Source organism: Sapajus apella, unplaced genomic scaffold (assembly GCF_009761245.1).
Source record: "Sapajus apella isolate SASKATOON/1434 unplaced genomic scaffold, GSC_monkey_1.0 scaffold65, whole genome shotgun sequence".
Lineage (NCBI taxonomy): Eukaryota > Metazoa > Chordata > Mammalia > Primates > Cebidae > Sapajus > Sapajus apella.
In genome coordinates, this window is record NW_022437005.1 from 5,036,158 (window position 1) to 5,108,246 (window position 72,089).

The 72,089-nt window shown below is 40.9% G+C and overlaps 1 protein-coding gene across 1 annotated transcript; it reads left to right on the forward strand.

Moving 5' to 3' along the window:
- The first annotated feature begins 31,694 nt into the window (after positions 1–31,694).
- ZNF133 (zinc finger protein 133) lies at positions 31,695–56,889 on the forward strand. The gene is given in 8 exon segments (XM_032248083.1): positions 31,695–31,816; positions 33,111–33,285; positions 39,932–40,009; positions 44,551–44,677; positions 45,167–45,262; positions 45,555–45,596; positions 54,966–56,615; positions 56,618–56,889. Coding segments are annotated over 6 exon segments (2,010 nt in total). The 5' UTR covers positions 31,695–31,816; positions 33,111–33,285; positions 39,932–40,006; the 3' UTR covers positions 56,710–56,889.
- Positions 56,890–72,089: the final 15,200 nt, after the last annotated feature.

Consider the following 72,089-nt stretch of genomic DNA (forward strand, 5'->3'; position numbering starts at 1 on the left):
GAGAAGTCAAAAGAAACAAACAGGAAAACTGATGCAGGTTGAGTATCCTTTATCAGAAATGCTTGGGACCAGAAGTGTTTTGGATTCAGACTCTTTTGAGACTTGGACTATTGTATATACATCATGAGATATCCTGGACATCAGACCCAAGCCTAAACATAAAATTACTTATGTTTCAGACACATCTTATACATAGAGCCTGAAGGTAATTTTATACAATATTGTAATAACTTCTGCATAAAATTAAGTTTGTGTGCATCGAACCATCAGAAGCAAAGATGCCACTCTCTCAGCCACCCTTGTGGACAATCTGCAGTCGCTTGGCATCACCGCCATTCCTGACTGTGAATTTATATGCTGCCAATAAGCAATCATTTTCTTATACTTACATTGTGACCCATCACATGTAATGCGATCCAACATGTGACCCGTCACATGTAATGACTGCTGAGGCACTCATTCTCCTGCCTTCACCTCCTGAGTATCTGGGATTACAGGCGCCCACCACCACCCCCGGCTAATTTTTGTATTTTTAGCAGAGAGGGGGTTTTGCCATGTTGGCCAGGCTAGTCTTGAACTCCTGACCTCTGATGATCCGCCCACCTTGGCCTCCCACAGTGCTGAGATTAAGGCCGTGAGACGCCATGCCCAGCCTGGATAATTTTTGAATTTTTAGTAGAGATGGCCTTTCACCATGTTGGCTAGGCCGGTCTGGAGCTCCTGACCTCAAATGATTGCCCACCTCAGCCTCTCAAAGTGCTGGGATTACTGGCGTGAGCCACTGTGTCCACCCTTATATAATTCCATTTTGTTTTTTCTCTTCCCATACCAATTATACTGATTTTGTTTCAAAAAAAAAAGTTTCAGTGACCACCCTTGAGTTTGCATTTACAGCTAATGTCAGTTTCCTTCCAGGTAACACTACGTTGCTTCATTGGTAGTGCAGGTCTCTTGTAACGTTCCTTCTAATCTCATCCCATACTCTTCAACGTAATAGTTATGTCCTAGTGTTTTCCCTACGTATCTGTATCTTCCCTGTGCATATACTTTTAAGGAAAAATGTAAGCCTATTGATTTTTCTCACTTAATAGATTGCAAACACAGGGATTTAATTTTAGATAAGATTACTCATTTAACACGTTTATATACTTCTGGTTTCTGCTACACAAAAGTAGAATAGAGAAGAGAATGATTAGTATGTAGGTACCAAAAAGCCTAAATCCTCACACAAGTTTGGCCCCTATCCTTCCATGTAATTAGAGTAAGTGATCTCATTGTGCTATGTTAGTATTTTTAGTGCCTATTAAAAGGCTTAATTAAAAACATTAAAGTAATTATATTCCTTATCCCTTAGCCTCTTTTTCTATGTAATGACTATTAGGGCAAAATAGCTTCCTCAGGGCATGATAAAAGATAAAAGAGAGATAACAACGTGAGATATAAAATATCCAAATAAAGGAAAATTATGCTAAGTAAAATAAGCCGGGCACAGGAAGACAAATACTACATGATCTCACTTACATGTGGAATTTTTAAAAGTTGAACTTAAAAGCCAGGCACGGTGGCTCACACCTGTAATCCCAGCACTTTGGGAGATTGAGGCAGGCGGATCACCTGAGCTCAGGAGTTTGAGACTAACCTGACCAACATGGAGAAACCCTGTCTCTACTGAAAATACAAAATTATCTGAGTGTGGTGGTGCATGCCTCTAATCCCAGCTACTCGGGAAGCTGAGGCAGGAGAATCGCTTGAACCAGAGAACCAGAGGTTGTGGTGAGCCAAGATTGTACCATTGCACTCCAGCCAGGGCAACAAGAGCAAAACTCCATCTCAAAAAAAAAAAAAAAAAAGACTTGAAACTTAGAGAGGCAGAGAAGAGAATGGTGGTTGCCAGGGACTGGGGACAGGGGTGGGGAGATATTGGTCAAAGTATATAAAGGATTTATTGTATAGCATGGTGACTGTAGTTAATAATGGTGTATACTTGGAAATTGCTAAAAGAGTAGATCTAAATGTTCACACAGTAAAAAATGATAAGTATGTGAGGTGACAAATATGTTAATTAGCTTGATTTATTCATTTCATGGTGTATACATACATATATATAAACATCACATTGCACAACATAAATATATACAATTTTTATTTGTCTATTATACCTTAACAATATTAGGCATAAATTAAAACAAAATCAAATTAAATATCCAAATAATTAGGTTTCAAGCTTCCAATTAAAGATTTCACTCTCATCTTAGAATTTTAGTTGGGGAAGGAAAAAGATGCAGCTCTAAGAGTGCCTTTTACACAGAGAATGGAGCTCAGTTCCAACCGCTGACTTAACACCTCAGCCCCTTCCTTAACCAATGTGTGTAAAGGATGTTGCGGCTGGTGTGAATTTCCTGTGCATTGTATATGAAGATCTGTTCCCTGGAGTTAGGTGGAAGAAGGGGACCCCGTATAGGAGGAACCTGGACTTTCTCTGGAAAGTATGCCGATTTTTGTTAAGAAGAATATGATGTGATGATATACTGAGAGAGAGATCTGTATATATAATACACACACACACACACGTATGTATGTGTATTTGATCTCTGTCCCCAGGTTGCTGACACAGAGCTCCTAAAACCCTTGCAGATACAGAAACGATGAGAATCTATTATTGTAATATTTGGTCTTTTACCTCTGGTTCCTAACACAGAGCTCCTAAGAACTTTGTAATTTCCTCAGTGATAACTTCTGACACAGAGTTCCTAAATCCCTTGGAATTTCCTGGATGACAGGAGCATCTTTTGTTCTCATGACCCCAAGCTTGGTGGGTTCCTGGATGACCTCAGAATGGGGACTGGTTGCTAGGGGAGCCAACCTTGTGATTAGAAGGTTGAGACTTTCGGCCCCACCCCTGACCTCCAGGGAGCAGGGAGAGGCTGAAGGCTGAGTCCATCACTCGTGGCCAATGATTTAATCAGCCGTGGCTAGGTAATGACACTTCCATAAAAACCCAAAGGACTGGATTTGAGGAGCTTCCAAATAGCTGAACATCTGGGGGTTCTGGAGGGTGGTGCGCGCAGGGAGGGGAGGGAAGTTTGCACACCTCCCACACACGGCACCCACACATCTCTTCATCCGGCCACTCATCTGTAAGGATACAGATAGTATCATAGCCTTATAGTAAGTGGGTGAACACAATTAAAGTGTTTCCCTGAGTTCTGTGAGCTGCTCTAGCAAATTATCAAACCCAAGGAGGGCATCGTGGGAGCCCCAAATCCAAATCTGAGCTGGCCAGTGGAGGTAGAGGTGACAACGGACTACATGCAACTGGCGCCTGAAGCAGGGGCAATCTTGTGGGACCAAGCCCTCCACCTGTGGGATCTGATTCTCCAGGCGAATAGTGTCAGAATTAAATTGAATTATAGGACGCCCAGCTGGAGTCCACAGATAATTGGTTCGTGTGTGTGTGTGGAAACTCACCCCCAACCCCAGGTGCCGGGAGAGTTGTGTTGAGTGACGCGTGCATGAGCAAGGAGGAAAAAACACTGGTTTTTCTTCTCTCTCTGTAAGAGTCCTCTTATTTTATTTATTTCCTTCACCTAGGTCTCAGTGTCCTCATCAGTAAAAAGGGATAACATGCCTCACTCCGAGGATGGTTGTGAGGACTGAAGACAGAGCCTGGCAAACGGGGGATTAGTTCGTAGTCACTAGTCTGCTTAGTGATGAGCTCAAGCTAATGGTCAGATCATTCTCTTAGGGACACATGACACACTAGGGGCGGTTAAAGATGCTTGCACACATGCCCACAACACATCTTTGACTGTGTCACAGTGTTCCTGAAAGTCCAGGCCATACATTGTGGCGTGTGACTCTGCCACCAGAGAGGGACCTCTATGGAGAATGACCTCCATTCAGTGCTGCATCTGTGGACCTAAGGCCGAGCGCCGGAGGCACAGGCCAGGCAGTGAGGCTCTAGGGAGAAGTCTTGGCAGAAAAGTACTGGGAAATCCTAGGAGTCGAGGGCACAGTCAACGAAGTTCCCTTCCTCATGCTGTTGTCACGTGGTCCCTTTAAAGCAGCCTGAACCCAGCCAGGAGTGGTGGCTCACGCCTGTAATCCCAGCACTTTGGGAGGCCAAGGCAGGCAAATCACCTGAGGTCAGGAGTTCAAGATCACCCTGGGCCAACATGGTGAAACCCTGTCTCTACTAAAAATACAAAAATTAGCTAGGTGTGGTGCTCGGTGCTGGTAATCCCAGCTACTTGGGAGGCTGAGGCAGGAGAATTGCTTGAACCCCTGGGAGTGAATTGAGATTGCGCCATTGCACTCCAGCTTGGGCAACAAGAGAGAGACTCTGTCTTAAAAAAAAAAAAAAAAAAAAAGAAAGAAAGAAAGAAAGAAAAGAAGAAGAAGCTTGAGCTCTTTTGCCCTAGAATGGTCCGGAAGCATGGTGGAGATTCTCAAACCACCTAACCATCTGGAAGCCCCAGGACTGCTCAGGTTGTTGAAGTCAAAATCTCCTAGAGTGGAATTAGCAAACAGTGTGGCTTCCGTGGCCACGTTTACTTACCTTGTCTTCCATTTTCCAAGACATTAAAAATATGCATCAAGCTAGACCAGCATGAGGCACCCTCTGAAGTAGAGGGTTTCACTGTGGAATACAGGAATGAACCTACCAGGACACGCCAGGACAAGAATGTTGAAGAATAGTTGTAAGGAAAGTGCATCATTGCACTGCATTGTGACTTCCCTGAAAAAGCTGCTGGTTATGTTCTCACTCATAAGTGGGAGCTGAACAATGAGATCACATGGACACAAGGAGGAGAACATCACACTGGGGACTGTCGGGGGGTGAGGGATAGCATTAGGAGAAATACCTAACGTAGATGACAGGTGATGGACGCAGCAAACGACCAAGGCACATGTATAACTCTGTAACAAGCCTGAACGTTCTGCACATGTACTCCAGAATTTCATGTACCCCACAAAGTACAATTTCAAAAACAGAAAAAAAGTTGCTGGTTATAACGAAACAGACAAGACTAAGTACACCAGAGCAGATATCGCTACAAACAATTAGAGCCTTGGCTTTTGTAATCACCATGGCTCCATAATACCACCCTTTTCTAAGAAGTTGAGATCATTTGCAGATATGACTTCATTTAGCTATACAGCAAGCCTATCCATGGGTAGAACATTGCCGTTTCCCACTACGTGTCACGCTATTAGGGCTGTCTCAAGGTTACCTGGGAAACTGGCCACAAATATGAGACTGGAAACTTCGTTTTCATTAAGTTTTCACTTTCATTTTGGACCTATTACAGCTTGCCACCACTGGCAAGGCTCACAAGACATTTGGAAAAATGCCATCCAAATGTGAAAATGGCAATATCAAACCCTCGGTACAGCCAGGCGCGGTGGCTCATGCCTGTAATCGCAGCACTTTGGGAGGATCACCTGAGGTCAGGAGTTCGAGACCAGCCTGTCCAACATGGAGAAACGCCGTCTCTGCTAAAAATACAAAATTAGCCGAGTATAGTGGCACGCTCCTGTAATCCCAGCTACTCGGAAGGCTGAGGCAGGAGAATCGCTTCAACCCAAGAGGTGGAGGTTGTGGTGAGCCAAGATCGTGCCACTGCACTCCAGCCTGAGCAACAAGAGCAAAAAAAACTGTCTCAAAACAAAACAAAAAAGAACCAAAAAACCCTTGGTGCTTGAAACACTCCCCAAAAGAAAAAGAAAAGAAGATTCTCTTATATCACTAAAGACACTGTAGAACACCTCTGGCTAACACACATGCTGAAAGCCCTGAGGTCTTTCACGTGTCATACTATGAAAATAAAAGAAAAAAGGATGAGAAATAGTAGTAAAAATGAGGAGATAAAATCAAGAAACATTCCTTTTCAACAAAACAGTGCAGGTAAGGGTGAGAGCAGTTCCCTCTGGAGCCCTCTGCTACTAGAGGTGTTAAGATACACGAGAGGAAATCAAAGAAGGGGAAAAAGTACATTGAAATAACCTGCTTCGTCAAGACATCTAATTTTAATCTCCAGTCAACTGCAATCTTCTTCATATTGGGTGTACTCTTCAGTGACAGTCAAGCAAACTGAAGCAGTTGGAGGTCTTCTTGGTCAACGCATAGACCTCCAACCCTTGAGGTACTCATGATCACACATGATTGACAGAAGTCTCTACTCGAGCTGAAAACCTGTCAGCCCGTTGTAATATGAAGCTTTTATCCTAAGTCAGAAAAGTTAATTACGAATATTATCAAAGAAAATTGAAAGCATCTCTCTACTGAGCTAATTTTGGAGTTCCGTTTCCACCTGGCCCAGTAATGCAAAGCTTTCTTAGTAGACGCCTCAAGGGCGTCTTGGGAAGCTGGATGCAGCCCTAGACCTGGCTTTGCGGGCTGGCACTGTGCAGTCACCTGGGTGACCTCACACAAACCCCAGTCCCTATGCCTAGAACCTTCGTTGTAAAGGAATAGGCCAAACCGGAAGACTTCTGAGGCCCCTTTCTTGAACTTTCACCTGCTTACACATGAATTTGTGTGATTAGACATCATCTTGAGAAGCCAGAACAGAGAAAAAGGAAAAAATAACAGAAGAACATCACTGCACACTTTTGTAGCCACACCTGGATCCAGCTTGTGTCCCCCTTTGTGACATGTGCCTCTGCATCACAGAGAATATCTGACCGAACTTTGTGTGCCAGCAGAATGTTAAAGGCCTTTTTACACTTACTACATTGCCTGGTGGTTATTTGTTTCTACCTTGTCATTTCCCCAAGGAGGCTATGAGCATCTTGGGTCCAGGAGCAGGGTCCCTCCCCTTTGAATCCCAGGGGCTCAGCTGAGCAGGACACTATGAGCCCCTGATCAATGGCTGTTAACTGTCTATATAGCATGTTGTCACACTAATATAATGGAGTGTATTTATAAATATATAAATATATTTCTTACATAAGTGAATATATTTATAATGAATATAAATTTTGTTTTAAAAATTAATCTGATTAGTCATAATCCAAGATGGCCTCCCTGTTTCTGAAAAAACAAACAAACAAACAACAACAACAAAAAAAACAATTTCTGAAAAAATCTGTTTCCTGGCAAAAAAAACCCCACAAACTTTCACATCAACGAATTATTTTTCTTCTTATTTTTCTTTTCCTGCCTCTACCCCTGAATCAATAAATTTAAGCAGGCAAGATAATGAAACCCATTTATCTTGTATTTTCAGAAGAATGTTGAACTCCAAGGACATCAAAATATAGAAGCAAGACTGAATTCACTTTTTTTTTTTTTTTTTTTTTGAGATGGAGTCTTGCTCTGTCACCAGGCTGGAGTGCAGTGGCACATCCTCGGCTCACAGCAACCTTCAGTCCCAGGTTCAAGCAATTCTCCTGTCTCGAACTCCTGAATAGCTAAGATTTCAGGCATATGCCACCATGACTAGCTAATATATATATATATATATATATATATATATACATTTTTTTTTTCTTTAAAGTAGAGACAGGGTTTCACCATGTTGACCAGGCTGATCTCAACCTCCTGACCTCAGCCTCCCAAAGAGCTGGGATTACAGATGTGAGCCACCATGCCCAGCCTGAATTCACTTTTGTAACAATTTTGAACAATAAGTTGGAAGACAATTAAAAACCTAATCATTTAGTAGCTGATCCTTGCTGGAACTCATAAATCAAGTGTAGAATTCTGGACTTTCAATTCACTGAATTAGTAATTTTTTTCTTAGTGTCTGTCTTTTTAAAGATGATCACTTTAAACTTAATAATAGCACAGGTCCTTTTGTTTCCTTTTGTAAAGCCCCAGTTTCATTAGAAGCACAGAATGTCATGTGTACAAAGGAAGAAAACATTCTGGTGAAAATTTTGATTTGTAACAATCTGAGTTTTCCAGCTGCCTAAACAACTAGTGGCCCAACAGGCACCAGCAATCTCCTGCCTTGCACCCCTGAAGCTCATCGAGATTCGCTCAACAGCCCATGGAACCACCTGCCCATCTCATCGTCCTTGTCTTTCCATTTCAAGGCTTCAATCAACCCTGGAGTAGAGTCTTTGCTAAGTCAGCTCTGAGAGCCTTAGAAGAAGTGAGACCACGCACCTCCCTTGGGAGGGGAAACGTTGCAGCCCATGGTGATAAAAATATCAAGACAGGCCGGGCACGGTGGCTCACGCCTGTAATCCCAGCACTTTGGGAGGCCGAGGCGGGTGGATCACGAGGTCCATTGATCGAGACCATCCTGGTCAACATGATGAAACCCCGCCTCTACTAAAAATACAAAAAGTGGCTGAGCATGGTGGTGCAAGCCTGTAGCCCCAGCTACTGGGGAGGCTGAGGCAGGAGAATTGCTTGAACCCAGGAGGCGGAGGTTGCAGTGAGCTGAGATGGCGCCATTGCACTCCAGCCTGGATAACAAGAGCGAAACTCTGTCTCAAAAAAAAAAAAAAAAAAAAAAAAAACCAAGACAGAAGTTTATAAAATGTGCTAGGAAAATCAAAGGAAGAGAGGTGGGGTGGGAAAACTTCAGAGAAGAAGCAGCACTTGTGCTGGACCTGAAGGATGAATAAGAGCTGCCAGAGTGGCCTGGCATGGTGACTCACATCTGTAATCTCAGCACTCTGGGAGGCTGAGGTGGGAGGATTGCTTGAGTTCAGGAGGTGGAGACTGCAGTGAGCCAAGACTGAGCTTCTATACTCCATGCTGGCCAACAGAGAGAACGCTGTGTCAAAAAAAGTTTGCCAGAGGAAGAAGGTGGTGGTATTCAATCCATGGAGTAAAGGAAGCTCCATGCACAGCATTTTGAGGGAATTCTAAAGTTCTAAGCAGTGAAAAGCAGCAGGGAATACCGTGGGATAGGGAGGAGAAGTAGACAGGAGGCAGTGAATAGTGGTTAAAACTAGTGGCAGGTTGGGGTAGCCTGGAACAGAGTGGAGATTTGATGCTGAAGGCAGTAGGCAGCTGCTAGAGGTTTATAAGCAGTGCAGGTAAACGGTACCTGTTCTGCTCGGATCACAGGGGAGCAGAAAATTGGAAAGAGGTGAGGAGACTTGGGAATGGCTAAAGCTAGCTGAAAAGCCACATCATTAGTCCCAGGGAGAAAGGACAAGGGCCCAAGCCTTCATCCAAAGCTGAGGCAACGGGAACAGAGAGATCCCAACAGATGTCCACGTGCGAAGCATGCAGCCAGTGGTGGAAAGTGATCTGATGTTAGGTGAAGGGAAAGGGAGCTGCTGGGAACAACTCCATGTAGGTACTTAATCATTTGTGAACCTGAGAGAAGAGTCAGGAAGTCAATGGAGATGTGGGGACTAGAGCAGCAGGAAGAGGTGAGTTTGAGGCATGCTGAGCTTCAGGTGCCTAATGGTCAGTTTAGCAGAGACGTCTGCCTGGCACTGAAAAATGGATTTGGAGCTCTAGAAAACTGATATGGGATAGATCTTGTATTTTCTCACACACGAAGAAGAAGTTCAGTTTTGATTCAAGAGATCACAGAGCCATTGTAACTGCAAAGCAACGGAGCAATACTCATTCTACTGATGGAAAAGAGCAGGAAAGCTGATCTGGCAGCTGAAAAAGATGGTCCAGTGCCAGGTCAGACTGAGGTATTTTTTGGTTTTGTTTTCGGGGGTTCTTTGGGTGTTGGAGGGAGTTGCAATTTTATTTCCTTGCTTGTTTATTGTGGTCATCTAGATATTAAATGACTGTCTCCTCCCCCTCCCAGGGATGTACTCAATTCCCGGTATCTGGTATAGACCTACTAATCACTGGCATGCATCTTTTTGTCTGCCTGGAGGCGAAAGAATGTGTTTTGTCACACTGGTCACAAGGCGAAAGGGTAAAAAGAAGGCAATTGCAAAATAGTTATAAGTTGCTCTCTGCTTCTCTTTTCAAAGGACTTCATTAGACCTATTAAGGAGAGCTGGTCGATATGGTTGAGCAGGGTGTGCACTGAACAAAACTAGACTGTGCAATTTATATCTTAGACCCTGTAGAAATGAATATTTATTATAAAAAATTTCAGGTAGATGACAGAAAAATGCCTTAAGGAAGGGGGCATCTTTTTCTAATTTGCATAAAGATACTGTCTAGACACCATCCCTTCCTGCTGAAGACAGTTGGCTGGTGTGAAACATAACAGCAGTAACATACAGTCACGTGTTGCTTAACGACTGGGAAACATTCTGAGAAATACATTGTTAGGCAACTTTATTGTGCGAACATCATAGAGTGACTTACACAAACCAAGCTGGCATAGCCTACTACACACCTAGGTTGCATGGTAGAGCCCATTGCTCCTAGGCTGCAAACCTGGATAGCATATTACTATACTGAATACCGTAGGCAACTGTAACACAGTGTTAAGTAGTTGTGTGTCTAAACATAACTAAACATAGCATTCATGTTTCTAAACATACCTAAACATAGAAAAGGTAGAGTCAAAGTATGGTATTTGTAATTTTACGGGATCACTGTCATATATGCAGTCAGGAAATGTCATTATTTGGTACATGACTGTATATTCACTTCACCCAGGAATTAGAAGGTTGAAAGGAAACGCAATCCATTTTCCAGTAGCTGGAACCGCACTATGAACATCAGCCTGGAATTCAGTCTTTAGCCAGTTTGAGTTGTGAACAAACACAATTCAAGATACAATAATCAGGCTTAAAATCCTGCTGTAGTCAAGTGCAACGTTCTTCTACCAAAAGAGAACGTGTAGCATCTCCGGTTTCTGCTTACATCTTGCGGAGCTGGAAAAGAAAGCCAGAAGTCATCTTCAGCTACTCAATTCCTTGCTAGGATTCATACGTCAATTCCTTAAGTGGAAGATTTTCTCTTACCTGAATATGTAACATCAAGAACATCACAAGTAAGACCTTAATGTGGTTATAATTTATTCCAAAGAGAGAAATACCACTCAAATCCATTACACCTCAACTTGTTTCCCTTTTAATGTATTTATTATCAGGTGTAAGCTCCTGAGAAGACAGAGGCTCTATCTCGTTTATTGCCAAACCCTTATTCCTAGAAGAGTAGGATAGTAGATGCTCAATAAACCTTGCTCTTCTTCTGGCTAAACAAATTTATTTAGCCTTTTAACCTAGGATTTAAAAGAATTTAGTCAGGATGAAAAGAAATCAGAAACTGGACCAGTTTAAGGGTATACTGATAATCATATTGATAAGTATGGTGAAAATTTACTGAGCAATTACTGTGTGCCAGGCCACTGTTCCGATGGCTTAAATATGTCAATCCATTGAATCCCCACATGACCCACAGTACCTCATGCAGGTTAAGAAATTTCCCCCAGTTCAGCCAGAGGATGAGGGGCAGAGCTTGCACTGAAACTTGGGCAGCCTCACTCTACAGCCTGTGCTGATGCCCATAATAGGCACTTTAGCTGCTGCGTTTGCCTGAATGCTAATAGCCTTCCTCTCCCTTTACTACCTTGAGACTGAGCAATGTGGACAAATGCAGATAGCTTTCTTGTCCTTCTTTCAAGACTGTTGGGCTGGGAATGGTGGCTCACACCTGTAATCCCAGCACTTTGGGAGGCCAAGGTGGGCAGATCACCTGAAGTCAGGAGTTTGAGACTAGCCTGGCCAACATGGTGAAACTCTGTCTCTAATAAAGATGAAAAAATTAGCTGGGCTTGGTGGCACGAACTTATAGTCCCAGTTGCTTGGGAGGTGGAGGTAGAAGAATCGCTTGAACCCAGGAGGCGAAGGTTGCAGTGGGCCAAGATGGCGCCACTGCACTCCAGCCTGCGAGACAGAGCTACACTCTGTTTCAGAAAAAAAAAAAAAAAAAAAAAAAAAAAAGAATGTTGTATCTGTACATTTAACTTGTTCAACAGTCATTTTCCCAATTACTCCATTTTGCTAGTGGCAAAACTCCTGAACAGATAAGCAGATGCTGTGCCCCCTGGGCAGTGTCATTTGAAAACTATTTGGTATTTGGAAGCTCCACATCCTTGGTTATCTCAAATACGGCTCCATGCATGCATTTAGAGGCCTGAGCATCCATTTCAGCACACCATTCTGAAAATGCTCATAGAATATTAGCTTCAATGGGGACAAGGGCTTTGTTTGGTTGATGCTATAAACAAACAGTAGTTGACACCCAGTAGACCCTCGGAAAATATGGAATGAATGAATGAAGCCATGTCCTGAGAGCCCTGAGACAATATGTGACATGCCCATGCCCCACCCCCTCCAGCCAGTCAGAAAGAACGAGAATGGCTATACTACTTATCTGCATTTTATTTTTGAGCAGTAACTGACTATGGAATTATAATAGTGCCTTTTTTCCATCTTCTTCAATTATATTCATAGTTAAAATATAATTAAAAGTTTCAACCTCACAAGATTTTGAAAGATGCAAAGTTAGTGGCTTCCTCTGAGGCTTTAGCTACCCATTATCCAGGGAAAATGTTGGCCTCTGGACAACTGAATGCTGACTGTTGAGAACACTTGCACCGGTCCTCTACCAGAATTGCCAAAAGGTCCTGCAGGGAAAGGAAGGGATCACCATGTTTAGGGCGCCCTCTTCTGTTCAAAGGGCTGAAGCCACGTGAAGCCAGGGCAAGGCTTTCAGCAGATAAGCATCTTGGAGCAAACGTCAGAGAACGACAGACTTTTATTCCTGGAAAGGGTTTTAGAGATGACTAGTTCAAACCACACATTACACATGGGAAGCTGACGCCCAAAGAGGTCAAATGCTGTATCCAAGTCACACAATTGGTTACATCTTGAAAGAGGAGGAAACCAGACTCCCTGGCCCAGGCCCCTCAGTAACAAGAGAAAACTGAACTCATAACTCCAGTCTCTTATGCCTTTGTAGAAATCAAGAACAATTAATCATAAATCTATGGTGCCTATTTCTTATGATGTATACCACCAACTTCCTGTAATGTCACTATTCACATTTTCAATACATGTTAACAAAGGTTCCGCAGGCACAGATTTCCTTAAGAATCAAAGAGACACTTGCCTCTGTTTAGCCCAGCCATTCCTTTTCGCCACAGGCTTCATATTTGCTTGAAGACTTTTAATCTAACAAGTAAATTGCACTTTTAGAGTAAAAATGAATTTTCTCATTTTAAAAAGTACAGAAACAATGACCACGTATGAGATGTTACCCTACTGATATTATCAAATGAAATTAAAAATGTAAAATACTTGAAACAGTGATTGATACATTATAAACATGCCAAAAGTGTTAGCTATTATAATTATATAATAACGATCAAAAGTAAAATGAAAAAAATTTTTTTGTTAGTCTGTGCAGCCCTATGGAAGATTAATGTATCATTCCAATTTGATATTTTGAAATACTGAAATTAATAGTGGAGTTCAAAGGTAATTCTGAGGATATCTGGAAGCCAAAGATCCCTAGGCTGGGGCCAACCACTGTAACCCATTAATCTTCCAGCCTGGAGGGGCCAACTCTGCTCTTACATGGGATCGATGCTCTTTGATCTAATCAGTTGATGTGGGTGCTTTGGTATGAAGGGTGTGCCCTTGGCAGTCCTTCAAGCTTTCTTGCTACTCCACCGAAGCAAACATATCCTATTAAGAAATTCTTACAGATAGACATCTGGAGCCTAGTAAGGATGTGTTGAACGTTTGCAATTCTTTGCTAAGACCACAGGCTTCTAAAAGAAAAAAAAAAAGCTAATTTCATTTATGTGACATTCTAGAAAAGGAATCACTAATTTGGTGACTGCCTTTGAGACAACAGAATTGAGTTTGAGTGGGAAGGGGGCATAAGGAAACCTCCCAGAATGGCGGGGATGTTCTCGTCTCAAGAAGGGTTTGGGTTTCATGGGTGTCTGCATTTGTCAAGATTCATCAAATAATACATTTACAATCTGTGCATTTTGTTTTATAAGTTTTATTTTTAAAAAAGAACTATAAACAAATATCGAACTCCAGTTAATGATATGCATGCTGAATGATTTAGGGGTGAACTGATGTCTGCAAATTTGAAATACATCCAAAAAAGTGGATGAACTGATGGATGAAGGGATGACAGAAAGTGTAACAAAAGATATATCGTAAAATATAACTATGGTGGGCATCTGGATATTCACTGTATGATTCTCTCAACTTTTATATTAGAAAATTGTCATAATATGTTGGAACGAAAATAATTATGATAGATATAATCATTTACTATCTTTAAATATGTTACTCCAATGTATTCAACGTTCAAAGTTTGCTTTGTAAAAGGGCATTTTTTTATTATTAAATTTTAAGTTCTGGGGCACATATGCAGAACTTGCAGGTTTGTTACATGGTTATACACGTCATGGTGGTTTGCTTCAACCATAGACCTGTCATCTCCATTAGGTATTTCTCCTAATGCTATCCATGCCCTAGGCCCCCACACCCTGACAGATTCTGGTGTGTGATGTTCCCCTTCCTGTGTCCATGTGTTCTCATTGTTCAACTCCCACTTACGAGTGGGAGTGTTTGATTTTCTGTTCTTGTGGTAGTTTGCTGATGATGATGGTTTCCAGCTTCATCCATGTCCTTGCAAAGGACATGAACACATCATCCCTTTTCATGGTTGCATTCCATGGTGTATGTGTGCTATATTTTCTTTATCTAATCTATCATTGATGGGCATTTGGGTTGGTTCCAAGTCTTTGCTATTGTAAACAGTGCCACAATAAAGTATGTGTGTGTGTGTCTTTATAGTAGAATGATTTATAATCCTTTGGGTATATATCCAGTAATGGGATTGCTAGGTTAAATGGTATTTCTAGTTCTAGATCCTTGATGAATCGCCACACTGTCTTCCACAATGGTTGAACTAATTTACACTCCCACCAACAGTGTAAAAGCGTTCCCATTTCTCCACATCCTCTCCAGCATCTGTTTTTTCCTGATTTTTAAATGATTGCCATTCTAACTGGTATCAGATGGCATCTCATTGTGGTTTTGATTTGCATTTCTCTAATGAGCAGTGATGATGAGCTTTTTTTATATGTTTGTTGGCTGCATAAATGTCTTCTTTTGAGAAGTGTCGGTTCATATCCTTCACCCACTTTTTGATGAGGTTTGTTTTTTTTCTTGTAAATTTAAGTTCTTTGCAGAATCTGGATGGTAGCCCTTCGTCAGATGGATAGATTGCAAAACTTTTCTACCATTCTGTAGGTTGCCTGTTCACTCTGATGATAGTTTCTTTTGCTGTGCAGAAGCTCTTTAGTTTAATTAGATCCCATTTGTCTATTTTGGCTTTTGTCGCCATTGCTTTTGGTAATTTAGTCACAAAGTCTTTGCCCATGCCTATGTCCTGGATGGTATTGCCTAGGTTTTCTTTTAGGGTTTTTATGGTGTTAGGTCTTATGTTTAAGTCTTTAATTCATCTTGTGTTAATCTTTGTATATAGAGTAAAGAAGGGATCCAGTTTCAGCTTTCTGCATATGGCTAGCCAGTTTTCCCAACACCATTTATTAAATAGGGAATCCTTTCCCCATTGATTGTTTTTGTCAGGTTTGTCAAAGATCAGATGGTTGTAGACGTGTGGTGTTATTTCTGAGGCCCCTGCTCTGTTCCATTGGTCTACATACCTGTTTTGGAACCCGTACCATCCTATTTTGGTTACTATAGCCTTGTAGTATAGTTGGAAGTCAGGTAGTGTGATGCCTCCAGCTTTTTTTCTTTTTTTTTTTTTTTTTTTTCCCTTATTGTTTTGGCTATTCAGGCTCTTTTTTGGTTCCATATAAAGTAGTGTTTTCAATTCTTTAAAGAAAGTCAGTGGTAGCTTGATGGAGATAACATTGAATCTATAAATTACTTTGGGCAGTATGGCCATTTTCACAATATTGATTCTTCTTAAACATGAGCATGAAATGTTTTTCCATCTGTTTGTGTCCTCTCTTATTTCCTTGAGCAGTGGTTTGTTGTTTTCCATGAAGAGGTCCTTCACATCCTTCGTAAGTTGTATTCCTAGGTATTTTATTCTCTTTGTAGCAATTGTGCATGGGAGTTCACTCATGATTTGGCTGTCTGTTATTGGTGTATAGGAATGCTTGTGATATTTGCACATTGATTTTGTATCCTGAGACTTTGCTGAATTTGCTTATCAGTTTCAGGAGATTTTGGGTTGAGATGATGTGGTCTTCTATAAATATACAATCATGTCATCTGCAAACAGAGACAATTTGACTTCTTCTTTTCCTAACTGAATACCCCTTATTTCTTTCTCTTGTCTGATTGCCCTGGCCTAAACTTCCAATACTATGTTGAATAGGAGTGGTGAGAGAGGGCATCCTTGTCTAGTGCCAGATTGCAAAGGGAATGCTTCCAGTTTTTGCCCATTCAGTATGATATTGGCTGTGGGTTTGTCATAAATACCTTTTATTATTTTGACATATGTTTCATCAATACTTAGTTTATTGAGAGTTTTTAGCATGAAAGGCTGTTGAATTTTATCAAAAGCCTTCTCTGCATCTATTGAGATAATCATGTGGTTTTTTTGTCATTGGTTCTGTTTATGTGATGGATTACATTTATTAATTTGCTTATGTTGACCCATCCTTGAATCCCAGAGATGAAGCCAACTTGATCATGGTGGATAAGCTTTTTGATATGCTGCTGAATTCGGTTAGCCAATATTTTATTGAGGATTTTCCCATTGATGATCATCAGGGATATTGGGCTGAAATTTTCTTTTGTTGTGTCTCTGCCAGGTTGTGGTATCAGAATGATGCTGGCCTCATAAAATGAATTAGGGAAGGGTCTCTCTTTTTCTATTGTTTGGAATAGTTTCAGAAGGAATGGTGCCAGTTCCTCTTTGTATCTCTGGCAGAATTCAGCTGTGAATCCATCTGGTCCTTGACTTTTTTTGATTGGCAGGCTATTATTTACTGCCTTAATTTCAGAACTTGTTATTGGTGTCTTCAGGGATTTGATTTCTTCCTGGTTTAGTCTTGGGAGGGTGTATGTTCCCAGGAATTTATCCATTTATTCTAGGTTTTCTAGTTTATTTGTATAGAGGGGCTTATTCTCTGATGGTAGTTGGTATTTCTGTGAGATCTGTGGTGATATCCCCTTTATTATTTTTTATTGTGTCTATTTGATTCTTCTCTCTTTTATTCTTTATTAGTCTGGCTAGAGGTCTTTTTTGTTGATATTTTCAAAAAACCAACTCTTGGATTTATTGATTTTTTGAAGGGTTTTTTGTGTCTATATCTCCTTCAGTTCTGCTCTGATCTTAATAATTTCTCATCTTCTACTTGCGTTTAGATTTGTTTGCTCTTGCTTCTCTAGTTCTTTTAATTGTGATGTTAGGGTGCTGATTTTAGATCTTTCCTGCTTTCTCTTGTGGGCATTTAGTGCAATAAATTTCCCTCTATACACTGTTTTAAACGTGTCCCAGAGATTCTGGGACGTTATGTCTTTGTTCTCATTGTTTTCAAAGAACATCTTTATTTCTGCCTTAATTTCATTATTTACCCAGTAGTCATTCAGGAGCAGGTTGTTCAGTTTCCATGTAGTTGTGTGGCTTTGAGTGAGTTTCTTAATCCTGAGTTCTAATTTGATTGCACTGTAGTCTGAGACTGTTATGATTTCCATTCTTTTGCATTTGCTGAGCAGTGTTTTACTTCCAATTATGTGGTCACTTTTAGAATAGGTGTGATGTGATGCTGAGAAGAATGTATATTATGTTGATTTGGGGTGGAGAGTTCTGTAGATGTCTATTAGGTCCATTTGGTCCAGATCTGAATTCAAGTCCGGGATATCCTTGTTAATTTTCTGTCTCATTGATCTAATATTGACAGTGGGATGTTAAAGCCTCCCACTATTATTCTGTGGGAGTCTAAGCCTCCTTGGAGGTCTCTAAGAACTTGCTTTATGAATCTGGGTGCCCCGGTATTGGGTTCATATATATTTAGGATAGTTAGCTCTTCTTGTTGCACTGATCCCTTTACTATTATGTAATGTCCTTCTTTGTCTCTTTTGATCTTTGTTGGTTTAAATTCTGTTTTATCAGAGACTAGGATTGCAACCCCAGCTTTTTTTGCTTTCCATTTACTTGGTAAATCTTCCTCTGTCTCTTTATTTTGAGTCTATGTGTGTCTTTGCATGTCAGATGAGTCTCCTGAATACAGCACACCGATAGGTCTTGACTTTTTATCCAATTTGCCAGCCTGTGTCTTTTAACTGGGGCATTTAGCTCGTTAACATTTAAGGTTGATATGGTCATCTGTGAATTTGATCCTGTCATTATGATGCTAGCTGATTATTTTGGTAAAAGGGCATTTTTAACAGTCCTAAGCAAAGAATCCCGAATAGTGGAAAGCTAATACCTTGGTGGTACTCTTCTCCACCAACATGGCTGGATAAAAATTACCTGTAGACACATCCTTCCCTTTAGACTCTGTGCTGCTGGAGGGCAGGGAGCACAAGGCATTTATTTCATAAGTTATGTGTGTGTGGTAGGCACTTAAGATTGTGGTAAAAGCAGAATTTTTGAGTTAGAAGGGTTCAGATTTGAGTTGTGCAACTTACTGGCTGCATGACCTTAGGCAAAGTACTCACTAGCATGGAGCGTCCATGTCCTGTCCCTAAAAAGGAAGTCATCTCCATTCGGCTTTCTGGCAGGCTCAGTGAGGCGATGTGAGTAAAGCACAGTATCTGTCTCCCAAAAAAGAACTTCAAAAATAATAGCCTGTGCCTAAGACTGAGGCAGACCTGGACCCTTGGGCCCTCACAGAACTATGGGGGGACAAATTCCCAAAGGAAAAATGATGGCTATTTCATTTCAAGACTGAGTTATCATGTCAACCCATTTCTAGAACAAACCTCCATCGGCTGCTGCCTTGGTTTGCTTTATCCACATCTGACCTGTCACTTGCAATGTACATCCTGAGGACCAACATCTCCAAACATGGTCCTGGGGCAGGAGCATCTTCCTTACTGGAAAGCCCAGGCCCCCTGAATCAGAATCTGCTTCATAACAAGATCCCCAGAACATTCAAGTTTGAGAAACTCTAGTCTACATTAGATGGGTTTTCTAAGGGTTCCCTGTTGCCCACTGATAAGAAATCTCTTTTGTCTTTACCAGAGCTACAAGTAGCCTAGACTCTCTTCATCTTCCTTATTGCCCTTAATCTCTTCATTCTTTAGTATCTGCCCCTCACTGCTACTGGCATTGTCATTAAGAAATATGAACATGATGCTCAGACTTGCTCAGTTATGAGTATGGTAAAAATTAACTTATTAAGGGACAATCTATTCTAAAAATATCAAACATACAGACACATGAATGCAGCACTGTAGTCCTCCTTATTCATAGTTCCACTTTCTGAGGTTTCAGTTACCCAGGGACAACCACAGTCTGAAAATAAGTGAGTACAGTATATTTTAAGAGACCACCTCCACATAACTTTTGTTACAGCATATCTGTTATAGTACGTCTGGTAGAATTTGGCTGTGAACCCATCTGGACCTGGGCTTTTTTTGATTGGTAGGCTACTAATTGCTACCTCTAGGTCAGCCCTCGTTATTGGTCTATTCCTGGTTTCAACTTCTTCCTGGTTTAGGGTTGGGAGGGTGCAAGTGTCCAGGAGTTTATCAATTTCTTCCAGGTTTACTGGTTTATGTGCATAGAGTTGTTTGTAGTAATCTCTGATGGTAGTTTGTATTTCTGTGGAATTGGTGGTTATATCTCCTTTATCATTTTTTATTGCATCTATTTGATTCTTCTCTTTTCTTTTTTATTAATATGGCTAGCAGTCTGTCTGTTTTGTTGATCTTTTCAAAAAAACCAGCTCCTGGATTTATTGATTTTTTGAAGGGTTTTTTATGTCTCTATCTCCTTCAGTTCTGCTCTGATCTTAGTTATTTCTTGTCTTCTGCTAGCTTTTGAGGATTTTTTTTTTTTATCTTGCTCCTCTAGCTCTTTCAATTTTGATGATAGGGTGTCAATTTTAAATCTTCCCTTGCTTCTCATGTGGGCATTTATTGCTATAAATTTCCCTCTAGACACTGCTTTAAATGTGTCCCAGAGATTCTGGTACATTGTATCTTCATTCTCGTTGGTTTCATAGAATATCTTTAATTCTGCCTTCATTTCATTGTTTATCCAGTCAACATTCAAGAACCAGTTCAGTTTTCATGATGTTGTGTGGTTCTGAGTGAGTTTCTTAATCCTGAGTTCTAATTTGATTGCACTGTGGTCTCAGAGACTGTTTGTTATGATTTCTGTTCTTTTGTATTTGCTGAGGAGTGATTTACTTCCAATTATGTGGTCAATTTTAGAGCAGGCGTGACGTGGTGCTGAGAAGAATGAATATCCTGTGGATTTGGGGTGGAGAGTTCTGTAGATGTCCATTAGGTTTGCTTGGTCCAGATCTGAGTTCAAGTCCTGGATATCCTTGTTAATTTTCTGTCTTGTTGATCTGTCTAATATTGACAGTGCAGCATTAAAGTCTCCCACTATTATTGCGTGGGAGTCTAAGTCTCTTTGTGGGTCAATAAGAACTTGCTTTATGTATCTGGGTGCTCCTGTATTGGCTGTGTATATATTTAGGATCATTAGCTCTTCTTGTTGCATTGATCCTTTCACCATTATGTAATGCCCTTCTTTGTCTCTTTTGATCTTTGTTGGCTTGAAGTCTGTTTTATCAGAGACTAGGGTTGCAACCCCTGCTTTTTGTTTCTCTCTATTTGCTTGGTAAATCTTCCTCCATCCCTTTATTTTGAGCCTATGTGTGTCCTTGTACGTGAGATGGGTTTTCTGAATACAGCCCACCAATGGGTTTTGACCTTTTATCCAATTTGCCAGTCTGTGTCTTTTCATTGGGCATTTAGCCCATTTACATTTAAGGTTAATATTGTTATGTGTGAATTTGATCCTGCCATTTTGATTCTAGCTGGTTGTTTTGCCCGTTAGTTGATGCAGTTTCTTCATTGTGTCGATGCTCTTTACCATGTGGTACAGTTTTGGGGTGGCTGGTATTGATTGTTCCTTTCTATGTTTAGTACTTCTTTCAGGAGCTCTTTCAAGGCAGGCCTGGTGGTGATGAAATCTCTCAGCAATTGCTTGTTTGTAAAGGATTTTATTTCTCCTTTGCTTACGAAGCTTAGTTTGGCTGAATATGATATTCTAGGTTGAAAGTTCTTTTCTTTAAGGATGTTGAATATTGGCCCCCACTCTCTTCTGGCTTGGAGGGTTTCTGCCGAGAGATCTGCTGTGAGTCTGATGGGCTGCCCTTTGTGGGTAACCCAACCTTTCTGTCTGGCTGCCCTTAGCATTTTTCCTTCATTACAACCCTGCTGAATCTGACGATTATGTGCCTTGGGGTTGCTCTTCTTGAGGAATATCTTTGTGGTGTTCTCAGCATTTCCTGGACTTCAATATTGACCTGCCTTGCTAGTTTGGGGAAGTTTTCCTGGATAATATCCTGAAGAGTGTCTTCCAGCTTGGATTCATTCTCTCCGTCACATTCAGGTACACCTATCAAATGCAGATTAGGTCTTTTTACATAATCCCATATTTCTTGTAGGCTTTGTTCACTTCTTTTCACTCTTTTTTCTCTAATTTAGCTTTCTTGTTTTATTTCATTGAGTTGATCTTCAATCTCTGATATCCTTTCTTCTGCTTGGTCAATTTGGCTACTGAAACTTGTGTATGCTTCACAAAGTTCTTGTGTTGTTTTTCAGCTCCATCAAGTCATTTATATTCTTCTCTAAGCTATTTATTCTCATTAGCATTTCATCTAATCTTTTTTCAAGATTCTTAGTTTCTTTGCATTGGGTTAGAACATTGGGTTAGAACAGTTCTTTTAGCTCATAGAAGTTTGTTATTACACACCTTCTGAAGCCTGTTTCTGTCTAATCAGACTCATTCTCCATCCAGCTTTGTTCCCTTGCTGATGAGGAGTTGTGATATCTTGGAGGAGGAGATGCACTCTGGCTTTAGGTGTTTTCATCCTTTTTGTGCTGTTTTTTTCCCATCTTTGTGGATTTATCTACCTGTGGTCTTTGTAGTTGGTGACTTTTGGAAGGGGTCTTTGAGTGGACATCCTTTTTGTTGATGTTGAAGTTATTTCTTCCTGTTTTTTAGCTTTCCTCTAACAGTCAGGCCCCTTTGCTGTTGGACTGCTGGAAGTCCACTCCAGACCCTACTTGCCTGGAGATCACCTGTGGTGGCTGCAGAACAGTAAGGGTTGCAGCCAGTTCTTCTTCTGTTATCTTCATCCCAGAAGGGTACCCGCCAGATGTCAGCCTGAGCTCTCCTTTATGAGTTGTCTCTTTCGATATACAGGGATCAGGGAGCTGCTCAAGGAGACAGTCTGTCCCTTATAGGAGCTCCATTGTTCCATTCAGAGCTTCTGGGCAGGTACATTTAAGTTTGCTGCAGTGGAACTCATAGCCACCTTTTTTTTTTTTTTTTTTTTTTTTTTTTGAGACGGAGTTTCACTCATGTTACCCAGGCTGGAGTGCAATGGCACGATCTTGGCTCACCGCAACCTCCGTCTCCTGGGTTCAGGCAATTCTCCTGCCTCAGCCTCCTGAGTAGCTGGGACTACAGGCACGCGCCACCATGCCCAGCTAATGTTTTGTATTTTTAGTAGAGACGGGGTTTCACCATGTTGACCAGGATGGTCTCGATCTCTTGACCTCGTGATCCACCCGCCTTGGCCTCCCAAAGTGCTGGGATTACAGGCTTGAGCCACCGTGGCCGGCCACAACCACCTTTTTTCCCAGGTGCTTCCTCCTGGGAAGGTGAGGCTTTACTTTTAAGTTCCTGATGGGCTGCTGCCTTTTTTCAGGGATGCCCTGCCCAGCAAGGAGGTAGTCTAGTCACAGTCTGCCATCCAAGGCGTTACTGAGCTGCTGTGGGCTCTGCCCAGCAGCTGTGTGAACGTCTTGCAGTTTTGTTTACAGAGGTACAGTTAGAACTGCCTCAGTAATTGTGGTCTGCCTCAGTAATTGTAGTCTGCCTCAGTAATGGCAGACTACCTCGGTAGTGGCGGACTGCCTTGGTAGTGGCGGACTGCCTCGGTAATGGCTGACACTCTTCCCCCACCGAGCTGGACTGCCCCGGGTCCAGCTGCACTTGCTATGAAATTCTCAATCCAGAGTGTTTCAGATTGCTGGTCTCTGGGGAGGTGGGTGGGATCCGCTAAGCCAGATCACCTGGCTCCCTGTTTCAGCCCCCTTTTTTTCAGTTGAATGGGCAGCTCTATATCCCAGGCATTCCAGGCTCCTGTTGAAATGGCCACCCAGATTTGTGTGAGTTTTTGTGCAGAGACCCGCAGCACTGGCTTAAACCGCTGAGCTAAAAATTCATGGCGCTTTTCAGCCCTGGAATCTCCTGGTCTGTGGGCAGTAAAAACTAGTTTGGAAATGCAGTGATCACTCACCCGCTGCGTTCTCGCTGGGAACTGCGCTTCAGAGCAGTTCCTATTCAGCCATCTTGGATCTCCTTGTATTTAAGTTTTAAGACAATTGATAAGGTTTCTTTTCTCAGTTGGCAGGTTTTGTTTTGTTATGATATCATAAGCTCAGCCACATGCAGGATTGAGTCAAGACACCTCGGCCAGGTAGATGAGGAAGCTCACATAGCCCTGACCTTGCCTCCTGGCACTCTGCACCCTTTATTCCCTCCTCCAAGTTCTCACAGCTCTCTGCACCTCTGAATAGCTCTGGTGACACTGGGATCAGTGATTTGCCAGTCATTCTCTCACTGCTATATGAATACTGTATTTTCCTTCATAAAATAGCATCCTACCTCAATGGCTAACTGGAAAATATGGAGGGAGTGTTGGCATTGTTAATTATAGCTTTGTAACTCTCAGGGTAAAAACTAGTCTAGGCAAGAATCATTAACAGATGCATGGTCTTCATCTGTCTCCTCAGAGGTGGTCTTAGAGACAAGGAAAAGTGGTAACTGTACAAGGCAGAACTCAGGCACTACCAAATGTTATACCCCTCACACAACCCCCAAACAAAACATTCAGCTACCAAAAAGGAGGACCCTGTTCTTAAAAGACAGAAAAAAAAAAAAAAAAAAAAAAAAAACTTAAGGAAAATATTTCAGGTTAAAGGATACTAGAGTCATGACAACTAAACCTAATCCTAGGCTGGATTCCATACTAGAAGGCAAAAACAAAAAATGTTAGCCGGGCGCAGTGGCTCAAGCCTGTAATCCCAGCACTTTGGGAGGCCGAGGCGGGTGGATCACGAGGTCAAGAGATCGAGACCATCCTGGTCAACACGGTGAAACCCCGTCTCTACTAAAAATACAAAAAATTAGCTGGGCATGGTGGCACGTGCCTGTAATCCCAGCTACTCAGGAGGCTGAGGCAGGAGAATTGCCTGAACCCAGGAGGCAGAGGTTGCGGTGAGCCAAGATCTGCACTCCAGCCTGGGTAACGAGAGTGAAACTCCGTCCCAAAAAAAAAAAAAAAAAAAAAATTGTTATACAACACATTATCAAATCATTGTCAAATTAGAATACTGATGGTAGGTTATTAAAAGTACTGCATCAGTGTTATATTTGCTGCACCTGCAACTTTCTGTTAAGTTTAAATTATTTTCAAATAAAAGGTCTAAATTTTACAAATAGTATTTCTTTCTAAATTAAAAAATAAACATTTCAATAATATAACAATAAAAATATATTTCAATATAAAAATATCCTACCCAACGGCATGTTTCTTTAAACAGCGGTAAATCATATTATCAGTAACAAAAGTGCAATAGAGCAGCTGGGCTCAGTGGCTCACGCCTGTAACCCCAGCACTGTGGGAAGCTGATGCAGATGGATCACCTGAGCTCAGGAGTTCAAGACCAGCCTGGACAACACAGTGAAATGCTGTCTCTACTAAAAATACAAAAAATTAGCCAGGCGTGGTGGCAGGCACCTGTAATCCCAGCTACTCGGGAGGCTGAGACAGGAGAATTGCTTCAACTCAGGTGATGGAGGTTGCAGTGAGCGGAGATCACGCCATTGCACTCCAGCCTGGGTGACAAGAGAGAAACTGAAAAAAAAAAAAAAAAGTGCAATAGAGCTTGTGAGAAGCTGCCAGGGACAAGGTGAGATGGAAGGTGCATTGGGGAAGAATAAGGAAGCAGCAATAATGAATCCTAGCTAACAAGTACTGAGCCCCAACTCACTTCACAAGTATTACCACAGTTTCACTGTTGTCCAATGTATTCATTTATGCCTTTGTGTTTCTTTTTGCTATATTTTTTCAAGCTTGGGTTAAAGACTCAGTTTCCTTGCCTTTTTAACTTTTTCTTTCAATAATGAAGTCATTAAATACAATGGATGTGCTATGATCAGAATTTTGACTTTCATATATAGTATTCTTGGTTTCTAATGTAAAAAAAAAACCACTAGAGCTGAAGAAAAGAAGTGAAAAGGTTGAGTTACTACCCACACCACTGAAAAAGTTTCACAAGTTGTTCGCTGAAGGTGAAATTTCAGTGTTTTTAAATGTTAGGAGGTAGAGTTTCATCATGGCTGTGTTCATTATAGATTAAAAACTAGCGCTCTGGATAGGTCAGAATGAATCCATAGTACTGTTACATGATTGGTTTAAAAGGTTCTATTTTTCAGAGGTCAGGAAAATTTATTGAGTTAGAGCCACGTAGTTTTGCCCTACTAGGGTCACTCAAAATTTATAGTTCTTAACAGATACAGCATTGTTTTATTATTTTCTAAGCAGGTGCTGCTGTAAATGGAATCTTTTCCTTTACTGTTTCTTCTTTTGGTGTCTTTTTTCCCTAAAATGATTGGATGACCACACAAATAATAGCCAAGTTATCAGGTTTCCAGTTCTACACCTCCATGTTGTTTTTTTGTATCATTCTCAAAGGATTTGTTTCTAACAGAGTCATTTCAATTTCTCTTTGATCATCTGTGGGTAGAACTGATGAGCTGGTAGCTCTGCCGAAGTATTAACACCCTGTTAACAATATACCTAATTGTTGACAGCAGCAACAATTAGGAACAAAGACAAAAATGGTATAACTAACATTTGCAGAGATTCCTTAAACCAGCTTCCTATTTGGCCCCACCAAGCCACAAAGAAAATCCAACAGTTGAATTTATCCTTCCTAGGACAACAAATTGGCCTATTTCCTGGACTTTATTATTCAGAAGCATGTATCCAAATATAATTTAAAGTGACAGCAGCACACAAATGCCACCTTGTTTGGTCCATAAATATCCCAAAGTAATGCCTTTGTATAACATCTTTGCAGCAAGTGATGTAAAGCTCTTCTGCTGAGTTTGTATAGTAGATACAGCTTACACATGCAGTAATTGCCATTATAAGGGACAGGCTTCAAGTGTATCCTACTAAATTCAGGCACTCAAAACCAAGGGAGAAACCTGCACATAAAACAATAAAAACCAGTATCTCCGACTACTCCTGAGAAGTCTGCACTTCAACAGGCACGCTGATGAGAAAGAATTAAGTCATTTGAGATCTCACTACGGAGTGCAGATACACTAAATCAAATATTGACATAAAACTATTTCTCAGGGGCAGACTCCTTCTTCTTTTCAAAACTGACATTGTGTGGTGATCATACCTTGGCATAAATACCTCAAGACAACCAGAGTAAATTTGGTACATTCTTTAAGTGTATTTCTCAGAAGTCAGGGAGCTGAGTAACAAAATTTGCCTGCAGTTACAATTTAAAAGTGTAATTAATTCAACCAGCACAAGAACACTGATTAACTAATTGGATATAATAAGCATAATTAGTATGTCCTGTAATCAACAGAGCAACTATATGTCTTTTCAAGGCTTTACAGAAAACGTAAAAGACCTTGTAGTTTAAATATTCAAGTCATATTTCCAAGAATAGTAATACCAATCACATACCTTAAAATTTTTCATCCCATTAATTTTATTTTACTTCAAAACTGGTTACTGAATATCATTAACCTTTGAGGTATATTACTGTGAGTCAAGTAGAAACACAAATTGTCTTTTTAAACGGATGAAACTTATTAAACTTGCATCTGATGACTTTTTTGTCAGATATTCTAATAAAAGGTACCTCACCAGTATTTCAGAGAAAGGGCAACAAACCCCAAAATCAGTTAAAGTTCCTTACGTAACTATGGTCTTACTGATTATAACAAATTAGCTCCTACATGAGGATTTGTCCTAGATCTAGGATAGTCAGAAAAATAAATATAAATTTTGTGATTTACAGAAGTTACCAAATTAATTTCTTCTGCTGGCCATGGTGGAATAACTGGTATCAGATGATCATTCTCATTATAAATAATCATAACACTGGAGAAAGTACAAAGCAGGGCCGGGTGCTGTGGTTCACGCCTGTAATCCTAGCACTTTGGGAGGCCGAGGTAGGTGGATCACCTGAGGTCAGGAGTTCAAAACCAGCCTGGCCATCATGGTGAAACCCCATCTTTATTTAAAAAAAAAAAAAAAAAAGTACAAAGCAACTATTTTCAGGCATTCGACTACAAGTTGCACAAAATTGTGATCCCTGAGAGATGGGAAGTTCAGAAGATGAGTTCCACATTTGTCCTGGCTAACTGCTTGTGGAGAATTACCTGAACATGATACAGGATGGTGGGGGCAGAGTATACTGGTCTCAAGGAGGTGAGGAGGCAGAAAAGACTTTGGGGATGGTGAAGCAGATGGCATTGGTAGGGTAGGTCTCAGAAAGGAGGCAGCTGTGCAAAGTGGGGAAAGCCTACCTCAGCTGAAGTTGAGCTTTGCTTGTGCAGGGCAAATATGCAGTGATTACTAGAAAACAGCTGCTTGAGAGAAGAATAGAAACACTAGAAGTTTAGCAGGGCTGGCAATTGTAGGCATTCTTTCTCAATCAGAATAAACAAACCTCATTAATACCCCAGTCATTCAGTTGAGAAACCAGAGAGGTCATGCCATAAAATAAGGACATTTTATAGTAAGGTCTTCTCTACAGATGCTCTAATTGGAACTAAAATAAAAACTTTAAAATATCTGTATGGGTCAAAGAACTTGGAGTTTGAGTCCTGCAAGTCAGAGGAGCATGGTAAACACTTTGAACTTTCAAAGATCTATCCTAACAAAGCATAAAATGAAGCCTATACAAGTTCAAAACATTCATCCAGTAATTAAACTGCCGACAGGTATAAAAAGCACTTTCAGAGGAACATAAGAGAGTTTAGAATCAAGGCACAAAATAATGTCCAGCATAAAAAACTTTAAAATTACTAGACATGCAGAGAAACAGGAAGTGTGACCCACTATTAAGAAAAAGTCACAGAAATAGATTCTGAGATGGTCCAGAGGTTTCAGCACACAGACTTTATAGAAACCAGTATAAACATATTAAAGAAAAATACATGCATCAAAAAGAAACAAATGGGCATAGAAATTATTTTGAAAAGAAACAAGTGGGGATTCTAGAACTAAAAATGTAATGAATGAAAATTTAAAATGTGCTAGATGGGCTTAAAAGATTGAAGATGGCAAAAGGAAGTTTCAGTGAACCTGAAGACAGGTAAATAGAAACCAATCTGGCAAACAGAAAAACATACTGAATAAAATCAGAGCTTCAGGAACAATATCAAACGGTCTAACATATGTGTAAGTGGAGACTCAAAAGTAGAGGAAATTGAGAAATAATTTTCCAAAATGAGAAGAAACTGAGAAAGAATTATTTAAAATATGACAGTTAAAGTCCCTAAATTTAATGAAAAACATTGGTTAACAGATTAGAGAATCTCAATAAACCTCAAAGTGGATTAATACCAAAAAACAACAAATGATTTGGACACATCAATGTCAAACTGCTGAGAACCGCAGGCAAATTCTCAAGAGCAGTGTGCACACGCATGCACACAAACACACACACCCCCCATCTACCCATTCTCAACTATATCAAAACAAACAAACCTGACCTTCCCTAGGAAAACATGAATAACCTTTGTTTTCAAGTTCAAAAGATGAAAGTCAGCTATACCTGGCAGCTACCCCATGCACTGCCTTTTCTACATGAGGGATTTAAGCTGCTCAGTGAGTCAGATTTTAGATTGGAAGAGAAGCCATTATCACCCAGTGAGATCAGATTACTATAGTTTCCCAGCACAGCCTCCCAGTATGGGTCCTTCTGAAAAGGACTCCATAGCCTTCATACCTCTTACATGAAATCCACAGCCACAACCTTGAATACCATGAAAACCCATTATGCCAAACACAGTCTTGCCACATGTGCCCATGTTGAAAACAAGGGAGCAAGAGGGCTGCCTTGGGGAAGATAGGTAAAATATCTAGATCCTGCTTTTGACTGTAACTTTGGAGCTTGGATTCCAAGACCTTAACCCTGTTCACAACCCAACCAGCATCATTTGTCTAGATCCTAGTCTGGCTATTAGGGTTTACAAATGAAAAAACAATTCCTAACCTTGAGGTGCTTCAAATTTAATAGACAACACATTAAAACAAAACATAAGTATAGAATCATGGTTTTTCTGGGCATTAGGAATTTGGAGATTAATCTAGCTGTTTATATTCAGTTTAAGGATCTGAGCTCCTGATTGGGTTAAAGCCTTGTTACCCAGTATGGTCTGAGGACAAGCAGTACTAGCATCATCTGGAAGCTTATTAGAAATGCTGATCCGTGGGCTCCATCTGGCATGCTGATTCAGAATTTGCTGCTTACAAGATCCCAGGTGACATGTATGCATGTTTGAGATGCACTAGGTTAAATGATCTACCCAGGTATATGGTTCAGAAATAGCAGCAACTAACCAATAACTAAGCTTCTGATTTCCCAAAACAAGATCTTTCTTCTACATTATTACATAATACCTTCTCTTCTTAAGAGGAAAACAGCTCTGTTAAGAATAATGATGCCCAGCCTCCACTGCAAACTCATTTCTTGTGATGGTATTCAGGCATCGTATTCTAAAAAGCCCCCAAGTACAGCCAGGGTTAGAAGAGTCTCAAGAAGTCACTATAGGATAGTGATCAGGGAATGGTTCATGAAAGAGAGCTGGGTATTTGGTCTTGAAGGACAGGAAGCATTCAGAGGAGCTAAAAGTATTCCAGATGAGTTATGGCATGGAGTGTGATAGAGTGGGTGGCAAGTACCAGGAGAAAAAGAGGAGATGGCAGCAAAGAGTGTTTTAGAAAGCAGGGAATCCAGATTTCTAGATGGAAACTGCTAATTATTAAATGCTGAGAAGTTTTTCAAAGATGAAACAGGAGGCTGGACACACCGAATATCTGTATGGCACGCATGGACATCTAGATGGCATCCTTGTCTATATGCAAATCAGCTGGATGCAAGACCATGCACTATTGAAAATCTCACTGTAATCACCAGTCTGCCCAGTGGCTTAGACTCTTGAGATTCTGACCACACTTCTTACACTCTTCCCCACTCCTGTGTGTTTCTCCAATTCCTCATCTTTCCTAATTCCTCAGGCAGCACCTCATCCGGTAAGTCTTCATTTCCAGGCCCAAGAGATGTCAGCTATTTACGTCTTTATTGTACAGCAAACATTTGAACACGGGTACCCCTGCATTGTTCTGAACCTTTATGTGTATTAACAACTAATTTCTTAGTGAATGACGGAGCTATGGATGAGGCAGAGAATGATGTTGAGGGATGAATCCAAGTAACACTGAACATGTCTCCGGAGCCGGGACTGAACTGAATTCACAATAAATAATAAAGCCTTGGGGCACGAGAAAGGAATGGATTCACCCTCTGAGAGCTAAAAAATAACTTTAGGAAATTCTCATTTCTCCCTGGCCCTTCAGACTGCGTGGTCATTTCCTTGGTCTTCCCAGAGAATGACGAAGTTTCCGAAAGCCTATCTGAGGAAGGTGAAAAGCAATGAGAGGGTGCACTGGTGGAAAAGCCCTCTCAGGAGTGAAGTGGGCCTTCCCCTCAAGATCCCCGGGGGGGTGTCCCAGATGGCACTAGGGCAGACCTGTTCTCAACCAGGATCCTGAACAAAGACCCGGAGAGGCAAGCCGACAGCAGGCCAACCTCTGGCCTAAGAATGAGGCTTCTGTTTCCCAGGAGATGAGAGTTTTCCCATAGCTTCGTGGACTTCAAAAAGAAGAAAAAGGTCTCAGGGCACCGGAAAAGGTGTGTTCGGGTTGAGGGCATGGGCTCAGATTCGGGTCTACCTCGTACAGGATGTGAGAATTAGGGAAGACTGTTCGGCCTTTCCAAGGCTTTAAATGGCGCTAAAGGATATACGAGGTGACGTTCGCCGGGTGCTCAGGAATATGGAACAAGAGTTTCCAAGCGAGGGGCTGTGGCCAGGGAGACCTGAGGACGCTGCAACACCAACCAGCACCAAAAGCACCGCGGTCCGCCAGCTGCACACCGCGGGCCAACCCCAGAAGCCGAACAGACGCGCCCAGAAACGTCATTTCCACGCGCCGAGGGGCGAGCCCGGTACCGGGTGCGGAAGTCGCTCCAGGGGTCAGTGGGAAGTGAGGTTTTCGGTGCAGAGGCGCTCAGAGGGAGGGTCGCAGTAGGGCCAGGCACTTTTCTCGGGAGGGTCTACGTGTTGTATGCACGTGGTTAAGAAAAAAGAGGGAAAATTCAGGTGCCACGGTGGCTATTCTCCAGCGACCAGAGCGCGTTACTCAGAAACGGATCCCTCGGAGGCCAATGGGAGCTGCCAGCCGCCGCGGCGCGCCTGGTGGCGCCGAGCATCCTGGGAGGTGTGGTCTGGGCGCGGTGCCGAGGATTCGGGGTAGTGTAGTCCCGGTGCCCCGTTGGAAGAGCTCCCCAGCTGGTGGCTGGAGCGACCCCTTGTTCTTTGGTGGTGCTGGTGAGTGAGACTCCCGCGGGACCTTTGCCGCAGCCGTACCCTTTTCTGCGTGGAAAGGAAGGTCCCGGAAGGCTGGACTATAGGCTGAATTTGGGGACCGTGCGGGTGGCGCAGGGGTGGTGGTTGTGGTGGGAAAGCGCTGCCGTGGCGCAGGCCATCCTCTCCCGGATGTCTTATTTTTGGGGTGTGGGCGTGCATCTCCCGGGGAGTTGGGTGAAGCCTATCTGTGAAACTGGATGGTGATGGGTGCGGGGATCAGGCTATGTCTCCTAAGGTTCTTGAGGGTGGGGACAGGTTAGGCTTTGGCTGAAATCGGGTTTTGGGAAAAGGGATCTCTCATGCCATTAAGTCCCGGGGTTTTGGGGAGTTGAATAAGTAGTATTTGGGGGAAGGGGTGGTATTTCCCAGGTGGTGGAATGGGGACCATTCCTGAGGCCATGTGTCCCCGGGGTTTTGATGGGTTGAGAGCTAGTCGTCTTGGGGCCCCCCGTTCTTCGGCTTTGCTGGAGTGAAATGAGGAGCTGTCTGGTTTGGCCAAACAAGTCAGGGTTACACTGGATCTGGGGTGGCCATTTTGGCGCGATCTTAGGATTTCACTTTGATTGGTCGCCCCCGAGTTCGGACCTTGGAGGAGGAAATCTGGCTGGGGCCCACAGAACACGTTTTTTTCCAAAGGTCCTGGGGACTGTCACTGATCGCAAGAATTACAGATTGCCATGCCCCTGGTGTGGCCAGACTTTGGGATTTCACATTCCACTTAATTTTTTATTGCGGAGAAATTACAAACAGCCAGAAGTAGATAAAACTCTGTAGACCAAATCTCCAGATTCAACACTTAACGCCTTATGACCAATCGTGATTCATCTCAAAGTGGACACAGAGAATCCTTGCAACCCACAGAGTTCAGCATCACTGCCCTTACTGTGTAAGAGCACGGTCTCCACAGCCACGTTTCCCCTAGGATCTGTCACTTTTTAGCTGTGTTACCTTGGGCAAGTGGCTGACTTCACTGTACCTCAATTTTCTCAATTTTATCCAAGAGAGGATAATAGCGTCTATCTCACTGGGTTGTTGAAAGGATAGAATGAGGTAAAACTCATACAGTGGCTGTAACAGTCTCTGGTATATACTAAGTGCTCAGTAGATATTACGTTTTATTAATAACAGACACAGAGAAGATCACCTCATGCTCAGCATCAACAGCTTGTCAGGGCAGGTTGTGCTTTCAACCTATATCCCAGCTGTGTTCCCAGGAAGCTGCTCACAATTCTTTTCTTCTTTTCTTCTGTGGCAGATCCTGATGCCATTAAGTAAGAGGAGGTGCTGCGCTGCTGGAGTTTGAAGATTTCCCTTGATTTTCTTGAACGTTTTTTGTTCTTGTTCTGCCCCCCTGTGGCTCCTGCCTGCCCAGAGAGGACTGCCTGCTGGGGAGAGGGGATACTCCTGAGCTCCTGACAGCCCAGCTTCAGGTGGGTGCCACTTACCTATTGCATTTTGAACCACGAGTGGGTTTTCTTTGCTCAGCTTTGACATCTGTGTTCTACAGTGTCCCATCCAGGGATCAGAACCCCAGTTGGTTCCCTCAGAAAACTAGGCCTGTTTTAAGGGTGACCATTTACACAAGGAATATTTTTCAGAGCTGATGCTCTCATTCGTTATACCTTTCATTCCTTCTTTCAGTATCTGCTCATTCCCAGGGCTTGTCAGGTGCTGTGAAGTTGTCAATATCTTCTGTCTTACAATACTTTCACTTATTCTTTTCCTTGCTAGAGTGTTGGTGGCAATTCCCAGTTATATCATTTCACCTGGCAATACTTCAGGTGGCATCTCTAACACATAAGGACTTCTTGTTTTAACATAACCATAATTTCATTGTTATACACTTACATTGTTACAATTATATTTTGTTACACCCAACAAAATTAATAACTCATTAATAACATTTAATAACTAGCTCATATTAAGTTTTCCCCATTGTTAAAAAAAAATCTTTTTTCCTCCAGTCAGAACAGCCCTGGTCGGAGGCCGGAGAGGGAGAAATATCTGGAAGCAGCATGCCAGCTTTCTCTATCTCTGCCTCATTTCTCCTCCTATTTCTTCTAACCTTACTGATGTGTGTTAAAAGCTTTATCACTTGATATAAGCTGGACCTCTGAGTTTTCCTTGAATCGCTGTTTCCAAACTTACTTCGCATTAGAAGTTGTGTCCTTCTGTCCATGCATGGGGGCTCACACCTGTAATCTCAGCAGTTTGAGAGGCCAAGGCAGGCGGATCACTTGAGGTCAGGAATTTGAGACCAGCCTGGCCAACATGGTGAAACCCCGTCTCTACTAAAAATACAAAAAGTAGCCAGACATGGTGGCTCACACCAGTAATCCCAGCTATCCGGGAGGCTGAGGCAGGAGAATCTGTTGCCTGGCCACAGAGTGAGACTCCATCTCAAAACAAAGCAAAACAAAACAAAGTTGTATTTTCCCATTCTACCTGTGCATTCTTCTCGATTCCTTTTCTTTCCCTTTGTCTCCATTTCTGCACTGCCCTAGCTTCCTGTCCTTCTTAACGTTCTTGCCTTGTCTTTCTTCCCATTTAGAGCTGAACTCCTTGAAAGAATTATCTGTATTTGTTGTCTCCGTTGCTATCTTTCTGTTACCTTTTGAATATTCCAGTAAGGCTTTTTCAATGACACCAAAAAATATTCTTGCTAGGGCACCAATGTTCTCCCTGTCTGAAGATCACAGTCAGTTGTCAGCAACACTTCATGTAGTTGTTTACATCCTCCTCCTTAATGTATCCTTTCAGGCAGCTGCTCTTGGTATAGGTCTTCCTGGTTTTCCTCCTGACTCATAGGCTGCTCCTCCTCTGTCTCCTTTACTGGCTCTTCCTTTTCTCCCAGATTTCTACTGTGAAAAAGGCCCTGTTCATTTAATTCTTAGACCTCTTGTCTTCTTTATACTCTCTCCTTGGTTCTCCCATTCATTTTCAAGGCTTTAAATAATGTCATCTGTCTGAGGCTCAGCCTAGAGTTCTGTCTGCAACTCCATATCCTGGTCCTCTACTGTCTCCTTCACATTTCCACTTGGATATCTTTTTTTCTTTTCTTTTTTTTTTTTTTTAACTGAGATGGAGTCTTGCTCTATCACCCAGGCTGGAGTGCAGTGGCACAGTGTTGGCTCACTGCAACCTCAGCCACCCGGGTTCAAGCGATTCTCGTGCCTCAGCCTCCTGAGTAGCTGGAACCACAGGTGCATGCCACCCCACTTGGATATCTTGTGGGCATCCCAAACCTAATGTGTGCGACAAGAAACTCTGATCACCTTCCCTGAAACATGCTCTACCCGGGTGGTATATAGATCATTCTTTAAGGAGTTTAGCTTGGAGCAGAGGCATTGCACCTCCTTCCGTCATATTGCTCAGAGTCATCAAGGAGTCATCCTTGATCCTTTCTTGCTCTTACACCCTCATCCACACTACAGAAATCTGGACTCTGACACTTTCCATCCCCTGCTGCTTTCACCATGGTCCAGGCCACCGTCTCATCTGGATGATCATAGCTTTTGAGTGGTCTCTGTTTCTACCTGTGTGCCTCTAAGTTACATTAATCAGTGGAGCAACTAGAAGGATTTTTTTTAAATCAAATCATGTCATGCATTTGCTCCAAAGCTTCCAGTGGCTTCTTATCCTAACCAAAGTCAAAACCAGTATCCTACAAATCTAGGTCTGGTCTCTCCACATTTACTCTTAGACTTCATCTGCACTCCACTGTCTTAGTCACACCACACCAGCCGCGGTGAACTGTCCATCCCTTGACCATGCCAGCCTGGCTTTTCCTTGCATGTGTGCCTTTGCACTGGCTGTGCTCTTGCCAGAGATGTTCTTTTCAAAGTTATTCACTTGACTCTTCACATCCTTGAGATTTTTACTTTGTTACCTCAGAGATACCTTCCCAAATCACCCTATTTAAAATTCTAAAACCTCACCCCATGTCTGTGACTATCTTTCTCCTTCCCTGCTTTATTTCTCTTCCTGTCACTCATCACTTTCAGATATACTATGTATTTTATTTATTCATAGACTAGGCCCATCTTCCTCCTCTACACTTTCATGGCAGTGGTGGTAGGTGTTTTTGTCCTTGTTCACTTTTATATCCCCAGGATTTAAAATTGTGCCTATCACACAGTAGGAGCTTAATAAATACTTGCCAAATGAAGGAATAATCCGACATTGTATATATAAAGCTAATTCTGGGAGTAATGGATGAGGCAGACTAGGATGTTGAGAAATGGTGCACAGAGACTGGCAGGAGGCTTTTGCCATTGTCTTATTGCTGCAACTGGTGTACGGGTGGGCAGGAATTGAAAGAGCTGGCAGAGGTGGAATCAATTTTCCTCGATATTGGTTCGATATGGAAGGTAGGGAAAAGTAGTCATGGGACTGAGTAAGCACCATGGATGACAGGAAGATGCCTCTGTTATTAGGTAAGCTGAAAGGGAGAAGACGCAGTGTGTCGGTAACCAGCAAGCATTCTGGTATTGACTGCTATACAACAAACCACTCTAAAACCAAGTGGCTTAGAAGAGCAACTATGTTTTAATTTCTCACAGTTCTTTGGGTTTACCCACATCAGCGGAGATGTGTGTTATACATCTTGCCCTGGCTGCAGTCATCTGGGGACTCATTTGGGTTGGAACATGCAGGACGGTTCCATCACATATTTGACACATTCGCGGGTTGGCTGGAAGGCTGGGGTCAGCTGGTACAGCAGGTCTCACTCCCTCCAGGTAGTATAAGGGCTTCCATCAGGGTCAAACTTACTACATGGTATGTTAGAGCTCCCAAGAGTGAAAACTGTCTGGCCCACAGAAAACAGAAAATCAAACACCGCGTGTTCTCACTCATAGGTGGGTGTTGAACAGTGAGAACACATGGACACAGGGAGGGGAGCACCACACACTGGGGTCTGTTGGGGGGGAATAGGGGAGGGACAGCAGGGGGTGGGGAGTTGGGGAGAGATAGCATGGGGAGAAATGCCAGATATAGGTGAAGGGGAGGAAGGTAGCAAATCACACTGCCACGTGTATACCTATGCAACAATCTTACATGTTCTTCACATGTACCCCAAAACCTAAAATGCAATTTAAAAAAAAAAGAATTGTAGAGTAAAAAATAAAAGATTCCCATCATGATCAAATTCTGTGCTATGATCATATTTGGGAAGACATAGTCTGGTGCCTCAAATGGCTGGGAATTCTCAGTTGTCCCAAAAAAAAAAAAAACTGTCTGGCCTTCTTAGGACTTAAGCCTGTAACTGGCACAGTGTCACTTGCGTCAGATTTACTGGTTAAAGCAGGAACAAGGCCAATGTGAAAGAGTTCACAGTGTTTAAAGCTGGAATAATTTTAACAGCAAAATAAACAGTGATAATATTGTATTATAAGCCATAGGATAAGATATAAATCCATATTGATACAAATAAATAACTGAATACAAGTAAATGGGGAGAAAGAACAGCTCTGACAGAAGAATTCTAATTAGTGGATTTAGAATGAAAGGGTGAAAATGAACATTGTCATTTGGTAAACAGCACAGTATTAACTATTCCAGATAGATTCCACAGATATATGCTAAAATTACTGGCTGGAAGTTTGAAGAGAAATAGGATATTTGTATAATCCCAAAGTATCTCTCGAAAGATATTTATTAATTTTAAAGGGAAATGTAGTGACTTTACAGATGCTCAGAAGACACCTCCTTAACCAAGTGATTAAGATCAAGGTTAACTTTGCCAGTAAAAAGACATAACAATATCATGAACTCATTGATATGTTGAAGGACACAGCATCACATCTGAGGTATTCTAACCAGAAATGAAAAACTCATTCTAATCACGAAAAAACATCAGACAAACCAAAATTGAGGGATACTCTTCAAAAGCTCCAAGTTTGTGAAAGACGAGAAAAGACAGTGGATCTGTCACAGATTGGAGGAGGTTAAAGATCCATGACAACCAAAGGCAATGTGGAAACCTCAGCTGGATCCTGGACCAGAAAAAGTACATTCATGGAAAAACTGGCAAAATTTAATTAAGGTCTGCCATTTATAGTATTGCATCAATGTTAATTTCCTGGTTTTGATGGTTGTAGTGTGGTTTTCTAAGATGTTAACTTTAGAGAAACCTGGGTGGAAGGTATGGGAATTTATATTTGTCCTACTTCCTTGTAAGTCTAAAATTAGTGCAAAATAAAAAATTTTAAAAATCTATCAATTCTATATTCTTGGGTTTTTGTGGTTTTTTTTTTTTTTTTTTTTTTTAAGAAGGGGTGTTGAGTTTTGGTAGAGTATCTTACCATGTATAGAGGCAATTGTGAGTTCTCCTTACATCTGTTATTATGGTATTATTGTAAAAATAGATCCCCTAAAATTGGACCAGTCTTCCAATCCTGGATAAATTTTTCTTTGCCATGGTGAAATATTTTATTGTTATGTTGGAGTCTTTTTGCTAATATTTTAATTAGAATTTTGCTTCAATATTTGTAAGTGACGATTAGTCTATAATTTTCTGTTTTTGAACTGTCATCAAGTTAAGATCCTCATGGTATCCTTGCTTTATTAAAAAAAAAAAAAAAATGAGGACTTTTCCCTTCAGTTTTCAATGCTTTGGGACAGTATTTGGAGCAAAAAGACTACCTAGTTTGAAGGTTTGATAGAATTTCCTTGTGACTATCTGGAGTTAATTTTGGGAGTTATTCACTTCATTTAGATCTACACATTTATATATAGAGATCTGCAAAGTAGTCTTACGTGACTTTTAAAAAGATGCTTTTTGATACTTTCCCTTTGTCATTTTTCATTTTGAGAGCTTGTTGGGAGGTTCTAGCAGGGGAGCGCAGCTACTCATATACCCTTGACCAAAGACCGGTCCTCCTCTGTGAGAGATGGTCATCTTCCTCAACTGGGCGCACAGCTTGCAGAGGGATGCATGTGGAGCAGTGAGAGAGGAAGGCGACCACCCACCTAGCCAGCCAGATGAGCTGGATCAACCCTGGCGATTGATGTGGTGACAGAGGTTGCAGCCAGATCACCTTCACATCCATGTCACTTCTTATTTTGAATATTTATGCTTTCTCTCTTTAAGTTAACTAGTGTTTGTCTACTTTTTTTTTTTAACAGAATAGGATTTGGCCTGTTACATCTACTGCTTTATTTTCATTAAGTTCTGCTTTCACCTTTATTATTTCCTGTCTTTGTGCTTTCTTTGGGTTTACTTTATCTTTTTTTTTTTTTTTTTTTTGAGGCAGGGTCATAGTTTGTCACCTAGGCTGGAGTGCAGTGACACAATCAGGCTGGCTGCAGCCCCAACCTCCAAGATTCAAGTGATGTTCCCTCCTCAGCCTCCTGAGTAGCTGGGACCATAGGGCGGTGTGTGTCTGGCTATTTATTTTTATTTTTTTTTTTTTTGGGGTAGAGATGAAGTCTCACTGTGTTGTCCAAGCCAGATTCTTTTATTACTGTTATTTTAAAGCAATTCTATAATTTTATTTTGTGTATTCCCTTTAATTCCTACCTGTTGCCTATGGTATGATCAGAAAACTTTTTCTACTTTCTTCTTCCCCTGTGTCTTGTATTTCAGTGACACTTCTACCTTATCAGGACACACTACCCTAAAACATTAGCATTTGTTTTCTTTCTCTCTCTCTTCTCCCCCTTTTAGTGCTAGGCTTACAATTTTGTGTATTAAAAGCTCATAATCAGTCTTTTTGCTAAGTTTCCCCTGTCATGTCTTGCTTTGAATGATGATTTTTGGCCAGACCTTTTTTTTTTGTAGTAAATATATATAACATAAAATTTATCATTCTGAAGTGTCCAAGTCAATGGCATGAAGTACATTCATATTGTTGTACGACCATTCCCACTATCTATCTTCAGAAATGTTTTCATCTTCCCAAACTGAAACTCCATACCAGTTAGGCAGTAACTCCCCAGTATCTTTTCTTTGATTTATACATTCCCCATTATGCTGCTGCTCCCCCAGTTGTGGGGTTAATGAGCAGGCCCTGCTTCACTCATGGAAAGAGCATTTCCACCTGACACCCTCTCATTTCTGTTTTCCTTACCCAGATCTACCTTCTGAGATATCATCCTTCTTTAGGGAGACAAGGAAAAAAGGCCACAGGGTCCTGGAGAGCCAGGGGAATGGTGAGTGTTTCCTGTCTCCATTACTGGCTGTAACGGGATGGACACATGGCCTTCTTTTACCCTGACTGGCCTGTTGGTGCCTAGTAGAGTTCAGCTCCAATTCCTCTTACTTGCTTCCCTGCCTCAGCATCGCTGTCCACACAACCCATGAAACAGTTATTCACCTAGTAGTTAACTGAACAACACATTTCTACAGTTTGCGATAGAGTCTGCATTTCTTTGTTCAGCTTCAAAAGTTCTACTGCCTGAGAGTAACATCATAGTAATGGAATGGGATGATTCTGGAATCTGTGTCCCCACCTAGACAACAGTTATGCTGGCAGAATCTGTCAGGTGTGCCTATTTTGGAAATCTGGAGTCTAGTTGAAGGCCTCCAGCTCCCAGAGGGAGGCAGAGGTAAGTCACAGTGAATTTTAGCTCTTAGTATAGTAGCAGATACTTATCATCCACCCTGCCAGCCCTGTGGCAGGTAGCTGGCATATGTCCCTGGATCAGCTTCTACATGGTTTGTGGGATACCCGGTGGACAATAAGGGCCCTTTACTCCAAATATTGAGTATCTGTGTTCTGATTGCTGTTTCTGATCACAGAGGTGGTCCACTTAAATCCCCTAAAAGCTATGTCAGCTAGTTGTAACCCTCATTAGCTAAAGTGGCTTTTAGGGAATTTAAGGAGCCAGAGTCTGTTTTCCCCCACTTAAGTTCTCTTTTTCCTCCTTTGAGAGCCAAATATTTCAGGACTAGTGTAATAAAAAGCAACTGCATATAGAGGGAATGTAGAAGGAATACCCATGGAAAGGCACAGGCTCAGAAAACACCTGAGAAGACCTTAAGCTTACAACTCAGGCTGATACTTAGCATGGAGACACCCTACATCAATATAAAAAAACAAAAATACAAACAAAAGGGAGACTCTGACTTACAGAGTTGCTGGTTTATAAGATTTAAATGTCCAGTTTTTGACAAAAATCATAAGGCAATTAGGAAAGTATGGAACATTCAAAGGGAAAAAAATGAGTAAACTGAAAACAAGCCAGATAATGGACTTACTAAACAAAGGCTTTAAAATGGCCATCTTAAAAAGCTAGAAGAAGGTGTGGAGAAAGCCAAGAAAACAATGTAAGAACAAACTGGAAACATAAGTAAAGAAACAGAAAACATAAAAATAAACCAAAAATAAATTTTGGAGTTAAAAAGTACAACTGAAAAGAAAAGTTCATTAGAGAGATTCAGAAGTGGTTTAGGCAGACAGAAGAATCAGCAAACCAGGAGACAGGACAATTATCAAGTCTGAGGGACACAGACAGATTAAAGAAAAGTGAACAGAGCCTAAGGAAACTATGGGATACTATCAAATGAATCAGCTTTGCCTTATGGGAGTCCCAGAAGGAGAAGAGGAAAAAGGGACAGAGAGATTGTTTGAAGAAATAATGGCTGAGAACTTCCCAAGTTTGATGAAAGACTTGACTATAAACTTGACTATAAATATCCAAGCAGCTCAATGAACTACAAGTAGGAAAACCTGAAAAAGACCCACACTGAGACACAATGTAATCAAAGCATAAAAACCCAAAGGTGACAGAGATTTTTGAAAGCAACAAGAAAAAAGCAACTTGTTACATATAAGGGATTATCAATAAGATTATTAGCAAATTTCTTATGCAAAACCTCCCAGGCGAGAAGGCAGTGGGTTGATATATTCAAAGTGCTAAAAGAAAAAATAAAAGCCTGTCAACCAAGAATTCTATATCTGGCAAAACTGCCCTTGACTACTGAGGCAGAATTAAGACATTCTCAGATTAGTCAAAGCTGGTGGAGATGACAACCACTAGACCTACAAGAAATATTAATGAGTCTTTCAGGTTGAAATAAAAGGACATAATACAGTTCTATATGAAAAATAGAAAAATTCATCTTAAACTTGATATAGAATCTCAAGGGACACTAAATACCTAAAACAACCATGAAAAAGAACCAAGTTGGGGGGACTTACCATTCCTGATTTCAAAATTTACTACAAAGCAACAGCAACCCAAACCATGGTACTGGCATAAAAATAGACTTACAAGTCTTATAGCGAGCCCAGAAATAAACCCTTGTATATATGGTCAAATGCTTTTTGACAAGAGTGCCAAGACCACTCAATATGAAAAAGACAATATACTCTACAAATACTGTTTGGCAAACTGTATATTTATATGCAGAAAAATGAAGTTGAATCCTTACCTAACACTATATATGCAAATTAACTGACAATGGATCAAAGACCTAAACATAAGAATGAAAACTATAAAATTTGTAGATGAAAACATAGGGGAACATCTTTATAACATTGGATTTGGTGATGATCTCTTGGAAATGACACCAAAACATAGTCAATAAAAGAAAAGAATAGAGAACTTGGACTTCATCAAAATTTAAAACTTTCATTAATCAAAGGAAGGGAATATGTTTGCAAGTCACATATCTGATAAGGGATTAATATTTAGAATTTATGAAGAACTCCTACAACTTACAACAATAAAAGAACACCCCAACTTCAAAATGGACGAAGCATTTGAATAGTTATTTTTGCAGATATACAGGTGGCCAATAATCACCTGAAAAGATGTTCACTGTCATTCATATTAGGAAAATGCAAATGAAGACCACAATGAGATGCCACCTTATACCCATTAGTATGGCTATTACTTTTAAAAACCCCAAAACAAGCTGGGCGCGGTGGCTCAAGCCTGTAATCCCAGCACTTTGGGAGGCCGAGGTGGGTGGATCACGAGGTCAAGAGATCGAGACCATCCTGGTCAACATGGTGAAACCCCGTCTCCACTAAAAATACAAAAAAAATTAGCCGGGCATGGTGGCGCGTGCCTGTAATCCCAGCTACTCAGGAGGCTGAGGCAGGAGAATTGCCTGAACCCGGGAGGCGGAGGTTGCAGTGAGCCGAGATCGCGCCATTGCACTCCAGCCTGGGTAACATGAGTGAAACTCCGTCTCAAAAAACAAACAAACAAACAAAAAAAAACCCCAAAACCTGAAAGCAGTAAGTGTTGACAGGGATGTGGAGAAAATAGAAGCCTTGTGTATTGCTGGTGGGAATGCAAATAGTACAGCTGCTGTGGAAAACAGTATGGTGGTTCCTATAGAATTGCTGTTTGATCCAGTAATTCCACTTTTCACTGTATACCCAAGAGAACTGATGGGACTCCAACAAATACTTATACAACCATGTACATGGTAGAATAGTCAGAAGATAGAAACAAACCAAATGTCCATTAGTAGATGCATAGATAAACAAAATGTAGTATATACACACAATGGAGTATTAGTATTATTTGCCTTAACAAGGAAGTAAATGCTGAGTGCATACTTTACATGGATAAATCTTGCAGACATGCTAAGTGAAATAAGTCAGACACAAAAGGACATATGTGATTACACGTATTTTAGCTACATAGAATAACCACATATATAGTGGAGACAGAAAGCAAAATGGTCATTACTAGGATCTAGGGGGACGGAAGAATGGGAAGTTACTGTTGAATAGTTACAGTGTTTCGATGTGAGATGATGAAAAAGTTCTGGATTCTACCAGGAGGTAGCTTTTATTCCTCCTTGGGGGCCTCCCTGTCCACATTCTGGCTTCCTGTCTTCCTTCGCTCATAATGTCCTTATCCCTGCGCCCCACATGCCTCATCTGTAGTGCCTAGCACTTTCATCTTCCCTTGATTTCAACCCATTTTCCAAGACCAAGTTGTCAGGCCCTGTCTTAGAAAACCCTTTCTAATCTCTATTCCAGGTTTTCAGAACAGAGATTAGAAAGGGTTTTCTCATGCCCCTGCCAGTCTTATTCTTTTAATTTTCTGTGCTAAGAAAATTTTCCATGCTAAGAAAATTAAAAGAATAAGACTGGCAGGGGCATGAGAACAAGGTGCAAAGATGAATTTTTGGACTGAATGGCCAAGAAGCTCCATGGTGAGTACTCACAGTCTGTGGCCTGAAGTTTAATGAACTGTTCTCCACATTTCACAGGTAAGAAAACTGGGATACTATTTGGTGGCAGAGGTGGGTCTCAAACCCAGGTACTATATTTCCGGTGCTTTGCTACTCTCTGCTTGTGACCATCAGGCCCGAGAAAGCCAAGCCATAGGATTTTGAGGAATTACTGAGTTGTAGTGGACTATTTGATCTTTTAAATTCTTAAAACTCAGAAAATCTGTTATCCTTTATTGTTGCTTAAATTTTATGTGTTGCTTGCTCTTCTGTCTGTGTAGATTGAAAGTTCCCAAAATGTAGAGACTCCATTTTTTTTGCACATATACCCTGTGTGGCCCCCCAGAACCTTGACTGTATAGGCTCATAAATGCCACTGCCTAGATAGAGACAGAGATTTAAAAAGTCTTGGAACCATGGCACCAGGGTCACTGTCAAAGGTAGGGGTCTTGGTATCTCACCTGCCTCCCTCAGGGCAGCCTTCTCCCTGCCCCTCACCCTGCCATGGGCAAGGCTGGCTTCTGAGTGAGCAGGGCGTGGTTTTGTGTTACAGGCACACATGGCATTCAGGGATGTGGCTGTAGATTTCACCCAGGATGAGTGGAGGCTGCTGAGCCCTGCTCAAAGGACTCTGTACAGAGAGGTGATGCTGGAGAACTACAGCAACCTGGTCTCACTGGGTAAGCATGGTATCTGTTGGATTCTCATTTTTATTGGTGAGAATTTTAGACTATGCTTGAAGCAGCCATCTTACTCTGTGACTTGACCTTTGGGTTGGACTAAAAAGCAACCACATTCTATTTCTGTTTCCCCAGGGAGGGTCTGATTTTGCAGAGGTGAAAATGGGTAGATTTGTTGTGTGTGTACATGTGTATATGGGTGTGCCACTCTGCATTTCTAGTCCTTTTTTCTCAGGCTGGGGCTCTCTTCCTGTGTTAAATCGTTTTAAATGAGAGAGATGTTCATCTGCCTAGCATGGAATAGAATCAGTGTGCTCTCGTCTGAGTTCACTGCCCACTCATCCCTTCCATTTCTGAGAACCCCACTCACCCCTTCCATCTCAGGGCTTTGTACTACCTTTGAAGTTTCCTAGCCAGTTTGGCTCTGAATTATTGAATGGGCGCTTGAGCCCATAATCTAGTGACGTTATTTTCTTTTCCTGTGAGCAGGAATTTCATTTTCTAAACCAGAAATCATCACCCAACTGGAGCAAGGGAAAGAGACCTGGAGAGAGGAGAAAAAATGCCCACCGGCCACCTGTCCAGGTGAGTGGGAAAACCCTGGGCAAATGAGACAGCAGCTCAGCAGCTCAGAGGACTGGGGGAGAGGAGGTATTGCTCAGGTGCTGGGAGGGAAGCTGTTCCCCTGACCTCCTGGGCTTCTGTTTAGATTGCCTGACATGGCCTCCTTCCAGATCTCCATCTTCATTTGAGTATGGATGGGTCTTTCCTGGTGGGTCTCTTGTCTCCTTCCTCCCACTGGGTTTCTCCTCTCTGGCACACTCAGTTCTCTGCCATATTTATGGGCTTCTTTCTCTTGTTATTGTTTTTAAAAAAGATCATCAAGAATATGGAAACAACTGTGACCTAAAGAAAGAAGGCAAGTCCAGTGGGAGGAAGAAATCTAAAAAGTCAATAGAGAAATTGAAATGGAATTCTAAAAAAACTGTGAGCTATTCAAGAGTGGCTTTTATATTTTATAATGTTATATAACTATATAATATCCTTAATTTGGCCTCTTAACCATCAAAGCCTGAACTATTGACTATCTTTAAGAAAAAATTTGCTAGCCTGTGCTCTAAGGGAGTACAATACATTAACTTTGTATATTCTATTAATATTTAATCTGAGCAAAATATAAAATGTAAGAGCATTGCAATTGCATAGTTCCAGTCACCCCTTCCTCCCAACATCCTTTATGCTATATTTGTTATTTGTATTATATACTCCTTATTACAATATTAAAATGTTTGTTTTATAAATACTCATATGTATTTATTTTCTACCATGTATTTTTTTAATTAAGAGAAAAAATAGTCTTTAACTCATCCAGGTAATTTATCATTTTCTGGTTTTTTTTTAAACCTGAGTTTACCTTTGGTATTATTTTTCTTGAACTTTAAGGACTTTATTTGGCATTTCTTGTGTTACAGTATTCTCTATTCCTTCTGAAAGTGTCTTTATTTTACCTTCATTCTTGAAGTGTGTCTTCACTAGATATAGAATTCTACATTGGTTATTTTTTCAGCTCTTTAAAGATAACATTCCATTGTTCTGCCTGCCGTTGTTTCTAATGGAGAAGTCACCATTGAACATAATTTAGCTTTATTTCCTTGACTACTTTTTTCTGTACTTTTGGTCTTCAGCAGTTCCACTGTGATGTGACTGCCTTAAGTACATGCTCCCTTTACATGTTTTTATCTGCCAGATTCTCTCTGTCCACTTTTGGGACTACAGGTACATGTATGTAAGTCCTTTTTATATAATCCCACAGGTTATTGATCCCTTCCATATTTTTAAATCTTTTTCTCTCCCTGTTCTTTAGATTGGATGATTTCTCTTGGTCCATCTTCAAGTGTACTGTCTCATTTGTCATTTCCATATGCTAAGCTCTGACCAGTGAATCCTTCATTTCACTTTTTTTCAGTTCTGCAGCTTCCATTTAATTTTACTACACTTTTCTTTGTTGTGAGATTTCCTGTCTATTCACTAATTATAATCAAATTTTTCTTTATCTTCTTTAAATCAGACACTGAATACCTTATTAAGTGAAAAAGTTACAGGACTTTGTATATTACGCAGTTTAGTTTTTTGTTAAATAGAGAGAAGGGTGTGAAAGAGTGTATATCCCTATGTTTATGTGAACATAGAAGTCTGTTGTTATTTACCATTGTTAATGGTTACCTCTGTGGGGATAGAATTGGGGAGGGTTGGAAAAGGGGCTGCTGAGAATTTTTCATCCTACTTTGCATTATTTTTAAATGACAGAGGCATAGATAACTTCAAGAAATTACATATGTGTTTTAATTTTTTAAATTCTTTTGACAATTTTATAAATTTTTCATGCACAGAAGTATATATTATCTTTTTCTAGGTAGGAAATTTTTTCCTCTTGTTTTTATAAAATTCATTAATTCTGTCTTTGAATTGAGGTACTAAAACATACGTAATATAAATTGTTTCTATTTTTCACCTTGCGTATTTCCTTACTGTTCATCTGTTAGAAGGAATCCTAAAGGTCTCCACAGTCATTGTAATTTATATCAAGTTCTTCATTTATTTCTAAGTTTTTGTGTTATATTTCACTTTATTGTACTATTAGGTATATAAAGGTTCATGATAATATTCATTAATGAAGTTTTTCATACTGAAATTCTCGTAGTTCCATGTGATATTCTTTCCTTTAATGTCCTCTTTATTTCTTATTAGTCTTAGCATGACACTTTTTTGTGCGTATTTTTGGTATTTTATTGTTCATCCTTTTAAAATAAAAACAATGTCATTTGGGTGTTTTGCTTTTAAGCAGCAGCATGTAGCTGGTGTTGCATTCGCTGTCAAACCAAATGGTGTTGACTTTTAATAGGGACTTTAGCCTTTCATGTTTACTTAATAACTGATAAATTTCATGAGACTTGTTCAGGGGTTGACTATGAGGCAGATGAGTAGGTGTTTTACTACAGTGCTAGGAAAGAAGGGAGGTCAGGGCAAAGGAAGTAAAGCATCTGTATCAGTCACCTGTTGGGGTCCAACCTGCAGATCCTGGCCCAGTGACAGATGAGTAAATACACTCAAACACAGAACACAGTGAAAGAGTGGGCTAGGAATACGTGGCCACAGACGTTGCAGAGAGAGTTAGCAGCCACCGGCCCCGGTCAGCTGGCACTCCAGGCATTTATTCAGTATATATTTAATAACAGACACTCTGAGTCAGCACACCTGTGGATAATGATTAAAGGCCAGGTTCTGAGGCCTAAAGCAAAGACCAAACCTGGTTGCCCTCCCCCTGAGAGAGCCATCTGGCTTGCAGATGATTAAAGGTTAGTTTTAGGATCACATGAGTAAACAACTTATATAGATAAACTCCCTTACATTCCTTTGTATGTACTCTATGTCATTTGCACAAGAAAAGGGGATTAGGCTGCCTTCAGCCATAATTCCCTTCCTAAGGCTTTTGCAAAAATCTTCCGGCCTTCCAAGAAAGTTTGTGACTATTATAGTTTTACAATCTCTCCCACCATCCTGACTGAACCCCTATAGTCACCTTGGGCCACCGTAACAAAATACCATGGACTAAGTTGCTTAAACAACAAAAATTCATTTACATATAGTTCTGGAGGCCAGGAGTCCAAGATCAAGTTGTCAGCAGGTTTGGTTGCTCTGAGGCCTCACTCCTGAACTTACAGATGGCTGCCTTCTCCCTGTGTCCTCACATAGCCCCTTTCTCTGTGCTTATACATTCTTGTTGTCTCTTCCTCTTCTTAAAAGAACGCCTGCCCCATTGGATTAGAGCACACCCTCATGACCTCATTTAACCTTAATTACTTCTTTAAAATCCTTGTCTCCACATACAGTCACATTAGGGGTTACAACTTCAACATAAGAATTTGGGGGGAACACAACTCAGCCCAGAACAGCATGCTTGTGAGAGCACCATGATGGTTTCATAGACTCTCCATTGAATATATAGTTCCATAAAAGGTCAGTTGGATGTATAAGTCCATTGGATCTCAGTTGTATGAAGAAGTAAAGATGAGGGACTGGTGTATAAGCTGAAAGGTCATGGATTGAAGCCCCAGAAAAGGTCAGGAACCAACATGCCCATGATGCTTGAGCAAAGTGAGCCAGAAGGTAGAAGAAAAGGCTATGTCAAAGAAGGGAATGTGCACTGGAGAGAATGTGAAGATTGTGCAGTTTCTGTGAACAGCATTCACAGTGCAGGTGAAGTCAGTGTCACTGAGAGGCTGGAGTCTTAGCCAGGGAGGGGCTCAGCCCTGTGGAGCACCCTGAGAGTGCTGACAGGTATTGGTGTGGAGAGGATGTGAGGCTGATAGGTAATCAGATATTCAAGGCAGTGTGTGAAACCAGGAGGCCTCTGGATGATCCTAAAAGAAGTATGGTAGGTAATGGTGTAGAAGCCACGTTACAAAACAAGGACATTCACCCCGCTCTGTAATAAGCTGTCTATCTGCTTGAGGGAATCTTAGAAAAATCTTCCTCTCAAAGGACAACAGAGGTAGGTCTAGCCAAGGACATGGAGATGATGTTGGACAGAGAAGGAGAGGATGTAGGGGCATTATCTGACCTGTGTGTTCATTCTAGAATTGGCAGGTGGAGGCTGGGAAAATGCTATATACCCTGACCTTTGTACATTACACAAATATGTGTTTTTCTCAACCTGAAAAGTATAGAATTATCAAAACATTTATATTAATAACAAGCAGCTTACCTGTCATTGTCTTAAAGTGAAACCTATATTTTTTGTCTCTTATTTTTTATTTTTCTTTATTTATTTATTTATTTTGAGATGGGAGTTTTGCCCTTATTGCCCAGGCTGGAATGCCTGGCACAATCTCAGCTCACTGCAACCTCTGCCTCCTGTGTTCAAGTGATTCTCCTACCCCAGACTCCTGAGTAGCTGGGATTACAGACATGCACCACCATGCCCAGCTAATTTTTTGTATTTTCAGTAGAGACAGGTTTTCACTATGCTGGTCATGCTGGTTTTGAACTCTTGACTTCAGGCGATCCACCCTCCTTGGCCTCCCAAAGTCTTGTTTTTAATCCTTGATTTAATTTAAAGAAAAACAGCAGCTCTCACAATGATGTTGAGCAATTTAAAAAGAATGCTGTGCAATCCAAGGAACAAGTCATTGTGATTGTCCAGGAAACTGTCTTGGAAACCAAAAATATATGTGTAACAGAAGGAAGACAGTTGTAGGTGTAAAATACATCTTAACAGTTTCATTATTCTATATTTGGGACTTGGATTTAAGACAGGCAATATCAGAATCCTCAAAATAGGCTAGTTACAAGAAAAGCATTGAATTTTCTTGGCTGTTTCAATGATCAGAATGCTAATTCAATAAATGTAACAGAATCATTTGTAACAACATGGATGAACCTGGAGGATGTTATGTTAAGTGAAATAAGCCAGTCACAGAAAGACAAATACTGCACAACTTACTTATATGTGCAATATAAAAAGGTTGAACTCATAGAGGCAGAGAATAGAATGGTGGTTACTAAAGGTTGGGGGTTGTGGGGGAAGATGGTGGTCAAAGGATTGTCACATAGAAGGAATAAGTTCAAGAGATCTGTTGTATAACATGATGACTACAGTTAACAACACTATATGTATTTTTGAAAATCACTAAGAGAGTAGATTTTAGGTGTTCTCAACACAAAAAATGATAGGTATGTGAGGTGATGCATATGTTAATTAGCTCAATTGAGCCATGTCACAATTTCTGTGTATTTCACAATGTGCACAATGAATATATACATTTTTATTTGTCAATTTAAAAATTAATTTGTTTTTTAAAAAGTAACAGGAGTTAACCATAATTATGAAGAATTGTATACCCTCCTGAAGTGAATAATCCTTGTTATTTAAATTGACTAACGAGCTTGGTAAGAGGTAACACAGAAGCATAAGAATGAGAATTAAAGCCAGGTGCTGTGGCTTGCGCCTATATTCGAGGGAGACCAAGGCAGGAGGATCACTTGAGGCCAGGGGTTCAAGACCAGCTGGGCAACATAGCGAGACCCTGCCTGTAAAAAAATTTTTATAAATAACCAGGATGAGGTGGTGTGTGCCTGTAGTCCCAGCTACTGAGGAAGCTAAGGAGGGAGGATTGCTTGAGCCCAGTAGTTTGGGCTACGTGAGCTATAATTGTACCACTACATTTCAGCCTGGGCCACAGAGAGAGATCCTATCTCTAAAAACTTTAAACAATAAAGAATGAGAAGTTGAAAATCTTGTCAAGTAAAAATAGAGCTTTTATTTTCTAAGTTGAGTATACAGAAGACAAAAATTAGTTATTTTGCATATGGACTACAGAAATTACACACCATGTTATAATTCCTTTTTAGTTACCAGTATTATTGTTAAGTTTAAGCTCTTTTTCTGTTTATTGGCAAACTAAATAATTGTACATGTCTTTAAGCATATATAACGTTGATGGACAATATTTTAAGTTTCAGTCTCTAAAATAACATAAGGCTGATCTCATTAGATTAGGCAAAAATGCAAGTAAAATTATTGCTTGGGAACACTTTGTATAGTTTTGTTTTTGAATTTTTTAACAACAGTATTTATTCTTATTTATTTATTTATTTTTTGAGACGGAGTTTCGCTCTTGTTACCCAGGCTGGAGTGCAATGGCGCGATCTCGGCTCACCGCAACCTCCGCCTTCTGGGCTCAGGCAATTCTCCTGCCTCAGCCTCCTGAGTAGCTGCGATTACAGGCACGCGCCACCATGCCCAGCTGAATTTTTGTATTTTTAGTAGAGACGGGGTTTCACCATGTTGACCAGGATGGTCTCGATCTCTTGACCTCGTGATCCACCCGCCTCAGCCTCCCAAAGTGCTGGGATTACAGGCTTGGGCCACCGCGCCCGGCTTAGTATTTATTCTTACAATGATTTCCTAATAGAGATCATAGATATTGAAAAACAACATAATCAGTCTTAAGTTAAAAATTGCCTGAAAAATATGCTGTATCTGGTATTTACTTTGAGTAAAGTAATTGTAGATTCACATAATTTCTGGCACTATCTGTAAATTATAAGATATTAGTTGGACACATATATCTATATATGCCTAATCTTAAATATTTATGAATGCAATGTTAGCCTATCTGATGTTTAAAATCAGTATAGGTTGAGTATCCCTTATCCAAAATGCTTAGGACCATAAGTATTTCAGATTGTGGGTTTTTGTTTGTTTGGTTTGCAATTTGGAATATTACCATATACATAATAAAATATCTTGGGTATAAGACCCAAGTCTAAACAGGAATTTCATTTATGATTGTTGTATACCTTATACACTTAGCCTGAAGATAATTATATTTTTCCTTTGAGGGTGGTGAATAAACTGAGTTCGTGTGCCTGTGTTTCGACTGCACCCAGTCACCTGAGATCAGATGTGGAATTTTCTACTTGTGGCTGCATGTTGGTGCTTAAAGATTTTCAGATTTTGGAACTTTGAAGTTTGGGGATGCTGAACCTATATATTAGTCTTGGAAGTTTAGTTAAACTTTCTTTGAGTTTAATATGAACCAAGTTTTATATCACTAGAATATTATGCTAATGTTATATTTACACTGATAAAATAAGGGAGAAGACATTCCATTTGTCTCATTTACAGGCTTTATCTTATTTTGAAATATTGATTTCCCCCCTTTACAGTTAGTTGTATACCAGCTAGTAAGGTTGTTTACATATTGTACTAGATAAGCCCTGAGTGCCTCACATTTCTTTCTAATAGTGTGACCGAACAACCAAGGCACCTGGCTCATACCACAGTTAAACTTTTTTCTTCAGAGCCAGAGCTGCAGCTGCGGCAAGAAAGATTTTCTTCAGAAATTGGCACATTTCTTTCTTTCTTTTCTTTTTTTTTTTTTCTTTTTATTTAAATGAGACAGCATCTTGCTCTATTGCCCAGGCAGGATCGCAGTGGTGTGATCTCGGCTCACTGCAACTTCCGCCACCCGGGTTCAAGCGTCTGCCTCAGCCTCCCAGGTAGCCGGGATTACAGGTGTGTACCACCATGCCCAGCTAATTTTTGTATTTTTAGTAAAGACAGGGTTTCGCCATGTTGGGCAGGCTGGTCTCAAACTCCCAACCTCAGGTGATCCACTCGCCTCGACCTCCCAAAGTGTTGGGATTATAGGTGTGAGCCAACACTCCTGGCCTAGTGTTTTTTTAATTTGGTTGTTCTCGAGTTTATTTTTAATTTTAAACTTGTGTCAGAGCCCATTAGTCTCTATAAACCTATCAGTACAATAGCACCTTAGATTTAAAATACTTTATAAACTAATTCATTAACCTGATAATATTTTGTGTTAAAATTTCTTCTCAAGCTAAATATTCCTAGTGTATACACAGAATGGCAGATTTGGTAACCAACTAAAAAATTGCCTAAGAGAGAATTGAAGTTTTGTTTTTCTTTTTTCACTCCGTATAAATGTTTAAACTATGTTGAAGTTCAGATTTCTCTGAAGGCGCTGCTATAATTCTGAAATACATGTAGTATAAATAGAAATCTGCCATTTTACATATAGGCAGAGAAGTTAGGGCTGTATTAAGCCTACATATCAGAAGCCTTGGTTCTTAAAAGGGTGGGTGGGAGGTATTACCTGTGTCAAAATCATAGTCACTGTGCTTAACTCAGGACAGATACAGGAGCTCCTTTTACTGCTGAAAGACCTGCTTACCCATTACAGTGACCTAATACGTGTGAAGGTAAGCCAAGGAGGTACAAGTAGTTGCTTCCCTTCTCCCGTCATATTCAAGAGAAACAAAACAGTCAGTAAATCAAATTTGATGACTCCACCCAACTCAAGTTTCCATAAGCTCAAGGAAGTTGGCTGGCCAGAAATCGAAATACAAAATAAGTTATGAGTTGTGGAACCTCAGATGACCTCAATTAAACCAAATAAACTTAGTGAGGACTCAGTGAAAGCAGCTAGGATTTACTGCTGAGAAAGGATCTTGAGGGACCACTGGGCACCTGTCTTGAGTACAAGGGCTGGAAGAGCAGGCTTTCCTGCAGGAGCTGCTCAGCGCTGGCGTTGGGGGAGGCGGGCATCAGGTTAGATTGGTGGCTTTTTTGTCATCAAAGCCTGAGGTAGAGGCCACCAGAGCTACTGAAAGGAGAAACGTTGAGCTTATTTACTGGCCAGGCAATGAAACACAGAGAGAAGACATTCACTTAAGCAGTTTGCTGAGTAGGAAGAGTAAGGAATTTTTAAGTGTTAGGGAAAGGTGGCTCTGCTCATTGTAATTAGGATTGAAAAGTAGCATTCCATGTAGCATGGAATCATTCTGGAATGTGGATGTGTACGCAGTTTTCATAAGCTTGATCATTGGTCAAGAAAAGAGCATTTGGGTAGATCCATCGAGATCTCTACCTCATCACAATTTTCATATTGCCTGGTCATCGACTGCCTTCAGCTGACTGGACCCAGTTGTGATAAACAGTATACTCAGTGTTGACATCTCCTACACAAGATGTACTACAAGTAAAAATTTCTTCTTTTACACTGATTTTTGGGGAAAATTTTATTTACACTAATTATGGAAATGGGTCAGGGGTACCAGGAGGGAGCATCTTTTAAGTCACTGGGGGCCTGGGCTCTGTCATGTCCATTGCTGAAAGCCCACTGCCTCCTAGAAATTCTGGCACAGAGTAATCTAACAAATCTTTGTTGAGTGGGGAGACAGGAGTTTGGGTGTGTCACACTGTTTCACCACCCTCTCACGCTCCTCCTTACACCAGGGCTTCTCTGTTCACTGCAAATAACTGCTTTCTCCATCCCATCCCCTTGTCCTCATAGGGAAACAAGGAAGGACATTTCCACGTGGGTCCTAGGGTTAGACCTCTTTCCATCAAAGCAAAAAGTACTTGTGGACATGGTTTATGTCAGTGTGGGTGGTTGTGAGTTAGAAGGTAATTAATTGTATTGAAGGTGCGGGGGAAGTGTTCCATACTGGCCCTATTTACACACCCCAAAATGTCAGGGATGCTTGTATAGTTGATATGTAGAACAGGTCTCAACGAGTGGGTTTTCTGGATTGTAATGGAATACGTAAGAAGTAGTAGTAGGCTGGAGAGTAGGCCATGTAAAGGAAGTCCTGGCTGGATGACACTTGAGGGTTTTGAAGCCCCGGGGATCTGACTAAGCAGTCTGTTCGGACTCCACTGAGGACTCAGTTGTGACTCACACTTTTCTCTCTGCAGCAGATCCAGAGCCAGGACTCTGCCTCGATCCTTTCTGCCCTCCGGGTTTCTCCGGTCAGAAATTCCCCATGCAACATGTGCTGTGTAATCACCCCCCCTGGATCTTCACATGCTTGTGTGCAGAAGATCACATCCAGCCTGGGGATCCAGGCCCAGTGGACCAGGAGAGGCAGCAACAAACCTCTGCTGGGAGTCCCTGGAGTGATCAACCAGAAGGTCCCGAGGGAGAAGGTGCCAGGTCCTTATTTGGAAAAACAAAGAAAAGGACTCTGGGAGCATTCTCCAGGCCACCCCAGAGGCAGCCAGTCAGCCCTCGGAACGGCCTCAGAGGGGTGGAGTTGGAAGCCAGCCCAGCTCCGATGGGGAACCCTGAGGAAACAGACAAATTGTTGAAGAGGATAGAAGTCTTAGGATTTGGAACAGTCAACTGTGGAGAGTGTGGACTGAGCTTCAGCAAGATGACAAACCTGCTCAGTCACCAGCGGATACACTCAGGGGAGAAGCCCTACGTGTGCGGGGTGTGTGAGAAGGGCTTCAGCCTGAAGAAGAGCCTCGCCAGACACCAGAAGGCACACTCGGGGGAGAAGCCGATTGTGTGCAGGGAGTGTGGACGAGGCTTTAACCGGAAGTCGACGCTCATCATACACGAGCGGACACACTCTGGCGAGAAGCCTTACATGTGCAGTGAGTGTGGGCGAGGCTTCAGCCAGAAGTCCAACCTCATCATACACCAGAGGACACACTCGGGGGAAAAGCCTTACGTGTGCCGGGAGTGCGGCAAAGGCTTCAGCCAGAAGTCGGCCGTCGTGAGACACCAGAGGACACACTTAGAGGAGAAGACCATCGTGTGCAGTGATTGCGGCCTGGGCTTCAGTGACAGGTCAAACCTCATCTCCCACCAGAGGACGCACTCCGGGGAGAAGCCCTACGCCTGCAAGGAGTGTGGGCGCTGCTTCAGGCAGAGGACCACCCTTGTCAACCACCAGAGGACACACTCCAAAGAGAAGCCCTACGTGTGCGGGGTGTGTGGGCACAGCTTCAGCCAGAATTCAACCCTCATCTCTCACAGGCGGACGCACACCGGGGAGAAGCCGTATGTGTGTGGAGTGTGCGGGCGAGGCTTTAGTCTCAAGTCCCACCTCAACAGACACCAGAACATACACTCAGGGGAGAAGCCCATTGTGTGCAAGGACTGTGGCCGGGGCTTCAGCCAGCAGTCCAACCTCATCAGACACCAGAGGACGCACTCGGGGGAGAAGCCCATGGTGTGTGGGGAGTGCGGGCGAGGCTTCAGCCAGAAGTCAAACCTTGTTGCACACCAGAGGACGCACTCAGGGGAGAAGCCGTACGTGTGCCGGGAGTGCGGGCGAGGCTTTAGCCACCAGGCCGGTCTCATCAGGCACAAGCGGAAGCACTCGCGGGAGAAGCCCTACATGTGCAGGCAGTGTGGACTGGGCTTTGGCAATAAGTCGATTCTAATCACACACAAGCGAGCTCACTCAGAAGAGAAGCCTTGTGTGTGCAGAGAGTGTGGCCAAGGCTTTATACAAAAGTCACACCTCACCTTACATCAAATGACACATAAGGGGGAGAAGCCGTATGTGTGCAAGACGTGTGGGCAGGGCTTCAGCCTCAAGTCCCACCTCAGCAGACACAGAAGACCAAGTCTGTCCACCATAGACTGCCGCTGCAGCCCGGCCCTGAGCCGTGTGCGGGCCAACCTGCCGACTCCTTATGCTCTCTCTGAAGGCGAAGACGGCGGCAAGGACTGAGAGTCAGAATGTTGACACTTGGATGAAATGGAGTAGAGAGATGCGTTCCATAAGTGGTCAAAGGACATTTGACTGCGGACTTTCTCCACACTGAGTCTCCTCCATGTTTTGTGGCCTTCGGTTATAATAAACTTGGCTTCTTTTTACATCTGTAACTGTGGCTGCGTCCCTCATTCACTCTATAACAGGGATAAGGAGTGATACAGACATCTGAAACTTAAGTCCAGTATTTCACAGGAATTCATTTCCTTGGAAAACAGGAGCCAAATCATTTGTAGATTTATTGGAAAGACTGGTCCTTTGTATGAGGAGAGAATCTAGGAACTATATAAAGAGATTTCAGGGGAAGGGAGGGGATCTTCCAGAAAATGTGCCTTCCTCTAGTTCAGCTTCATGTGCAGCTACCTACATCCCTTGGCTCTGATAGCCCCCTTTCCTGCTTCTCTCCTCCCAGCTTTCAAACATCTCTGTTGTTGCCTTTGCTGAATCATCTCCTGACTACCTTTGTTGCATTTCTCAGACTTTTTAGTCCCTGGTTGTTCTGTCGGGGGCCCTCTCACCAAAACATTGTCCCCAGCACTCCCGTCCCAGGGCCTGGTCTTTCAGTTGTGACCAAGCAGAGCCTTGGATCTCAGTTACACCCATATCAGACCACCAAGAAAATGGAAAACCGCCAACCACCCCCAGCTATACTACCTCATCAGCACCCCAGTAACTCCAGTCAGCCACTGCATGTTTGTCTGTGATGGACTGCATATACAATGGTGGGCTCATAAGATTATAGTGGAGCTGAAAAATTCCTCTCCCGACTGACATTGACATTGACACTACAATGACATGGTAGACCTCCCAGTGGGACAAGATATGGTGGAGGTGGGTAGGACAGTGATATTGATAATCCTTACCCTGTATAGGCTTAGGCTAATGTGCATGCTTGTGTCTTAGTTTTGGTTTTTTTTTTTTGAGACAGAGTTTCGCTCTTGTTACCCAGGCTGGAGTGCAATGGTACGATCTTGGCTGACCACAACCTCCACCTCCTGGGTTCAAGTGATTCCTTTGCCTCAGCCTCCCCACTAGGTGGGATTATAGGCATGCACCATCACACCTGACTAATTTTGTACTTTTAGTAGAGACAGGGTTTCGCTATGTTGGTCAGTCTGGTCTTGAACTCCTGACCTCAGGTGATCCACCCACCTCAGCCTCCCAAAGTACTGGGATTACAGGCATGAACCACCGTGCCCAAAATGTCTTAGTTTTTAACCAAAAAAAAAAAAAAAATTAATTTTTAAAATAGAAAATGCATATAGGGTAAGGATAAAATGAAGAATATTTTTGTGCAGCTGTACAATGTGTTTTTGTTTTAAGCTAAGTTATAAGAAAGTCAAAAAGTAAAGAAAAAATTTTAAAGTTTATAAAGTTAAAAATTACAGTAAGCTAAGGCTAATTTATTACTGAAGAAAAATTTAAAAATCAATTGAGTGTAGCCTAGGATACAGTATTTATGTCTGTAGTAATGTGCAATAGTGTCTGGGCCTTCATATTAACTCACCACTCACTGACTCGCCCAGAGCAACTTCCAGTTCTGCAACTTACCGTTTATGGTAAGTGCCCTGTGCAGGTATACCTTTTTTTTGTCTTTTATGCTGTATTTTACCTTACTTTTTCTATGTTTAGATGTACAAATACTTACCATTGTATTGTAGTTGCCCACAGTACTCAGTGCCTACAGTACGCAGTGTGACCTGCTGTACAGGTTTGTTGCCTAGGAGCAATAGGCTATACCATATAGCCCAGGTGTATAGGAGGCTGTGCTATCTAGGTTTGCATAAGTACACTCTACAGTGTTTGAAAAATGACTAAATCACCTAATGATTTCTCAGAATATATCCTTGTTAAGGCAACATTTGACTGTATATGACAATCTTTAACCATGTGTTTTCCTTGGCCCTCCAATAACAGTGATAAAACCCTTGAAGCTGCATTCCCCAATCAGTCCTGTAACACCACTGTGTAGGACTTTCAGTCATGTTCCTCTATCCCAGGACCCAGTCCCCACGTCAGTCATCAGGTAACTGGTCTAAGGTCCTTTAGCCACATAGTCTAAACAGTTCTCCTGTCTCAGGGCTTAAAGTATTTAACCCTATGTAAATATTCTTAACTATCCTTGCTCCACTGTGTGGCTTTGCTCAAAGTAAGTGGCCTTCAGGGTAAAGATCATCTCAAGGGTGCAACTGTAAGACCCCTTTTTAAGACTTCAGAAATATTTAAGTGTGTGGCTCCTAGACTATACACAAAATGGTTCCAGATTTTAAGGGAATCATCCCATAGCACCTTGACACTCAACCCAGGGGCTTGTCTTAAAGCTTTGTGGATATGGTTTTTGTGTAATGGAATGAGCTTCAATAAGAAGCATAGAGAACCCATAACATTTGTAACAGAAACACTAGCTTGCCTTGAAAAGGACGGAAAAGCCCCTACCTCTTTCTTTGGGCAGGGAGGCAGGCTGAGAAACCTACTAAGCTGCAGGCATAGGCCATTTCTCATGGAAAAGGAAGAATAACTTGGACTGCAGACATCATGGAGAATCACTCTCAGGGATACTGGTGGCATATGCCCAGCTAAACTGCTGAATTTCTAAGAACGATTACCCGCTAGTTCCCCATTTTTTAATAGAAGCACTTTTCAAGGATAGTTATCTCTGAATCAACACTGGGTGTTAGATATGCTTCTATGGTTCACAGGTCTTCGGATAAAGCATCATCTACACCTTGACGTGATTTAGAGAATGAGATCCTGATCTTTGAGCCAAAGCCATAGTGGGATAAGACTTTGGGGGCATCTTTGGAGGGATGGGTATATATTTCACACGGAATGGACGTGTTACCTTCCCATGTATCTGGGCTGGTCTTAGTGACTTGCTTCATTAAGAGGGTGTAGCAGAAGTGATGTAATGGGACTTCTGAGACTAGTTCATAAGAAGCCTTACAGCTTCTACTCTTTGAGCCCTGCTGCCATGCTGTGAAAACTTCTAGTCACATGGAGAGGCCTCATAGAGGCACTCTCGTAATCAGCCATAGCTGAGCTAGCCAACAGTGAGCCTCAACTCCAGGCATGTGGGAGCGCTACTTTGGATGTCGTGTCCTGTCAGGCCTTTCAGATGACAAACCCTAGCCAACATCTGCAACCAATTGAGGGACTTCAAGTGAGGACCTTTCCGTTGAGCTCAATCAACCTATAGAACTGAGGCTTGGTATAGTAGTTGTTTTAAGCCTCAAATTTTAGGATTGTCTGTTATACAGCATTAGGTCATTGAAACACCTTTATAACCTAGGACTGACTTTCTAACTGATTCAAAATCTCAAAGTCATAATGAAAAAGGTCAAATTAGTCTACACAAAAATAAATTCTACAAGGCAATTCACACAGCCAAAACAAAAGACAAACTTGGTGGAGAGGGGATTCTGTCTTTCCTATCTGCATACCATTAGAAATGAAGTTTTAAAAATCAACAACACAATAGAAGATACTAAAAAATACAAGGACAGATCACAGCATAGGAAGAGAAGTCTTTCATTCGAAAATATCCTTGACATCAGTAAAGATCCAAATGAAAACCACACATAGAGATTTGCACCTGCCAGATTAGCAGAGACTACAAATTTGAACATAGTATTGTAGACGGTAGAAACAGGCACACATATACGTTAGTCTTGGGAATCTAAATTGGCACAAGTCTTCTGGTGGACAACTTGGTAATATCTATCAAAATTTAAAATTCGTATTCCCTTTGAGCTCAAAATCTCAACGAAATTTATTCAGTAGCTGCACATGTTCATGTACAAAATGATTTAGATAAGTTTTCAATGCAGTAGTGACTAATTTCAAATTTTAGCAAAGAAAAACATGTTCAGTAGAGGAACTGATTAAATAAAAATCATGCACAAAACAATATACTGTCATAACAAAGAATGAGAAACATCGCTATGTACTTATATGAAAGAATCTCCAAGATTAGTCAGTGGGAGTAGGGATGGGACACACAGTCTGAGAACACTGTGTCCAGGGTGCTAAGTGTTAGGTTAAAAAGAGGCAATCAGGCCGGGCACAGTGGTTCACGCCTATAATCCCAGCACTTTGGGAGGCCGAGGTGGGCAGAACATGAGGTCAGGAGTTCAAGACCAGCCTGGCCAACATGGTGAAACCCCATCTCTACTAAAAATACAAAAATTAGCTGGGTGTGGTGGCACGCGCCTGTAGTCCCTGCTACTTGGGAGGCTGAGGCGGAAGAACTGCTTGAACCTGGGAGGCAGAGTTTACAATGAGCCATGATCATGCCACTGCACTCCAGTCTGGGCAACAGAGTGAGATTCCATCTCAAAAAAATAAAAAGAGGCTTTTTTTTAATTTGGAGAACTTATACTTCCGAATTTCAAAACTTGGTATGTAGCTCCAGTAGTTAAATAATCAGTGGAGTTTTTTTTTTTTTTTTTTAATATAAGCCCAACAGCAGAATTTTCTTCTAAAATGGCCCACAAAGACAATTTGCATTCAAATTTGCATAAGTAAGATTTCCTGGATGTAATACCATACTCTATTTTTCTTCCAAAATGGCCTTGAAAACAGGATTATTTTCTATCCAAACTCACTAAGTCTTATGGGTGTTTAGAAATAATTCTTATGCCGGGTTTTTCTAAAATGACCCACAAATGTAACTTTTCATGTAAATTTGCTCAAGTTTTTAGGACATGTGGTCATAAATTCTATGCTACATTATTTTACAAAGTTGCTCAGAAATAAATACACTTTTCATTCAAATTCATTCAAATCATGGGTTTTAGGGTACACAAATTCTTTGCCGAATTTCTCCCGAAATGAAGAATAAACGTGTTTTAAAAATCAAAATTTATATAAATAGTAGTTTTTTGGGGAATTAACTCATATGCTGCATATTTTTCCTCAGATCCCCTGGAAATGTGATATTTTCAGCCAAATCTGCTCAAATTTGGGGGCTTATTGGAACTAAGTTCTACACCAGATTTTCCTTTTAAAATATGCAGAAAATATTATTTCTCATCCAAATTTACTGAAATCTTAGGATCTTTGGATCTAAATCATGTGTAAGACTTTTCTTCTAAATGGCCTGGAAGTGTGCTTTTTCAATCAAATTGGCTCAAATAATGACTTTTTTGGAAATAATTTCTATGCCAGAATTTTCTTCCAGAGTAAGCTAAAAATGTGATATTTTATCCAAATTTCCTTAAATTGTGATTTTTAGGGTAAGTTCTATGCCAGATTGTTCTTTGTAATTGACTGGGAAATCTTTTTTCTTAAAATTTACTAACATTGTAGGGTTTATTAGACTTAAGTCCTGTCTCAGACTTTCTTTCAAAATGACCCCAAACGTGATTTTTTTAATTTAAATCCAGATTTACTCCAGTTTTTTGGCACATCAGCCCTATTGCCAGCTTTTTCTTCCAAAAAGTGGAAGGTTTTTGAATATAAGTCCAATGCAAAAAAATTTTTCTAAAACGATTCAAAAAGATGATTTTTTTCATTCAAACTTGCCAGAAATGTAATTTTGGACATAATTGCATGCCATGTTTTTCTTCTAAAATGGTGTAAAAATATTTAATCTAAATCTGCTAAATCCTGGGGTGGGGGCAGGCGGTGGACATGAAGTCTTCACCATAATTTTTTCCTAGAGTGACACAGACCTGCAGTTTATTTATCCATATTCATTCAAATTGTGGAGTTTTTTAGGTTTGTTTGTTTTATTTTGTTGTTTTACATAAGCCTTAAAGCAGCTTTTCTTCCCCAAAATGGCCCAGAAGCATGATCTTTCATTCAAATTGGCTCAAACTGTAGGTTATTTTAGAAACAAATCCATGCCAGATTATTCTAAAATGGCCTGCAAATATGATTTTTTTTTTCACCCAAATCATAGATTTCTGCTGTTTTTGTTGTTTAATTGTTTTCAAGTCCTGGCATAGTGAATTATTGTTTAGATCAGGATACTGTGTCACCAGTGAATTACTAGGGGGAAAGTATTCACACAAATCTCATCTGTAAAAAGAGTTGAACTCTGTAAAATATTTGAAGAGATTTATTCTGAGCCAAGTATGCATAACCATGGCCTATGACACAGCCCTCAGGAGGTCCTGAGAACATGTGCCTCAGGTGGTTGGGGCCAGCTTGGTTTTATACATTTTAGAGAAACGTGAGACATCAATCACATACATTTAAGAAATACATTCATTTGGTCCAGAGAGGCAGGACAGCTCAAACAGTTGTGGGGGCAGGGGTGCTTCCAGGCTATAGGTGAATTTAAACAGTTTTTGGTTGACAATCGGTTGAGTTTGTCTAAAGACCTGGGATTGGTAGAAAGGGAGTGTCCAGGTTAAGATAAAAGATTGTGGAGACCAAAGTTGTCTTGAAGTCTTATAGTGGCTGTCCTTAGAGACGACAGATGGCAAATGTTTCCTTTTCAGATCTTAGTTAATCTCTTTAGGATTGGGAGGGTCTGGAAGAAAAAGATCTAGCTATGTGAATAGAGATTCATTACAGATGCACATTTTTCCCCACAAAGAACAGCTTTGCAGGGCCATTTCAAACCATGGCAAAGAAACGTGTTTTGGGATAAAATATTTTGATTTTCTTCCTTGTCTCATAATGTTATGCCAGAGTCAGGTTGGAAGATAAGTCACCATACATGGAGTTAAATAAAATCCATCTGATGAGAATTTATGATTTGTAGGGCATGACTCCCCAGACCCCTTAGATAGGAATTTGGCCAAAAAAAATAATTAGAGTTTAGTGCTCACATATATCCCAAATATAAGTAGTTCTCAGTATCTGAAAATGGCTTTATTAAGGGAGATAGTATCTCTGCATGTGTGTGAGACTGAACATCTTCTATTCTAATGAGAGTCTTGATATGGTATTCACATATAAAATCTATTCTTTGGTTTGGGGCTAGAGTTTCTTTGGTGAAAGGAAAATAAATTCATTATGCCAAAAGGAGAAAAATGAAGCTGAAAGCTGGGTCATGCAAACAACTACCTTTTCTTTTGTTCCCAAACAGATAGCTGCAGATAAAAGCTTAATTGTCTCCATAGGTCCAGGCATGTTGGCTCACATCTGTAATCCCAGCACTTTGGGAGGCCAAGGTGGGCGGATCACCTGAGGCCAGGAGTTAGAGATCAGCCTGGCCAACATGGTGAATCCCTGTCTCTACCAAAAAATACAAAAAAAACAAAAAATTAGCTGGGCATGGCAGTGCATGCCTGTAGTCCCAGCTACTGCGGAGGCTGAGGTGCGAGAATCTCTTGAACCCAGGTGGCAGAGTTTGCAGTGGACTGAGATCGTGCCACTGCACTCCAGCCTGAATAACAGAGTGAGACCCTGTCTAAAAAAAAAAAGAAAAAAAAAAGAATAGAAAAAGGAAAAAAAAGAACTCCACGGGTAGCTACTCTATGTTCACCTTATGTAAAGTGCTGATTTACTGAGTGCAAGACCAACACATTATTGACTATTCCCCTGCCCGCTCCCTTTCTCTTGTAACATGTGGATTACCTTATCCTCCCTCTTTCCCCTGCAGCCCATTTTACCCTTTAAGAATTCTCCTTTAAAGCCATCTTTGGAAAAAGGCATAGGCCTGTCTCCTGGATATGTCCTTATCCTTGGCAAAATAAACTTCTAAATTGATTGAGACCTGTCTCAGATACCTTTTGGTTTACAAATTGGTGACCACAAAGAGACTTTGAGCGGAGGTAGCCCCGACCTTTGACAAATCTCCTATTGGTACTTCTTACCAACTTGGGCTATCTTTACTGTTCAAACCAACAGGACAATTGCTAAGGCCTGAGAGCTCCTCCTTCCAAAGAATCCCTGATCTCCCAAACTTTGGTTGAGATCTAAGGTTTATTGTGTTGTACAACTCATTTTCTGGAATTTTACTCACTTCCAACAAGGAAGCGAGTTTTCCTGCTTCCATGATGATGGAGAACAGGAAACTCTTTTTTGGATATTTAGCTCGTTTCCAACAGGGAACGCATGTTTGAGTTTTTTTCCTGCTCCTAGTATGGTAGAGAGCAGTCTTCAGCCTGTGCCCCTTTCCTCAGTAAGTAGTTGAATTGGGATTTTATCTTGGAAATTCTCCTTAATGACTAAAAGTTAAGATTAACAATCAACTGGTCTTCATTTTTTCTTACCATTAGAGCACTCAGTAATTGTATAAATTGTGTGATCGTTTTTTGTTTGTTTTGCTTAACTGGTTTTGTTTGTTTCTGTTTTTGTTGTTTCAGTCTTTTTCCCATTAGGTTTGATCAACTCTACCTAACTTGGTCAAATTTGAAGGAAAGTTCCAAATGATAGGGAACAAGGCCTCTGAATTGGCTACATTTCTGCAGCTGGAAAAAAAAAAAAGCCAGCAAAAGGAAGAAAAGAAAGATTTTGACTACCTGAGAGGCTTTATTTACATAACAAGGCCAGCTTTTGCTAGCCAAGGCCAAACTGAAAGAACTACTGTGGTTGCCCTACTGTAGTTCAGTAGCTAAGATTCTGCCCGGTTTCACCACAGCAGCCTGGGTTTGGTTCCTAAATCAGGTCCTTTCTGGTTATTTTGTGTTATTTGTGCGTTGTTAATACTGTTGAAATATCAGCAGGTTGTGCCAGCTAAAATATGGTTAAAAGAGATTTAAAAGGATTTTTCAGGACTTAATGGGTAAAAGTCAGCTTAATTAAAAGCTAATATCCAAGATGTGTGTGTATGCATATAAGGTCTTTATGCTTTTTCTCTGTCTTAGGATCTTGTTTTTTGAGAAAAAGTTTTTTTGTTTTTTTTTTTTTCTCAGTTGACTGACTTCTGTTTCCTCAAATTACTTTGGCCTGTCTCTCCTTGTTCTGGCCACCCTCTGCTGCATGAAGGACCTAAATAATTTCTAACAGCTTGGAATTCCTTAAAGAAAACAGAGAAGGCACCAGACTCCTTTCTGGGGAGAAATCTCTGTTCTTCCTTATGGAACCCCAAGAATATAAACAGACAAGTTCCTTGTTGTTAAACTTAAATCTTAAACTACTTGCTTAAACTATGCTCTTAAACTACGATCTTAAACTACTTGCTCTGTAATGTTACCTGATTTAAACATAGGTATATATTTATTACAGCAAGCAAACATTTTTCTTTAAAAGGTGTTCTTAGCCGGGTGCGGTGGCTCAAGCCTGTAATCCCAGCACTTTGGGAGGCCGAGGCGGGTGGATCACGAGGTCAAGAGATCGAGACCATCCTGGTCAACATGGTGAAACCCCGTCTCTACTAAAACTACAAAAAATTAGCTGGGCATGGTGGCGCATGCCTGTAATCCCAGCTACTCAGGAGGCTGAGGCAGGAGAATTGCCTGAACCCAGGAGGCGGAGGTTGCGGTGAGCCGAGATCGCGCCATTGCACTCCAGCCTGGGTAACAAGAGCGAAACTCCGTCTCAAAAAAAAAAGTAAAAAAAAATAAAAGGTGTTCTTATTAAAGGGAAATAATTTCTAATTCAAAGGTTATTTATGAAACAAGGCAAAAGGAACCAGTAAATAAGAGAGATGTAAAGAAAGTTATAGATATAAAGAGGTATTTTTGGTAATAAAAGTTAAAAGGAAAATAATTTTATATGAGAAAGAATTTGTCTGGTAAATTTTTTGTCCTAAAATAAAATGAGTGGTTATTTAAGAAAGAGGGATATTTAAGATAAACAGGAAGTGCAAGTGTGGCAGGCCAAGTCTCACTAATGTAGCCTTCATAACAACTGTGTCAGCACTGACTGAGTGATATAAGTTGAATATTAAAAGCTGAAAGAGCCAGTGACCTTATACAAAGGCTGGAAGGTAACAAAAGCCCACCAAGACTTTTGCCTAGGCTTTTTCTGGGCCTTGAAACATGACAAGATAATGAAGGAATTCTTAACAGGATCCATTTAGGATTAAACAAGTTTTATTGGGGGTCTGAAGAAACTCCCCGTCCTCCACAAACAAGTTTATTAGGGGTCTGAAGGAACTCCCCAAATCTCCATGATTTAGCAGGGTACAAGATAAGGGTAATCACCCCAGCACCTGGACCCATTTAGATTAAGTAAATGTACTGAGGCTCCAGAGGAAAGTCTTCAGGACTCAGATCTTAGTTATAGATTAAAAGAAGTTAACCACTTATGTCTTTAAATGAATGCATATTTACTCATACATATAGCTTAGAAGGTATATAAGCTCTGGAAAACTTTGTAATTTTGAGTTGGTCTAAGCAATGTTTTCCAGGCCTTCTTCCTGTAACCAGTTACAGAAATGAAAACTCTCTTCCTCCCCGGTTCATCTGCATCTCATTATTGGGCCACAAGAAATAGCAGCTTGAATCTCAGTTTGGTCTGGAAACACAGGCATATATCATAAATGCTTTGTGTAAGTCATAATAAGCTTTGTAAAAGGATAATTTCTATAAAAAACTTTGTGTTGGCTATAGTTTAAAAAATTATTTATGAAAGTCTCTAGAGATTAGGCTTTGCTATTAAAATACCCTAATACACTAAAGAATTGGTTAGAACAACAAGATTTTCTTAAGGTATTGATTTACTCTTCATAAAATTACAAAAGATTTTTTTTTGTTAACCCCCAGATTTAACTTTTATTGTGGCTTGCTATTTTCAGTTTTCTCTCCAGTTTGAGAACGCTTGAGATAATAATTCACTCCAACTTTTTCATCAGCTCCTCTAACTTCTTATCTTCAATTTCTAAATGCTGTTATGACCTAATGCTAAAAATGTTTCATCTTAAAGGCTTAAAGGAAATGTTTTCTTCCAACGTAACATTCTGTGCTCTTGGCTTTTCTTAACATGTCTAAATCATTTTATAAAATTGAAAACCTGGCTGGGCGTGGTGGCTCATGCCTGTAATCCCAGCACTTTGGGAGGCCAAGGTGGGTGGATCACCTGAAGTCAGGAATTTAAGATTAGCCTGGCCAACATGGCGAAACCCATCTCTACTTAAAATACAAAAAATTAGCCAGTCATAGTGGTGCATGCCTGTAATCCCAGCTACTAGGGAGGCTGAGGAAGGAGAATCACTTGAACCTAGGAGACGGATGCTGCAGTGAGCTGAGATTGCCCCACTGCACTCCAGCCCTGCCACAGAGCAAGACTGTATCCCCCCCAAAAAAAGAAACAAAACAAAAGAAAAAGAAAACCTTCACTTAGGACACATTCTTCCTGTGTCTAATTAAGTCAAGTATCCTTTTTTCAGTACCCTTTTTTCATTAGTTTTGACTTTCAGGTTATCTAAATAGACTCCCCATAGAGAAGAGCAGTCAGACTGCAGAAGGGTTTATTTTTGTGTTTTTGCCATTTGGTAACTGGACTAACAAACAGATTTTGTTTCATTGTAATAATTCCTACATCATTATTAAGTTTTGATTTGCTTAGGAAAACTGAGATCAGGTTTTTTTTGTTGTTGTTTTTTTGAGATGGAGTCTCACTCTGTCACCAGGCTGGAGGGCAGTGGTACAATCTCGGCTCACTGCAATCTCCACCTCCTGGGTTCAAGTGATTCTCTTGTCCCAGCCTCCCGAGTAGCTGGGACTAAGGCACGCGCGCCACCGTGCCTGGCTAATTTTTGTATTTTTTTTTTTTTTTTTTTTGAGACGGAGTTTCACTCTTGTTACCCAGGCTGGAGTGCAATGGCGCGATCTCGGCTCACCGCAACCTCCACCTCCTGGGTTCAGGCAATTCTCCTGCCTCAGCCTCCTGAGTAGCCGGGATTACAGGCACGCACCACCATGCCCAGCTAATGTTTTTGCATTTTTAGTAGAGACGGGGTTTTACCATGTTGACCAGGATGGTCTCGATCTCTTGACCTTGTGATCCACCCGCCTCGGCCTCCCAAAGTGCTGGGATTACAGGCTTGAGCCACTGCGCCCAGCCAATTTTTGTATTTTTAGTAGAGGTGAGGTTTCACTATGTTGGCCAGTCTGGCTTTGCACTCCTGACCTCGGGATCCGCCCGCCTCAGCCTCCCAAAGGGCTGGAAGTACAGGCACGAGCCACCGCACCCAGCCAGTTTTGTTTTTAATTAAGACTATTACATCCTTGTAACTTTCTGTATCACTTTTAAAGTCGTTGCGCTGTTGAGTTACAGGGCTTTGACTCCTGGATCTAAAAGGGACCAAGCCCTGCTGAATCTTAAACACTGACAGCAGTTAAAGGCTCATCTCAGACTCAGGAGGTGATAACAATAAAAATAAACTGCATTCATGAAACACAGAGCCAGAAATTAAAACTATTCAACCCCTCTAGGCCCAGGGACTACTGAAGAAGAGGTGTGTGTGCGAGATTTTAAGGGCCAATTTTGAGAGAGAAAGTTATATTGGAGTTTCTCTATAGATTAAACATTAATAATCAAATAAACACTCATGCAAGACCAGCATGTGCGCCTGTGTCAGATTAACAAGATTTTTCTTGGAGCATTAACTAACCCTTTAAAAAGTTATAAAAGGTTGTAAAAAGGTTTATGGAAATTATATCTAATGGTCAAGATGATTAAAATTTAATAGATTTGTTTATAAGACTTGAGGCAGATTCAATTGGCCTCATGCTGTCTTTATTAGTACTTATTGTTTGGGAAATTAAGTCTCCTCTCTCAAAGAATAAGGCCTTTGCCTTTTAAAAAATATTTGAGCCAGGGGTGGTGGCATGTGCCTGTAGTCCCAGCCACTTGGGAGGCTGAGGCTGGAAGATTGCTTGAGTTCAGGAGTTCTGGGCTCTAGTGCGCTATGCCCATTGGGTGTCCGCACTTAAGCAACCTGGTGATCCCGGGAGCAGGGGATCACCAGGTTGCTTAAGCGGGGGGTGAAGCAGCCCAGGTTAGAAACAGAGCAGGTCAAAACTCCCGTGCTGATCAGTAGTGGGATCACACCTGTGAACAGCCACTGCACTCCAGCCTAGGCAACATAGCGAGACCCCCATCTCTAAAAATAAATAAACAAATATTTGATTTATCACCTTGACTGAATGAATGACTTATTTTACAATGACCTGTGATACCATTTATGATATCAAGTGTTTTAAACTTTTTTTATATTTGACAAACTTTGTTTAAATTTGACAAACTTTCCAAAATCAAGTTCTAAATTTAGTCCTTTTGACCTTTTAATTTTTTGATATTATGTCCCCTGAAGTCCAAAAGAGACATAATTTGTTTATTTGGTATAATAAAATCATACTGGAAGCATCATCAAATATGAAATGGTGTTTAACCTTCTTTGGATTATATTTATATAAATGTGTTATTAGTATGCGTTCCAAAATTATATGAGAATCCTGTGATTCTGATATATCTTAGTATATGTTATCAATAGTAATTATGATTATTATGTCACATTGTATGCCACAGAAGTAACCAAATTTCCTTGTAAATTCTGTTTTTAACCATGACCGTTCTAAGACTTTGTTATTCACAACTGTGGTTTTACTTTGGTCTGTTTATAGAGTGGTTTATAATCAGCTTCAGAACTCTGAGGAGTATTCTTAAATATGAATTTCTGATAATATTAGAGATTGTGCCATTGAAATAAAGAGAAAAATTCCTAGAGCTCTCATGGAAAGTTGATGTATTCATGAGCGTTGTTGATCAAATATCGAGACTAACGGGAGTTAGCTGCATGGAGTGAACTAGTAGAAGGTTGAAATAATTACAATGATCCTTTATGGCTTTTTATTTTTAAATTTACTTTTAAATTTTAAACTCATTGTGAAGAAAATCCCTACACATGTGAAGAATATAGCACCATCTTTAAGCAGTCATCAGACCTCACTAAACCTATGAAAACCCAAACTGGAGAGAACCCTTACAAATGTGACGAATGTGGAAAAAACTTTACCCCGTCCTCAAATCTTATTGTACGTCAGAGAATTCATACTGGAGAGAAATCCTACAAGTGTGAAAAATGTGACAAAGCCTTTACCCACTTCTCACACCTGACTGTACATGAAAGCATTCATATTTGAGAAAAAAATAAACAAATGCAAAAATAGGGAAAGCCTTTAGTAACTGCTCACATCTTACTTTACATCAGAGTTCATACTTAATCAAGTTATTATAAAGATAACGACTGTTGAAAGACCTTTCATGAAATACAAGTTTCCAGAGCACTAAAGAGTATTTCTTCTGAAAAAAAAAATTAGAAATATGTTTTATATTAGATGGAAGCCTTGCATCAACTGCCTAAACTTTATTCAGATTCAGAGAATTTGTATTGGAGACAAACCCTTCAAATGTCATAAGGTGGAAGAACATTTGTTCAGAAACTATAGCTTAGAAAACACCAGGGTTCATACCAAAAGATATTTTTCAAATGCAGTAAATGGGGAAAATAAGCAAAATCAAGTCTAAGTAAACATTAGGGAAAGAGAAAGGAACAGGGCACTGACATGTTCAGACATGACGCTGAATCAGTTTTGAGTCTACAGAGTAATCTGGACTTGAAATAGATCATTCATTCACATTTACGTTTAAATGAAGGATGAGATTGATTTTTTGTAGAGTTATAAGTGCGTTCAAGATACACTTTTTTGCATTGAAAAAATGTTAAATAGTTAGAAAAGCCAGTACTGATGTAATTCAACTCTCAGATCAATTGATGCGATGCCTTTATTTCTAGTGCTGATATGAAAACACATGCTTAATGGTTGCTGCGTCAGAGATATGAGAAGTTATTTTATATTAAGTGTGCATCGCTGATATACTTTTCCACGAAAGGTGAAAGATGCTGAAATGTAAGATGTGTGAGTCAAATCTTGCTACAAAGGCTCTTTGTAGTTGTCTTATATACCTGTAATTGATTCATGAGTTAAGTGTTTAATATTCTTCTGCATTATAAGAAGAGAGAATCATTTTGAATTTCATAAATCATTGGTTTCAGCAGTATTTCATTATGATAATATACCGCCAGTTTTGAAATGCTTTTTAAGATTCTTTGTGAACTTAATTTGTTTTTAATTGAACACAATTGTGTTAAATGTGTTAGATCTGGTGCTCATGGAATAATGTGTTATCCTACCAAAAATCAATTCCATCTTACTCAATGGTGTCGATAACGGACGGCAACAATCTACTCTCCGATGGCAGAGTGGAGTAACATCTTCAGTGATCTTCATTCCCAGTGACTTTTTAACTGCAAGTAACTGGAAGAATATGGTTCTCATAGTTTTTTATACTTTTCTTTGTAACTACAGAGTCATCATTGTTATAACAAAGATTATACAGAAGTATAAATAAATACATATATTTCTGAGTAATTTAAAATTTTTTCCTGTAATTTTTCTTGGATGTACAA